The sequence below is a fragment of the Humulus lupulus genome, chromosome 6 (genome assembly GCF_963169125.1).
Source record: "Humulus lupulus chromosome 6, drHumLupu1.1, whole genome shotgun sequence".
In the NCBI taxonomy this organism is placed as follows: Eukaryota; Viridiplantae; Streptophyta; class Magnoliopsida; order Rosales; family Cannabaceae; genus Humulus; species Humulus lupulus.
This window is the reverse complement of record NC_084798.1, coordinates 209207728-209261181: the sequence shown is the minus strand read 5'-3', so window position 1 is coordinate 209261181 and position 53454 is coordinate 209207728. Positions and strand designations below refer to the sequence as shown.

The window sequence follows — 53454 nt, the reverse complement described above, 5'->3', positions numbered from 1 at the left end:
TGCAATAGGTTTTGGTTTTGTATTTTACCTCTATTATGTAGAAGTTAATCATTTTTTCGGCTATATTATATTTGTTCCTCAATCATTTATCTAAACTTTTTAATTCCTGATGGGCTTTTGTGTTTTTTGTTTGTGTAGCAATGGTTCAAAAGGGAGGTGATGTTGGCTCTTCTAAGCCCTATGATCATGGTGGACCCTCATTAAAATTGCGACGTTCTCCTCGAAGTCCTGGGGGAGGATTGAAGCCCTGTGGTCCTGTGATTATCGATGAGACAAACAAGCAGGTATTTTAGTTTTCTTATTTTCCTGGTTCAATTTTGTTTTTTTTCTTAGTTGGGTGTTTAGTCATTTTATAATGAACAAATTTTTATATGACTAGTAACCGATTTCTATCTTTTTTTTTTTTGTTTATTGTGATTTATTTATATTTATTTCTGTAATAGGTAATTGGTTAGATTGAGGTGATTGATATTTTAATTATGTTGTTTATATTTTAAGGTGACCAGTTTCTTTGATGCATATTTTGTTCCTTTTTTATAGTGTCTGTTTTTTAGTGATTCTAAGTGATCATTTATTTGTGATTCTTTACTATTCTTGTTTCTATATTTGATATGTTTTTTGTTTGTATATGTTGTATGTTTTTTTCTTTTGCTGTATAATTTTATAGGTAACTGGTTACTTGTAGGATGTAACTAGTTACCCTTCAAGTGTATTCATTTTTAATTGTTGTTTAATGTTTAAGGTGACTGGTTACTTGTAGGATGTATATTGGTGTTTAATGTTTAAGGTAACTGGTTACTTGTAGTATGTATATTGTTGTTTAATGTTTAAGGTAACTGGTTACTTGTAGGATTCCTGTTTTCATTTTGATTTTTTTTTTTAAATTGTATATGTTGTAATGTCGCTGGTTACGTTTTAAAGTAACTTGTTTCCTTAGATGTGTATGGTTTTTTTAATGTTGTAGTAATTATTTATTTTAATATTCCTTTTTGTGGTATTTGTGTTATATTTTTATTCAGGTTGTGCATTATATGATCAAACCAGAGTTTCGGTTTGGAAGTAAGGTTCAGTAATGGAATAAACAAGAAGTTATAGCTAATTTGAAAAAAGTCTTTACCAAGAAGCAGAAAACTATGTTTAGAATGACTCATTTTGGTCATTTTTTGGATTTGCCAAGTACTGCATGGCAAGCACAGCTTGTACATAGTGTTTTGATGAGAGAGGTTCATCCGGAAAAAGAAGAATTTGAGTTTTGGTTTAAGCTTGGTGATAAGGCAGTGAGGTTTTCTCTTAGTGAGTTTGGATTAATTACTGGGCTAGAATGTGCTGGTAGTGTTGATTTAAGTATGTTTCCTGATGGTAAAAAAGGTCTTAGGACAGAATTTTTCCCTGATGTTAAAGCAAATGACAAAGTTAGTAAAAATGAAGTTAGTAGCCTTTTTAATTCAGACAATTTTAATGATATGCGGGATGAGCTTGTTGTAAAGTTGGGTATTGTCCACTTTTTGGCTAGTTTTTTGTTTGGGACCCAGAATGAGACAAGGGTAGACAATAAGTTTTTTGGTATGGTTGATTGTGAGCTTTCCCTGTTGAAAAAGCTTGCATTTGGCAAACTTTTGTGGCAAGGAACTAGGTGTTATATGTGCTCTGCTTTAAAGGAGAGGAATGCTCTTTATATGAAGATTCCTAGAAAAGCAGATGGGTCTCTTGATAATTGGAGTTACAAGTGTTTTGGTTTTCCTCTTGCATTCCTTATATGGATTTATGAGACCCTTCCAAGTTGCTCATCGTTTTTATGTCGGAGGATTGGTTCTTCATTTCCAAGGATATTGAATTGGCATAGCAAGGATAGTGTGAGTTATCAAGAAGTTCTTGAGAAAGTTTTTATAGATGAGAAGGTAGTTTTTTCCCTCTCTTTGTTTTGTGTTGTATTTTTATATCTGTTATATTTGTAAGTAACTGGTTACTTCTTATTTTTATAACTTTTTGTTTCTATTCATTTTATTTTTATTTGATTCAATTTTTTTAAATTTAATGCAATTTGATGTCAATATTGTCGTTCCTAATGCGAAAGAAAAGAAATTGGGTATATTGAAAAATTTATCATTTGAAAGTGTATTCTCTCCAACACCACCACCTATAGGTGATGACATTCCCCTATCGGAGATGCCTTTGTTGAGGCCTGGACTCTTTCTTCCAAATAAGCGTTTGGAGGTTTGTTTTTTTTTCCTTTTTTATTTTTTTTAAACCCTTTTTATATGTCATTATGTTTTAATATTTTTGTTATCTTGTTAAATTGTATGTAGGATCAATATAACAAGGGGCTCCAAGATCAAATCAATGAGTTAACTGTTAAGCTGACTGAAGTTCAAGTGATAACTCTACAAAATAGAGTTATTTTACCACTTTTTATGTGCTAATTGTTGCTTAATTCTTGAGTTTTTAAATAATTTATTAAGTTTTTAAGTAATTTTGATTTTATTAGGTTTATTTTAATTTTATAGATTTTTGTGTATTTTTATTGTTATATTATTGTAAAATGTTATGGCTTAATTAGTTAAAATTAATATTGTTAAGTTAGGAGTAAAAAGATGCAATTTTGAGCTTAAATGTTTAAGTAAATTAAATTTTAATTAATATTTTCATTGAAATTTTGTTGAATATTTCATTATTGAAAATATTTAGTTTTAATTTAATTTATGTTTGTTTTATAGCGAATTTTTTGTATGTTATTTGCTCTTGAAAAGCAAGAAGAATGGAGAAAAAAAATGGCATTTCTATAAAGAAAAAGCAAGGAAAGTGGCATTTTTCCAAGTGCCCAAGCCTCCTTGGCCCAACCAAATGCTCCCTCAACTCATTTGGGCCCAAGCCCAGCAGCCCCAAGACCACCTCCCAGCCGGCCCACTTCAGTTGCACCCAAGCCCAACACCTCCTGCACTCATTTCCCACCAACCGCCTGCTTCAGGTCTCCTTCAGCACCTCACAATTAACTCCAAAGCACCAATGCCGTACACCTGAAGCTCTTCCAGCCAAGCATCTTGTGATGCATTTCCTTCCTTCACGTGTTGCACCAACAATCCAAAGCAGCCCAAATGCCAAGGCCCAAGTCAACCTTGCCAAACAGCCACAAAAAGACCAAAATGCCAAAAATCATATTTTTCCTTCCCAATATTTTTCACTCAAATATCAATTCACTCTTCCCTATTTTTCTTACCTAAATAAACATTCCTAATTTATTTTTACCCTAGCTTTTCACTAATCTTTTACCCAACCAAACATTTCATATTTACAATACTCTTACACTTACTCTATTTATCATACCACTTCCCAACACAATTAAATTAATCAATTTATTTATTTTAATTTGATTAATTTAATCTCCACATTTTGCCTATAAATAGAGTCTTGTAAGACCATTTGGGGGGCTCTTCTTCTTCATCTTTTTTCAACCTCTTCTACACTCCATATTTCTCTTCTTTTCACTATTTTCTATATACCATTTTCATCTTTTGAAGAGCATGTCAAGTATGTTATTTTGTAATTTTTATCTAGTTATGAGCTTCTAATCTTTTTCAAAGGTTATTAAGATGATGATGAAGCAAAATGTAACTAGATTTTTTTTTTTTTTTTGTATGTTGATTTCCCATTTGTACAACATTGTTTATGGATTTTTCTATCAAAGATATGCATTTTTCATCTATTATTGAGTGTTAAAGCATATTACACTTAGTTATTCATTATGCAAAAATATGATATTCTTTGATTAAATGTTTTTCATTAAATTGTTCACATCTAATTCTTAGAGCATAAGTATCATATTTTGCCTAAACATAATCTCTTTGATTTCTTGTAGTTTCATTAGGTTGTAACACAACTAATACTTAGAAATTATATCTTATATAAGTGAAGAAAAATCCTACATTTTTGAAAGAGTAACTTGTGCTTGAATAGAAAATATATTTTGAAAAAACATATAGTGTGATTTATTTTAACTATATCAAAACTTGGGAATCAATATACTTATAAATACTATTGAACTTGCATTTTGTGGATTCTAACATCTTAATAATCTTATTTTACATATATCATTTGAAAACCAATTTTCTATTTGATCTTAAATCTTTTTATTACTTGTCTTTTATTTTTCTAAAACAAAATCTCATCAAATATTTGGAACTAGGTTAGAATATTATTGCTTTGTTTGAAATAGTTTCTTTTGATGTTAGTCAACTCCCATGGGTTCGACCTCGTACTTACATGAACATTTTATTCCGAAACGATTCGTGCACTTGCGAGTTTAAATATTAAAACACCCTCTTTTGGGATCAACAAGTTTAGAATATTTTCAAATGACTGCTATATTATTGCGAGTTTTATCCCTCTCTTTGTTTTGTGTTGTATTTTTATATCTGTTATATTTGTAAGTTACTGGTTACTTCTCATTTTTATAACTTTTTGTTGCTATTCATGTTATTTTTATTTGATTCAATTTTTTAAAATTTAATGCAATTTGATGTCAATATTGTCGTTCCTAATGCGGAAGAAAAGAAATTGGGTATATTGAAAAATTTATCATTTGAAAGTGTATTCTGTCCAACACCACCACCTATAGGTGATGACATTCCCCTATCGAAGATGCCTTTGTTGAGGCCTGGACTCCTTCTTCCAAAGAAGCGTTTGGAGATTTGTTTTTTTTTTCCTTTTTTATTTTTTTAAACCCTTTTTATATGTCATTATGTTTTAATGTTTTTGTTATCTTGTTAAATTGTATGTAGGATCAATATAACAAGGGGCTCCAAGATCAAATCAAGGAGTTAACTATTAAGCTGACTGAAGTTCAAGCGTCGCAAAAGTTGATTATTGGTGAACTTGGTTGTCTGAAGAAAAGTTTTGAAGCTGATTTTGCTACAGCTATTGGTTTGCTTGTAGACATTAAGTCTGCTGTGTCTGTGAAAACTGATGGTGGAGATTTAGATTCTGAAAATCAAATGGACTTAGACCATGTTTCTCATGTAAATAGTTTATTGCGTAATTGTCTTTTCTTATATTATTTTGTTTGTATATCTTGATTAAATATTTCATTGCTTTTCTACAGGATTATGTTGATGATGTTTGTGTGGGGGGTACCAAGATGTTCAAGTTGGTGAAAAGTTGGGGGCCGATTTGGAGCATTCTGTGAAGATTGCTTCAGAATTTGTTACTCCTGTTAAGGTATGCTGTTTTAATAACATTTTGTCTAAGGAAGTAGTTTTTTTTTATATTTGTTATAAATTTTAATTTTTTCCTTTTTGTTTTTGCAGAGTCAATCTAATGAAGCCTCATTGCTATGCTCGACTCCTTCAACTTCTACATTTCATAAGATGATAAATGAGTCTACTAAGAGACCATCAAAAGATAGTAGTAATATGGAGGGTAAGAGCGATTGGTCAATTGTTGTATATGATTCTTCAAGGTTGTCTGATCCTGTGGCTATTTTGCCTAAGAAAAGAGAGGCGAAGCCAAGTGCTGTTGTCAAGTCTCCTTTCATGACAAAGTTTGGTTCTTCTGAAGATGAAGGTAAACATAAAAGAAAGAAGACTGTATTGGATAATATATGTCCTTTTTCTAATGATCTTGGTCAGAATCACACTCAAGAACAAGCTTCTGAGTTTCACAGTTGGATTGGAACTAAAGTGAAGCACAATAACAAGTATGTACAATTAGTTTTTTTTTAATTTTTTTTTTGGTTTTGTGTGAATTTTTTTGTTTTATTTTCTAAATACTGTTTGATTTTTTTGTTTTATTTTCTAAATACTGTTTGATTTTTTTTTTTTGTAAGTATAAGAAATATGATGATAACAAGGTTGAGTCATCGATCGATTTCACTTTCATTTTTATTGACGAGAAGACTTGGTTCTACCGTTTGTATCATCCTGGGCAGTTTGTTGATTCATTGGTGAGTTTCTTTTTCTTTTTATGTTATGTTTCTCATTTAAAAAAAAAATTCTTTTGATGTACTTCAATTCTATATTTCTGTGTTTTGATGGGGTAACTAGTTCCCTCAGTATTTTTTTGTGTTTCCACGATGTGTAACTGGTTACCTAAATGTATAATCTAGTAGTTTAGCTAGGGTAACTAGTTACCACAGTCATCTTTTTGTGTTGCAGTGCTTTGTGTAACTGGTTAGCCAAATGTATACTTTTGATGTTTAGCTGATGGTAACTTGTTACCCAAACTTTTTATTTTTTATTGTGCAGCTGATTGGAACTGGTTACCCTTTGTTTTTTTTATTACGTTTTGTTGTAAATGGTAACAGGTTTCTACATAGTGGTCTTATAAGCATTTATTTTTTAAAATGCAGCATATTGATGTCATGATGTATTATTTGAGGAGAAAGGTTAAGTTGTCCAAAGGTTTGATGAGGAGGGTCTCTACTACGGATAGTTGTTTTGCCCAAAATATTGTTTTCATGTATGAGAAATTTGTGAAATCAGGCAGTGATACATTGAACATTAATGGCAGTTGTGTTGCTTTGAAGATTATGAGGGGCAAATCATTATTTTGCAGTAGTCACTGGAATCTACTTAATCATGTTCTTATGCCTGTTAATGTTAAGGATCTTGCTCATTGGCTTTTGCTACATTTTGACATAAAGAGGAGGTTGCTCATTGTTTATGATTCTATGTCGGGGGCGAGGCATGAAAATTTGAGTTTACCTGTAATTGAAGCATTTGCTGTAATGCTTCCTCTTCTATTAGAGAAGATTGATTTTTATGATCGTCGTGACATAAATATTGATATTAGTCCTTATAATGTTGCTGAGACTGATGCTTTGCAATTGAGTATTGCTAGAGGCGTTCCTCAACAAGTTGAATGGTGAGTTTTTTTTTTTTTTAAGTTTGCTTATCCTGTTTGTTTCTGGTTTTGTTTTTATGTTCTTAGTTTTTTATGTGTTTGTAATATTGCAGCGGCTGTGGGATTTTTACAACGTATTTTGCCGAGCAATTAATTCTTGGAAAGGAAAACGAGATGCCAAAAGAAATTGATGCTTAGTTGCTTCGCCAAGACATTGCTGTTAGCTTGTATTTTCATGGGAAGAAGAAATAAGAAGATAGATATTTGACTAGCGATGAGTTTTCTGAAAAGGTTTTGGATAGGAAGCAGAAGAGGAGGAAGACTGCTGCATAGATTCTCTTAAGACTACTGCATAGGTTATTTAGGAAGCTTTATGAAAGGATATTAGACTTTTTTTTTTTATTTTGTCTATACTTTAAATCAGATCATCTTTTGGAAAAGGATGTTTGACTTTTGGAAATGATTACCAATAGTTAGTTTTATACTTGTATATGTTAAATTGGTACTATTTGTAAGACCTTGGTTACTTAAGGATATTATATATATCTTTTTATCTTTTCTGTGTTATTTATTTGTATATGTTTACTTAGTTTTTCGAAGATATTTTAATGGTAACCAGGTACTTTGTTTGGTGTTTGTCTTATATACAAAAGTGTAGCTGGGGTACTTTTGGTGCTTGTTGTTTTTGCTTTTTGTGATAATTTTTAGAGCAAAGTACCCAATTTCTCTTGTTTGTTTTTTACTGCATTTCATGTTTAATATTTATATTTTATACATATTATACTTTTAAAGCAACTGAGATATTTTAATGGTAGCCAGGTGCTTAGTTTGGTATGTCTTTTATACAAGGGGTAACTGGTTACTTTTTGGTGTTTGTTGATTTTGATATTCTTTTTTTTTTTTTGTGGCAAATGTTAGATCAAAGTACCTACTTTATTGTTTTTTTTTTTTTTTTGTATTTCATGTTTAATAATTATATATAATAATATTCAACTTTTTCAAAGTAACCGTGATATACAAAGCAATTGAGATATAATAACCAGGTACCCAGCTGGGTCATCATGTTATATACAAAGTGGTAACTGGTTACCTTACCCAGAATATTATGTTTAATTTTAAAAAAACATGTTTTCATGGTGTTGGTTGCATAAATATTTGACATATATCAACAAAAAACCAACAATTTATTATAAAGGGAATCTTATATGCTTTGTGTAATCATTCAATTTATTTGAATCTGTAACAGAGTTATTATAATACTCAATAACAATGTATGAATATGAAATTCAATCATTTACTGAATGAAGCTATGATATGGTTGTTTTACTGTAATATATCAAGCTATGACTTTTGTTTTTTCTGCTTGTTTGCCTTGTCAATTGGTGGATTCCTGCAAGTCTTCCTGTTATGTCCTGGTTGGCCACATTTACCACAGGTGATTATCACTTTTGGTTTTCCTCTTGATCTTATTCTTTTCTTTCTTGGTCTTCCTGCAGGGATTGTTGCCTTTGGAGGTAGCACCACTATGTCTAAGTGTTGTGGGAGATTCCATTCATCTTTATGGGGCAAAGGATGAACATTTTCTTCATACATTGCTTTCAAAGTTTCTGTTTTGTAAAACTTTGCACAGTAATCATATACTCCCAAGTTTCTCTTTGCAATTACAGTTACTGCATGCCCACAAGGCATTTCATCTTCTTGAAACCTATTGCATGTACAAGTTCTATTGTGTATATTTACTGTGAAATTGGTCCCTTTTTCATCACGAACTTGATATTCTATTGGGTTGAAAGGCAAGACCTGAAAATAGTTTGGTGATGAATTAAAATAAAATAATAAACATTTATGTACAATTAACATTGAATGTATCATGTTCCCACTCTGTTTAGTTTATTGTTTTGTTTTTGCTGTTACACAGGGTAACTGGTTACCATATATTGACAGAATAAATAATAGTAAGAATAAGTTTAGTTGCATACCTCATACTTCATTTTTGAAACAATGTCATGTCTCAATTCTGTTGCTGTAGACACTTTTGTGAATGTTCCATTTGCATTATTTGAATTGTTCCAAACCCACTTTTGAACCAAACTTCTAAGACATTCAACCAAGATATCAATAGGGAGATTTCTTGCAGCTTTTAGTGCAGCGTTGAGCGATTCTGCGATGTTGGATGTCATCATGGTTTATCTTTTTGTTGGTGAGTATGATCTTGCCCAAGTTTCATATTTGGCTTTCTCTAAATAGGGTTTAATGCATCTGTCAAGTCTATCAAGGCTTCTCATGTAGTGTTCACATTCTGTTTTTGTGTATGCTTTTGCTGCTGCAATGAAATTCATTTGTAGCTCTTCTCCATGGTTTCCATACTTGCTTTTCAAATTATTGAGCAAGTGATACATGCAAGCTCCATGGAACGCATTTGGGTACACTATATGTACTGCATTCTCTATGCTCTTGTGTCTGTCGGAAACAATAGCCAATCCTGTGAAGGTAACAAGTTACTTTTATAAGATACTAAACGAAATAACATGTCTTTGTGTATTGGTTTTGGGTAACCATTTCCTTTTTATATGTAAACCATATGATAAAATTGAAGCTACCATACCTTCGGGTTCTCCATATGTGTCTCTTAGTTTGGAGAAGAACCAAAGCCAAGAGTTATCATTTTCTGAGTCTGCTATTCCAAAAGCCAAGACAAAAATGTTGTTGTTTGAATCTAATGTTGATGCTGAAAATAGGGTGCCGCCATGTGCATTTTTTAAGAAAGTTCCATCAACAACAATGATAGGCCTCAAGTATCTCCAACCTTTGATTGAGTTGGAGAAAGCTATGTACAGTTATTTGAATCTATCTTCATTGTCTGTGAGCAGATGTGTTACTGTTCCTGGATTTGCTTGCTTCAACATGTGAAGATACATTGGCAACTTTTGATATGAATCATCAGGGTTCCCTCTTACTAGAAGCAAAGCTTTTTCTCTTGATCTCCATGCTTTTGTGTATCCCATGGTTACTCCAAAGTCATCATTCATGTCATTCATGATGTCATTTGGAGTATCATTTCTTTTGACTGACTTGTACTTATTCTTTATTAATTTCCCAATTATGATGCTTTTTGCTTGCCTATGATCCTCCATAACAATTTCAACAGAGCAAGTATGATTTGGAATGCATTTTCGTACCTTGAATAAATCTTGATTTTTGTATTTAGAAGCTCTCACAAACCAGCTGCATGTGTCATCTGCGCAGGTAACCAGGTACTCTCTTGGTTCTGATCTTTTTGTTTTGAACTGAAAGTTATGTAGCATTGCATGGTAGCTAAGAGCTGATTTGATTGTGTTCTTGTCCTTGTAAATCTATCATTGCTCCATTTTGTTCACTCTGTAATCAGATATTACTATTTCAATTTCCTCCAATCTCTTTTTTCTTTTTGAATTGTCTTCAATTATAAAATCAGCTACTTCTTCAGCAAGGTGAGGTATGTATGCCACATTGATTCCCTCATTTGTTGTGCTTGGCATTCCTTCTTCAAGTAACATATGTTCATTGATGGAAGCTTTGTTTGCTTGCATTAATAATGTTCCCACCTCCATTTCTTGTGCTGTAGCTTTTTGATTTGATAGCTGAAGAAGATTATTTTCATCAATTGATTCTTGAACTATATTCACACACAATGGTAAGTCTGTTATTTTTTCTGCAACTTTTTTCTTTATTTCCAAGTAGAACAACACTGAATTGTCTGATTCAATCTTCATTGGTGGTGTTCCTTTGGCTACTTGATAATAAACTTCAATGCTTGCTTTTGTTTCCTTTATCTCCTGTTTTACCAAATTCACCAAGTTGTCAAGAGAACAATTTGGTGGAATCAATATTCCAGTCATTGTGTACCCTTCGTACTCATTTTTTTATTCCACTTGCCTCCAAATTGAACCAAAGAAGTAGTATTTTCCATACCTGTAATATTTTGTAAATTTTTAAGTAGTTAATTGGGTGTAACTGGTGAAGGTAACTGGTTACTGTAGTCTGCAATTACATACTTCAGTGGAAAACTTAATTGGAAAATATGACAGTTTTTCAAGGTAACTGGTTACTTTGTTGTTACTGAAAGTTTTGACAATTAGAATTCAGACCAATAGACCAATATGAAATGTTTTTTTTATCGCAAAGACAAAATTGAATCTAAAATAATCATAGTTCTTGTTTTTTTGTATATTTTTGGTCAATCAATATAACCATATTAGTAGGTTTAATTATTTTTTTTCAAATTTCAAGTTAATTATTATGTTTTTTTTTAAATGGACATAATGAACTTCATGATTACCATTATAATCTGTAAAATAGGTATGAGAAAAATATGAAATCAATGGTTCTATATTATGTAGAAGAATTAGGAATTTAATAGATATTAAGTTGAATAAAATTAGATTAATATAGTATTTGACAGAGCAAGATTTTTACAAACCTGGTTTTCTTGGATGCTTTGGACGATGGACAAGTTCGTCGCTGGTGATGGAGAAGGACGTCGCCGGAGATGGACGTCGTTGGAGAAGCAGATCCGACTGTAGGTAGGTGTTGTTTCAGGTGGCTGGAGGTTCGGGTTTGTGGTTGCCGGAGATGGGTGTTCTTGCTGAAATTTTTTTTTTCGGCTGGGGATGTTTTTGATCGAGTCAAAATTTCAGCATGGTAGTATATGAATCTTTAATTACAATACTACCCCCCTTAATGGCTTATTTGTTTTATTTTTTAATGTGGGATAACTTTTCCCATATTCTAATTTTTTTGTAGTTAAGTTTTTCCATATAAAGTAAGTAAAGTTTAATTACCATATTTTTGCACTTAAAAAGCCATATTTGAAGGTCAAGGTCCACAAAGAAAAATGAATAGGCCCAAGTTTTGAACATCATATCAAAGTAAAGGGTTTATTTTTTTGGAACTTTACATATGTATACTAATAGAATAAAATAACAAAAATTTTGTTAGAGATAAAATAATATACCCAAAACATATTGTTTATTATTATATATAACTTTTTTTTTAAATAATATCATTATCTATAACTGATTTTATTTGATTTAATAAAATAATAAACTTTCCTCAAATTACTCACAACCATTACAATTTTCCTTATATAACTTTATTAACCAAATGCTTAATTTATTACACATTTCAATAGGAAAATATTCATTTCAAGGTGAAAGAAGACATCAACATAATACAATTTGACTATTAGCAAGACATCGCCATTACTTTCTTAATTTAATACTTAGGTTACTTTATTTTGGTATCACATTGTAAGACATTTTTGGAATCATGTTATAAAATACATAGAATATATTTTGGTATCAAATACCACTTTGTAGTTAATTATGTACCATATTCATATAGTATGAGATTGTATGATATACATAATAGCATCAAGTTATTTTAGAATACTTATGATACTTTTTAGTTTTACATTATAAGAGTTTCCACTTAGTAGGTATTTATGTAGGATACTATCCAGTATCATATTATACGGAATACTATTTTAGAAATCAATCATTATCAAATTATATAATTATGATGCATTTCACTAGTTTGTATATATTAGTAGCTAATTATGTAGAGAAATGCTACATAGCATTCTAGGTGTCTGTGTCACCCTATATTACCCTATATTAGGGTGTCAGTGTTACCCTATATTACTATTGGAGAAATTTTTAAAAGGAATTGTAGTGTTTTTTCTAGGGCTGTTCATCAAACCGCCCAAACCGCCCAAACTGCCCGCACCGCACCACACCGCAAAAAAAAATGTGGTTTGAAATTATTCGCGGTGCGGTCGCAGTTTGAATTTTCACTAAACCGCGCGGTGCGGTGCGGTGCGGTTTGCGGTTTTGAATTATTAAAATGCGGTTCAAACCGTACCGCACCGCATATTATAAAAATACTATTTTTTTATATTTATTTAAGTCTAATATGTTAAAGCCCAACCCAAAGCCCACTAATTCTATTGCTGAAAGTATTTTAGTTGTATCTTTCATATTGATGTTGGAATTTAATTAGTCTCAAGTTTGTTCTATGTTGTTTTAAGTGTGTTGCTGAAACTTTATTAAGATTATTGACTTATAGTTGTTGTTGTTGTAACTTTATTAGTCTCAAGTTTGTTGTATTTTCTTAGGTGTTTTGTTGAGCCATTATTAAGATTATTGTATTGTTGAAAGTTTTCTTATTTTTTATTTTCAAGCTTTAGGTGTTGCTGAAATATTAATATGATTATTTATGATAGTTTAATTATTTGGCGGTAATCCAAACCACCCAAACCGCACCACACCGCACCATTTTTTTGCGGTGCGGTTTCTGCGATTTTTTAGTTTCGCAGTGCGGGTGCGGTTTGGAAAATTAGAAAAACCGCATGCGCGGGTTGGTTTGAAAAAATGGTCAAAAACCGCACCACCCGCACCGCGTACAGCCCTAGTTTTTGCTTTTAGGAAATAGAGTAATGTAATCAAAATGGGAACTAGTGTGTACGTTTTGATTTGGCAAAAAAAAATTGGTATAACAAAGTGGTAATTAAATTTTGAATGTTTGTTAAGTATGTTAATTAATTAAAGAATATGGGTATATTAAAATATGCATAACAAATTAGTAATTATTTTCAATATAATGTGTGAGAGTGTAAATTTTTTATTTTTTTTATATATATTTATGGATTTTTAAATAACGTTTTTTGAAACTTGGATATTTAATTTATCTTTTTTAAATATGGAAATCTGATTATAAATTTACCAAATATAGAAATTACGCAAAAGTGTATATATATTAGATCTCCATAATAGGCAACTAATATGAGCTTAAAAATTCTCCAAGTTACGATGAAGAAAAGCTAACCACACACTAAATTTTTTCCACAAATTTGTTGTTGATCTACAGTTCTCCTTCATTGCATCGAAGACGAAACCTCCATTTTCTCAAATTACAGGTTTTTGTCGGAGAAGAAACACCATTCTTCAAAATGACCATCTAACTTCATCTTTCTTTATTGGGTAATTGGGAGAAAGGTAATTTCTCTTAAAAATTATAATTATGAAATGATATGAATGATTCTAACTATTAGTTAGATATAAAATTTCATTATGAATTCCAAACTGTCGACATTTCATGTTTTTTGCTGGTTGTTCTTATTTTTCTGCAAAAGTAACCTGTCATTTGAATCTCTGTTTTTTTTAGTTATATTATGTAAGTTCCTGGTACATGGCATAAATAATTTGATAGAATTTGCTTTGGTTTTGTAAGTAGTTGCCTGAAACAAAAAAAAAGTAACCTGGTTTTTGTATCCCTACCTTTTTTTTTTTTTTTGCGTTGGATTATGTAACTTGGTTCCTAGCTGAATTAATTTGAGAGAGTTTGAAGAATTTGCTTTGGTTTTGTGAATAGTTGCCCGAAATAGGAAAAAAGTAACCTAGTTTTTGTATCCCTGCCTTTTTTTTTTTGCATTGGATTGTGTAACTTGGCTCCTAGCTAAATTAATTTGAGAGAGTTTGAAGAATTTGCTTTGGTTTTGTTAATAGTTGCCCAAAACAGGAAAAAAGTAACCTGATTTTTGTATCCCTTCCTTTTTTTTATTAGTTGGATTATGTAACCTGGTATCTGGCTGAATTAATTTGAGAGAGTTTGATGAATTTGCTTTAGTTTTGTGAATAGTTGCCTGGAACAGTAAAAAAGTAACCTGGTATTTGTATCTCTTCCTTTTTTTTAGTTGGATTGTGTAACTTGGTACCTGTCTGAATTAATTTGAGAGAATTTGAATAAATTCGTAGGTTTTGTGAATAGTTGCCTGAAACATGAAAAAAGTAACATGGTATTTATAATGCCCCGAAATCCCTAAAGCGGTTTAATGACTGGATTAGTAGGCCGGGAGGGCCATAATTATTTAATTATGCCAATAAATGATTATATGCATGTTTATGTTAATTATATTATAATATGATGTTAAATGGATGCATGTGGGTTCACAATTCATTACAGGGGTGTTTTGGTAATTTGGCCCATTGAGGGCGTAATTGTATATTTGTATGCATTTCGGTAACATATTGTTGAGACCACATTATAATGTGGGTTTGTTCGATCTATTCGGCATGAGATGATCTTGGAATATTAATTAGCGGTTTAGTCATAACATGTTTAAATTCGGGGCTCGGGGTGAGTCTCGGGGTGATTTTAATGATTAGAGCGTTGCCGGGAATTAAAGGGTAACATGATATGAATTATTGGTGTTTGAGAATATCGAGAATAGCGGGAATTGGAGAGCGTTAATTATGATTAACGAAATAGGTGGAAATGTCAATTTTGCCCTTGGGAGCCTTTAGAAAACCTTATTTGACCTAGGGGTATTTTGGTATTTTCACCCCTAGGATAGATATAAGCCATTGAAGGTTGTAGAAAGAAGAGAAAAACAGAGCAATTTCAAAGCTTCTCCCGTACCTGTTTTTCCCTTTGGATTTTTGAGCCTAACTTGAGGATTCAAGCTTGGGAAGTAAGTCTTGAGAGCTTGGGAGTGTGTTCCTCCATTAAAGAGCATCATAATCTGAGCTTGAGGTAAGTTTCTAGCCATTAAATTCATTGGTTTGCTCTATTTTAGCTTTGGTTTTCAGCTGGGGTTTCTAGGTTGGATGATTGGTTTTGTTGGGAGTTTTGGCTAGGGTTATTGTGGTTGTGATGCTTGGGGCATGTGAGGTTGATTTTTGGGTTCATTTGGCACCAAAAATGGGGTTTGGAAGCATTGGAATTGAAGGAGTCGAAGGAAGAGATTTCAGGGGAGATTTTGGCTGGGTGTAGCGCTACAGCGCCCACCAGAGGGCGCTATAGCGCTACACAGGGTTCTGTTGGGCAGTTTGGGGTTCTGAGTATAGCGCTGGGCTGCTATTGAGCAGCGCTGTAGTGCTACTTTGTTCCTCCAGAATCCCGTTTTGAGTGTTTTTAGGGGTTTTTGGCTCGGGGTTTCAATTCTTAAGGCTCGGGATCGAATCTACTCACCGTGTGGGCATGTTTCGAGGTCCCAAGAGTGGGATTTAGGTTAAGACCCTTTCATTGTTGATTTTCACTAATGGATGTTATAATTGGTTATGATTAGGTAACCGCTAAGGAATCAAAATGATTGATCGTTCTAAGGAGTTGTTCTTGTTATATTTCTCGCTCGAACCAGAGGTAAGAAAACTGCACCCCATATGTGACATGCATGATTATTCACGAGGCATGTTGAGTGTGTAAATGTAGACATGGATTGATTATTGAATTCTTAGAAAATCTTGCTCACTTGTGCATGGTGCTGACTAATTAGTCAGAATTGGCAAAGGTGCCAGTATCAACTGTGAAGCTGGGACTTATTAGTCAAGTTCGGCAGTGGTACTGGGCACTGGTCACACAGTGCTGACTCATAAGTCAGGAACGACTTTACCATGTTCAACGCAAGCCAATAAAGATTAGATCTAATCGACATCTGCATTAAATGACTCAGAAGAGCGTTAATGCCGAGCCGACCTCAAGTTCGATGAAAACTAAAAGCGCTTGTGTGACTTACCTAGCAGTTACTCATCTGTTTAAGCTAGTGACTTACCCATCAGTCACTCATCTGTTTAAGCTAGTGACTTACCCAGCAGTCGCTCATCTATTTACGTTAGTGACTTGCTTGTCAGTCACTCAGTATGGTTTACCAGAATCTCAAGTGTTGAATCACTCATTTGATTAAGAGCTATAAGCTCCTTCATGGTTATTGTAACCTCAAGTGATATTCACTCATCTGTTCAGAGTTATAAGTTCTGTATGATTATTATGATCATCATTTGATATTATATGTTTGCTATATTGTGTTTTCTTGCTGGGCTTTGGCTCATGGGTGATATGTGGTGCAGGTAAAGGGAAAGAAAAGCTCACCTAGCCTTGAGTGGAGAGCTTAGGTGGTGTTGTGTACATATGCTGCCGCTTGACCACCACAGCCAAGGAGTTCTCAGAGGAACTAGGGGGTTAACCCTATTTTTGCCGCTTAGGTCGACGAGTTTGTAAATTTGAAACTGTAATGACCATTTTGAGTTGTAAATAACTTGTAAATGTTTTTATGGCCCATGAACATTTTTATGTATTGAATAAAATATATCATTTCCTTCTGATTGGTTTTCCACCTTAGCCTGTTAACAACAGTTAGAAGCACATTTTTAACCAAAGAACTCGGGTAGCGAGTTAAATTTCCGGTTCACCGTAACTGCTCTGGGGTAACCAGGGCGTTACAGTATTTGTATCCCTTCCGTTTTTTGAGTGGAATTGTGTAACCTGGTACCTGGTTGAATTAATTTGGGAGAGTTTGAAGAATTTTCTTAGGTTTTATAAATAGTTGTAAAAAACAGAAGAAGAAAAAAAGTAACCTGCCTTTTTTTTTGTGTTGGATTATGTAACTTGGTACCTAGATGAATTAATTTGAGAGAGTTTGATGAATTTGTTTTTGTTTTGTGAATAGTTACCTGAAATAGAAACAAAAGTAACCTAGTATTTTCATCCCTTCATTTTTTTAGTTGGATTGTGTAACCTGGTACCTGGCTGAATTAATTTGAGAGAGTTTGAATAATTTTCTTAGGTTTTATAAATAGTTGCCTGAAACATAAAAAGAGTAACCTGATTTTTGTATCCTTGCCTTTTTTTTGTGTTGGATTGTGTAATTTGGTGGCTAGATGAATTAATTTGGGAGAGTTTGATGAATTTGTTTTGGTTTTGTGAATAGTTACATGAAATTGTAAAAAAAAAAAAGTAACTTGGTATTTGTATCCCTTCATTTTTTTTTGAGTTGGATTGTGTAACTTGGTACCTGGCTGAATTAATTTGAGAGAATTTGAAGAATTTTCTTAGGTTTTATAAATAGTTGCCTGAAATAGAAAAACAAGTAACTTGGTTTTTGTATCCCTGCATTTTTTTTTGTGTTGGATTGTGTAACCTGGTACCTAGATGAATTAATTTGAGAGAGTTTGATGAATTTGTTTTGGTTTTGTGAGTAGTTACCTGAAACAGGAAAAAAAAATAACATGGTATTTGTATCCCTTCCTTTTTTTTTGAGTTGGATTGTGTAATTTAGTACCTAACTGAATTAATTTGAGAAAGTTTGAAGAATTTGCTTGGTTTTGTGAATAGTTGTCTGAAACAGAAAAAAGTAACTTCATTTTTGTATTCGTGCCTTTTTTTGCATTGGATTGGGTAACCTGGTACCTCGATGAATTATTTGAGAGAGTTTGAAGAATTTGTTTAGGTTTTGTGAATAGTTTTTTTTTTGGTTAAAACTGGTACATTTTTGTTTTAACCTAGTACCTTAACTTTGTTATATGTTTCATGAATGAATTTAATTAAAACATTGATTCATTATGGTGGAAAATGGAATGAAAAGAATTGCTACTCAAATTATGAAGTAGTTGGAGTATATATTCCACCAAAATGTTCACTTGAAAATCTAAAGAACTTGATTAAAAATGAATTATATAGTGGCTTGGAAGATGTTGAGAAATCCTACCAAATAGATAAAAGTGAATGACCAATCAAGTTGTTGACTAACAACTCTATGATTTTTTATATGGACATGAAAAGAAGTTACAATTCTAAAACTGAGTTAGTATTATGTATACAAGGATATAATCATGCTTCGTCACTAGATATGGTAACCATTTTGCAGTCAATCAAGTAAATTCATTTTATGTACCAATAAAATACAAAAAAAAAGTAAGCATGACCATTCCATTTTAGATAAATAGTGCCTCTTAACACTATTCCTAATTAGGATATACTATTATTTCTATGTCAATCACTTTTATTTATATGTTATAATATATATTGACATTTTTTATACATTCAAATTAAAATAAAATAAATAAAAAAAATTATTAAGTTAGAAAAAAACATAGATTAAGAAAAACCTTAAAATGTCAAAATCCATACCCCACATAATTTCCACATAAATTATTGCATAAGAGTATAATAAATCTTTGTTTTAATGTATTAATTAATTAAGATAATAAACTTCGACGAAGGGGAAGGGGAAGGGGGAAGGGTCAAGGTCAAGGCGTAGGGTCAACTAACAAACAGAGCACACTTGTTTTCTAACATATATTTATTTCAATGAACTTTCACGAAATTTCCAAGTAAAAACATCATTCATAATTAATTTATAAAAATCTAACATATAATTAATGATTAGAAATTTTCATGCAACTGTTACGAAATTTCAAAGAAATTCAGCCAAACTAATTTTTTTAATTAGTGAAAGAAACTTATAAAAAGACACTTTTCTGGTAATTTTCGAAAGAAAAGCATTAATTTTGTATTATTAACGAAAAAGAAAAAAAAAAAGAGCAAAAGCATGAAATTTAACCAGGTTAAAAGAATAAAAATAAAATTCTTCGATACTCGAATCGTTCTCCGATTGATCAATTCAGCTCAATTTGAAAAACGGTTGGAGTCCGCGTTGGGTTCTCGCACATGATCGCCGTCAATCCTCCTCCTCCTCCGCCTCTCAAATTCACAGCTCAGCGATCCAATTGTAACCCGAATCCGACCCGAATCCATCACAATCACCATCATCGCCATCGTCATCGCCGATTTCCCGGTTGCTTCACCTTGAGCTCGCGGAGGCGATCCGGTGACTTCATGCTCCCCGTTGTTTGGAGCAACGCGCGGGAGTTCGTCCAGCGGTTGCGTGGTGGCCATTTTTGGATCCGATTAGAAGATGGCTTGACAGCCGAAGCCAGTAGTAGCAACGTCGGCGGTGGCGAGTATGTTTATGAAGATGGGGCTGAACCTGACCATCTTGTTATTATGGTCAATGGAATCAATGGAAGGTATGTATCTTTTTTCATATTATTGAATTTTGTATGTCTATATTTGTGTATTTGCACAATCGGGAACCAACTTTTTGGTATATGATTACCGAAATTAGGAAGGGAAAACAGAAAATTTGTATTCTTTGTTGTTGCTTTCCAAAACATTTCCCTGGATTAGTCGTTGTGACCTCTGAAGGTGCAGGAGTTATAGAAACGAGGTTTAGTTCAAATTACACCTAAAGGGTTTGGTTGGCACTTTCACCAAATGATAGTTAGGGGTTTTCATTGATCAAGTATCTGCACATCTTATGACAGTTGATTGTGTCGAGTATTAGTGCCAAAATTGTTTAGGGTGGGGATATGAAAGAAAAGTTATGAAGACTGAGAAAAATTGAAAAGTTACTACGAACAATTATTTCACCTTCATTCAAAGTGACATTAAACAATGGTTTAATGAAGATGGAAGTGATTAAAGAAAAGGCAATAGGTTATCAAGTAACTATTGATGTGGAAGGTTGCAAGTAACTAATTTGCATTATCAAATTGAAATAAAGATAGTGAAGATGAGTATTTAAGAAAAATGACCATATGGTTAATGAAAAGGATAATGTTTTATTCATTATCAACACCATGGGGAAAGCTTTTGTCATTGCATCATTTTGATGAGTGTAGGAAACCAAGAAAATGGTTAATTGTTACAAAATATTCTTTGGCATTTTGTTGGTCAAGGGGAAAGTTATCCACTGTCAGGATTTAGCTTGTTATCTGACCTAAGAAAACTGATAAGGGAGCAACAACAATAAAAAAAAATATTAGTTTTTGGTGACAGTAATATTAACAATGTTGTGATAGACACTTAGCATGATGGTGTACACGCAAGTGTTATAAATTACATACCATGAAAATCCATTTAATTGTGGTCAGTATCCTAAGATTTACCATGTAAAATTGTGGATTTTTATCTATGAAATAAGTTAGTCTTTGATTACTTTGTAAATTACTACATTTCAGGGTTTGCTTAATTAGTGCAAGAAGAGGTTTTCCTTTGGTTCCCAAGGCACATAAGCATTAACACGTTTGCAACTTTTCCATGTGGTTTTATCATGCTTTCAGCGCTTCAAAATAACCATCTTTTTAGCAAACATTGAATTTAGCTCTCTAGTGCATTTTATCATGTTGAAAAAGTAGTTATGGAGCATTCCATGTAAAGTTCTTTTCCATATTTTCAGTGATGCAGATTGGAGATATGCTCAAGAGCAGTTTGTCAAGAATCTTCCTAAAAAAGTATTTGTACACTGTTAGTGCTTCTTCTCCCTTATGGCTGACCAATTATATGTGCATGTGGACATTCTCTTCTTCTTAATGTATTCTTCGGGGAGTATATTTCAACTTATTTATTTGAGGAAATAAGAAAGAAAATAATCTTATCAAAAGAGGGGAGGAAAATTAGAGAACAAAGGTGGAACTGAGGAAGGAAAATCCATCTGTCACTTTTTTTTTTTATTGAAAAAGAGAGATAGGTCAAATGTCTTAAACTGACCTCCTCCAAAGTTTATTAGGGAAAGATTAATACAATAAAAAAGTTCCTATAACAAATAAGACTTAAGACTTTCGGTACATAAAGTAATACAATTAAACATCAAACTTCCTAAGCCAAATGTTTAGTATCTTGAAGAAAGATACAGCCCCACTCTTGGCTGAGATCTTGGAAGGAAAGGTCAACAAAACCTTTGGTTTTATAAACTCATGATCCAACCCAGAATTTGACATTCTCCCAAAGTCTTCTGCTTTGTTTTCTATGTTTTCAAATATCCTACCATTCATTTTTAACCACACAGCCCAAAGAATAGCTAATACTGCTGCCGACCACAACTTAGAAGTCCTCGTACCTCCTCGTAGCTTGCAAGACAGCGACTGTTTACAATTTTGGGGCATACACCACTAGATGCCAAACTCTCTCAGCAATCGACTCCATAGTGACAAACTAAACAAGCAATCCATGAATAAATGGGAAAGGGTTTCCCCGTTGCTCTTGCAACACACACACCATCCCGATGACAAAGAGTGGTAAGGCCTTCTCTTTTGCAAAATCTCATGAACATTCAGTTTTAACATTGCTACCAGCCAACCAAATACCTTGACTTTGGAGGGAACACAATTTTTCCACACCAATTTAGCCCAACATTCCTCTGCCAATGGTTGATTTGATACAAGTACTTGGAAGGCGGACTTACAAGAAAATTTCACGTTGGATCCTGGGGTCCATACTCTTGAGTCCTTCGACATTCAAAATATTGGTTTCTGCTCAAGGATCTGGAGCAGTACCAACAAATTTGACACCTCCCTATCTCTCAAATTCCTTCTAAAATGGAGATTTCACCCTCAATTAGAAGCTGACAATCCTTCAGCCTTAACCACCACCTCCTTTATACTTTTATTTTGAGCATTAGAGATTAGTGCCAAGTCAGGAAATAAGTTCTTTAAGGCTTCATCTCCTACCCATATATGCTCCCAAATTCTGAGCCTCTCACCCTTACCAACCTTGAAATGAACCGATCTTAGAAAATCATCCTATAGTTTCGCAATACTCTTCCACAGACCTTTATATGACATTCTTTCCCCTTTTTTGGAATCCCAGAAATTATCAGTAGCCCCATATCTACTTTTTATCACTTTGTGCCACAGTGCCTTATCTTCTAATGGGAATCTCCACAACCATTTCTCAAGGAAAGCTTTGTTTCTCAACTCCAAACCTATACCCAAACCACCTTGGAATCTAGGCTTACACATCGTTTCCCAGGCCACCAGGTGTTCTGAACCCAACAAGTCACCTCCTTCACAAAAGAAACCCCTCATCATTTTCTCTGAAGTGTTTCTAACGTTTTTGGGCGCTCTAAACAACAATAGATAGTATGTTGGTAAAGACGAAAGGACAGATTGAATTAGAGTCGATCTACCCCTCCAGACAGATAAGCACTCTTTCATCCATCAAGCCTGCTGGCACATTTGGCCACAACTGGCTCCCAGAACGCTTGCTTCTTAAGATTTCCACCTAAGGGTAAGCCCAAATATTTCAGAGGCCATTGACCCTCTTCACAACCAATAGCGCGAGCCAAAGATTCAACTGTCTCCACATCCATATTCAAACCAAGTAACTGGATTTTGTGCAAATTTATTTTCATCCCAGACAGAGCGCAAAAGACCTTTAAAATATCCAGCAAATTTTGAATTGAATTCTCGTCTCTCACGAAGAAAATCGTATCATCTACAAATTGGGGATGACTTACTACGACCTTCTCCTTCCCAATGAGGAATCCATTGAAAAGAGATGACTCAACAACTCCGTCTACCATTCTTCCTAATACATCCACCACAATAGTGAACAAGAAGGGGATAAGGATCTCCTTGCCTTAGGCCCCTAGTTCCATAAACCTTCCCCCTAGATCTCCGATTTATAAAGACAGAGTAGGAAATAGAGGACAAACAACTCATCCATCTCCTCAACATAGTCATAAGCTTTCTCAAAATCTATTTTGAATACCAATCAACTTCTTCCCTTACTTCTGTATTCCTCCACGACCTCATTAGCCACCAATACCGAGTCTAATATCTGCCTATCTTCCACAAAAGCGGTTTGAGTTTCTGATATTATGTCAGCAAGAACCCCTGGTAACCTGAGGGACAATACCTTGGAGATAATCTTGTACAGGCTAGTAATTAAATTGATGGTCCTATAAAATATCACCTTGCAGCTGTTTAACTTTTTGGGTATGAGGCAGATGTATGTTTCATTCATACTTCCTTGAATGATTCCATCTTCTGAGAACCTTCTGAACACCTTCATCAAGTCTTCCTTCAATACTTCCCAGTTAGCTTGGTACACTGCCATTGTGAAACCATCTGGACTTGGCACTTTGTCCCCATTACATTCAAGCACTGCCTGTTTAATTTCCTCCTCCTCAAAGGGTCTCTGGAGATGTCTGCTAAATAATCTGGTATTTTCTTCCAGTCAATTCCTTCAAGGCTGGTCTTTCAGAGGATTTAAATCGTTTGGAATAAAAGGTAATGATTTCACTCATTATATCATCCTCTCTATCTAGTATTGACCCATCATCTTTCTCAATTCTAGATATGAAATTCTTAGCTTTGCTAGCGCTTAGCAGACTATGAAAAAGCTTTGAATTTGCACCTCCTTCTTTGGCCCATTTGCATCTCGATTTCAACCAGAGTCCTCTTTCCTCATCAAAAGAAATCTGCTGCCATTTCTTTTTATTCTACTTCTTTCTTCCATTGACTGTGAATTCTAGTTGTCCCTCTGCTCCATCCTGTCAAGCGTTGTGATTCGCCTCTCTAATTCTTGTTGTGATTGACCTTTCCTTTAACTTGTTTCAATCTCTCCATAAATTTGTTCCCTGGCCAGACTACTGCTCGTACATTCTTCCACCAATTTTCAAATTCATTTTTAAAGGAACTATGTTCTAACCACAAATTGTCAAAGCGGAAAGGAATAGGTCCCCATGAGGGTGGATTGGAATCTAGAACGATTGGACTATGATCTGATACGATCTGTACATGGACATTCTATCTAACCAATGAAAATAACTCGTTCCATTTGTTAGTGAATAAAAGTCTATCCAATCTGCAGCATAAATCTGACCACGTGTACCGCCCATTATTTAGTTTGGGATCGATAAGTCTCAACTCCCTTATTAGTTCGTCAAAAAATTTCATACTTTTCGTAACAGAACAACTATTCATTTTCTCCCGCACCCTTCGAACCACATTAAAATCTCTCCCCCCCCCCCCCCCCCCCAAACACCATTTATCTCCGCAAACAGCGCTTATTCCCGCTATCTCATCCCAGTTTGAAGAACTCTCACCATATCTACTTGGTCCATACACCCTTGAAAACCACCAAGGATCCTTACCTTCTGCTTCAATCAAGACTGATATTGAAATCTCCCCTACTAATGAGTCTAGCACTTTTATATTTCTCGTGTCCCATACTATAAGAGTCCCACTTGATCTCCCTACTGCAGGAAGTGGAGTCCATGCCTTGTATCTAGACCTCCAAATGCTTCTTATAAACCTCCTATCCACACTCCCTTTTAACCTCTTTGAGTACAATTAAATTGTGGTTAATCTTACAAATAGTTGCTTTAATAGCTCTCCTTTTCTCTGCTGCCTCGTTGCTCCTCACGTTCCAAGTCATTATCTTCATCTAGGATTACCTGAACCCCCCATCTTCTTCCGATTATTATTGTAGTTCACATTGAAGGTCAGATTTTTCAATTCTCTACTCCTTGGTTCTATAGTACCATCGACACCCTTGATAAGAACTGAGTTCTTATTTTATTTTCCTGTGTGATTAAAGTCTGAGCAAGAGAGAATGATTGCTTTCGTAAAATCTGCTCTCTCCTTTGGGGATTTTTTTTTAACATCTGCATTAATAAAGGCTTTGAAAATAGCCTTTGGATCTGCTACCTTCTCCTTTGAACTGGGCTTGTCAATGGTTTTAATTGCATTTGTTGATACTGGGCCTTGTTCCTCTTCATAAGCCCAGCCGAGTATACTCTTTTATTCCTTCTTTGGACATTCCATGTGCCTCCACGTGTAAACCCTAGGCCCCACAAAAAACCATGTTTTAGGGTATTTAAAAATCATGTTGTCAAAAATTCTTTTAAATGCCCTATTAATGAAAACCATATAATCCCCCCACTTGAGAGATATCTTGGTTCCAGCGCTCAAGTGGTGGCTGCCTATTGTCCTTTTCCATTCCCCAGTCGTTATTCTTCTTGATGGAAACCACCGTTCCCAAGTCTTTGTCCTCCACATCTATTGGTTCTTCGATATTGCCCAATGGACAACTTGGAATGCCAAGAGTCTGCTCCTCTCCCCATTCCAATCATCTTCCTCACCATCGGTGGCCTAAGTTTTGCTCAGAGTTTTAGTCACAATTGTTTTTTCATCCGTATCTCTAAACCAATCTGAATCGCAGATCTCGTCGAATCTATAACTTCGATTGTTGAGTTTGAAGCATTTGAGTTCGTAAGTCAATCCCTCCCATGGAAGTGAAAAAACCTCTAGAATGAAACCATTTTCATCACCGCCTAGCTTTAGTCGAGCATGTGTGAGGAAATTCATCTCAACATTATCTTTGTCCACGTCGATGAGTCCACCACATATGGACTCAATTCTTTTAAACACCTTCATGTTCCACATGTTCAAAGGAATGCCTTCTACTCTAATCCACCCATAGTGACATTCCAAACACTTATTCGTTCCCATCTTCTCCAATCTCCTCCTTTCCTCCTCACTATTACTCCATAAAACAACTCTTTCATCATACAATGCACTGATCTCATACTTCTTTCCTAACTCGTCTATTATTTCACACTGTATAGCTTCCCATGGGACGAAACTATCCAACCTATACACTAGTACGACTTGGCTCCACTGTTTGTTATTGTTGTTTGCTTTCAGGTAATCTGAAAAGGGCTGCCCTTTTGAACTTGATGTGTGGAATTTTTTATTGATCTTGGGAGGTCCAAAATTGAATGCTAGATAATGTTCCCACCCTCCCTTATTGTGTTTGTTTCCAGTTGTTTTCTTTACCACATTCGGTTCTGTTTACGAAGGGCCATCTTTTCACCCAGCTGTACCTCATCCGCTGCTGTCTTTACTATGCTTGCTCATGTCTGTTTGGAATTGGCCTTCTTCTCTTCTATTTTTCTTGTCTTTGATTTGCTTGACGCTTGAGGTACCTCCCTTATTGTGTTGTGCCTTTTGCCAACTAATCCGTTCAAACGCTCCTTTAGTTCCTTCCATCCTATTGAATTTCGCTCCTTCGGAATAATCACTGCCCTTAACATCTTTTGATGTAGCGTAGATACTTTAACGAACTCCCCTCTGCTGTTCTTGAAGCACTCTACTATCAAACTCATTGAATTGTTCCTGAATGATCGTTTGAAATTCTGCCTCTGTAAATCAATGGTCTTCTGTAGCTCTGTGATTGCATTTGTTAACCATGCTACTGCATTAATAGTCGTACCCCGTCAATCTTGTTCTCTCACAGATTCCGATCGAGCCAACGTCATTAGTTAGCGTTAACATGAAAACCTTGTGCTCAGTTCTGAAACTCTTGTACCAGTTATGGCCCTCGAAGTTGACAAAAACAGAACCACTTATTTGTCCATAACCAGTGGGGTTATAAACATTTTTCTTCCCAAGACCAGTGGGGTCAAGTTGCATTCTCTTGGCGAATCTTCCGTGACCAGGAGGGCCATGGAACCTAGTGAACTGCATGGCTCACGTTCTCTCAAAGGAGGAGAGAGAGAGCAACAAAAAATCCACAGTTAAGACAATAATTTCTTCTTTAGTGTTCATTAGTCATCCAAACTGTCCAAATTGGAAGGTATTGTTTGAAATTAGTATGCTTTAGAAGTAAGCTCCACACAGGGATTAAGGAAAAAAAAGTAATTTGCTTTATTTTACAAACGACATATGTTTTCTTTCCTTTCTCTTTGAACTTTAGAATTAGTGGTTTTTTAACTTCCACGGTAAAATATTATGCTAATGAACCTCATTTTATACCATATGCTCCAAGGGGTATCTCAAATGGTTAGTTCTATGGTTTGCTCCTATAAGGTCTGAGGTTTGAGTCCTACCTATTCTAGGTACTTACATTGCCATTTCTATAGTTTACCATTCTTCAAATATTCTAAAATTAGGTGAGAAGTCTAGTTTCAAAAAAATTACTTATTTCACATCAATAAATAAAACTCTATTGGGTACTTTTTGTCAAAAATAAATAAATAGATAAAATAAACTTAGTGCTAGTGTTGAAAAAAAAATGGTAACATATAGCAATTTTCAAACCTCAAATATTATGTTTTGCTGCCATTTTTTTGGCTCTAAATGGCCTCCTACCTCAAAATTTGTCTTTCATACTCTATAATTTGTGATCCAAATCTCATTTTGTTGTGTTCTCGTCACTTGAGACTAACTCAAGTGGTTAGGTGAGTGAGTGTGTAAATGGATTATGAATACATGTATCTTGTAACAAAAAAAGAAAGGAAAAATTGTGCTCTCTCATGTTCCCACTCTTGTCCAAGAAATTGCGGAAGTAATATATCGATCTTTCCATATTCCTTACCAAAATGGTAAAACCTTTAATTGTTATTAATGTGCTTATTTTTTTACCAAAATTGCAAAAGGTTCCTTATTTCTAATGTTTTGCTAATAAGGATGAGATCTTTTTTTGGATATTTATGTTTGCAGGCAGTGCATGTAATTATGCAAGATTGACATTTGATGGTGTTGACACTATGGGTGAGAGGCTCGCTGAAGAGGTATTTTGGTAATATATAGATATTAATGACATTGAAATTCTCTAATATATGAATCTTTATGTCTGGAAATAACCTTCTAGTTTCATTGGACGATAGGTAATATCGTATGCCAAAGGAGATGATTTCCAATATGAGAAAGTTTTATATTGTAACATTTTTTGTAATAAATTGCAGGTAAGGTCTGTTGTCCGTGGAAAGCCTAAGATGCAGAAAATTTCCTTCGTAGCTCATTCTTTAGGGGGCCTTGTAGCAAGGTATGCTATCGGAAGGTTGTATAAAGAGCCTTCAGGTATTAATGGAAGTTGTTTAAATGAAGAGAACACAAACAATTCAATGCATGGCCTTGGTCAACATTGTGGAGGTAAAATTGCTGGGTTGGTGCCCATGAACTTTGTAACAGTTGCAACTCCACATCTTGGTTCAAAAGGACATAAACAGGTAGATTATTAAACTCCTTACTTTAGGTTTTAATTGCATTAGTGAATACAAGCACAATTAATTGGGCAAATGTGTCACTATGCTTGTGTTGATGACTTCATGTATGTATTTACATCAATGTGTTGAATGAAAAATTAAATTTTGGTTAGTGTTGTGGATCTTTAAGTCCAAGTATTTTAATGCTTTATCCTTTTCTAATCTACCAAGAGATTGGAATCTCTGGATTTAATTTGTATTGATCCCCTTTCATTTTCTCTAGCTGTAGGTGATATCTTATCATGTTCTGTAATTTCCCTCTCTTCTAAATAAAACAGTTCTCATTTCTTAAAAGAAAAATACGGTTGAATGAAAAGAGAGTTAAAATACTTGTGGGCAGTCACATTGACATGTGTAATGATTTGAATGTTTGCATGGTGTATGTGTCTTTTCGTGAATGGTGTGTACAAGATTGCAAGCACAATGGCATGAATACAAAGAGGTAGTTATATTCTATTGTTCAGATTATTAGGGTAAGTTTCTTTTTTCATCAATGATCTTTGGCTTTTTCACAATTATAAAAAAGTTCAAAAAAATGTTCATTAAGGTAGAAAGTGAAGATTGTGAATATGATATGATGATTAGAAAAATTGGTTGAATTGGAAGGATGTGTTGTAACACGTTTATGCATCTTTTCCTTACTAAGATATCTTGTCTTCATGCTTTTTTAAAGTATATTTCCTGTGGGAGAAAAATAGGTAGACAAGTGTTTGCTTTTGTTCCTTGCATATATGCCTAAAAATGTCGGTGATGTTTGTTTGTTTTTTTTTACAAGTGAAACGAACCACATAAGAAAGAAACAAAAGCGTAGGATCTACTTCCAGACAACAAGCTAATAGTCTAGTGATAGGGTATACAAAGTCAAAATATGAGTCGCTAAAATACAAAGCGATTGAAATAAGACCAAGTTACCTAGGAAATTTAGAATGAGCAACTTGAGACCACCCAATTGAGTTGTCCAAACAAAACAAACTACTTGAGTCGAATAAAGAGAATCACCTACAATAAATATATATATGGGGAGCGCCTACACTGCATCCACTTTTTTGACAACCCGGTGTAGCCAATTTATGTTTTCTACACCTCGATAATTTTTTTTATATGACAGTGTACATTGTAATCATTTAAGACACTGCAAATTGTCAAGAAATTTCGAATATATTATAGTGTCGAAAACAAGGTTCAAACAGTTGACTTTTATATTTGTATACAAAAAAATAAGCACGCGTGTAACAAGCTGTTTGAACCTTGTGTTTGGCACTATAATTTATTCGAAATTTCTTGCAAATTTGTGTGATGTTTTAGATAGCTACAATATAGACTGTCATATAAAAAATTTTGGGATCACATCTTTAGGTGCTGAAAATAGAATGTTGTCAAAAAAGTGGATGCGTTGTAGTCGCTCCCTATATATATATATATGTATAAAAAGTGAATTAGCACGCTAAATAATAATACTCATATGAAGAATTTTTTTGTTCTTGGAAGAAACATCATCCCAAGTTATTAATTTATGAAAAAATAAAAAGTGGACTAGCACACTAAATAATGATAAAATTAATGATGTGAAGATTTTTTTATATTTGGAGAAACATCTTTCCAAATTATTATTTTTATGGAAAACTAAAACTTATATGTGAAATCCTGTGACTGAAGGTGTCACCATTAGAACTAAATTGTTTATTATGTCATACGGTTGGGGCTATCTTTGGCTTTCTTTGAAGGCACAAGACAAGTGTTCGAAGGCACAGCCAAGTCAATAAAACACCTACCAAATAAATAGATAAATAAAATTTAATTAGCACAGGATTGTCTGTTGCATTCTTTTAAAACAGGTGATTTTTTTAACTAAGTTGTGTTGTTTTGTTTTTACAGCTACCCTTTCTTTGTGGTCTTTCTTTTCTTGAGAAAAGTGCGCCACAAACTGCGCACTTAATTGTTGGGAGGTCAGGGAAACATCTTTTCCTTACAGATGATGAAGAGGGAAAGCCCCTCTTACTAAGAATGGTTAATGACTCCGATGACCTAAAATTCATGTTAGTGATAGTATGGATTTTTCACTTTGTCAATTTCCGCAACATTTTTTCTGTTAAATAATGTGTTATATTATTGTTTGTTGCTTGTGTAGATCAGCATTGCGTGCATTTAAACGTCGCGTGGCATATGCAAATGCAAATTATGATCGTATCCTTATTTGATTGATTCTGTTTTTAACTTGTGATTTTTTCGGTTGTCTGTTTTAAGCACAAGTGTGATTAGCTCTGTCCTTGCATTTGTATAACGTTATGTTTCTCTTCACTCATCTAAAGACATGGTTGGTTGGAGAACATCATCCATAAGGCGTCAAAGTGAACTTCCAAAGGTAATCTTATTTACTGTTGACAAATGTGATGTTCCACATGCATATTAGAATTCCAAACTAAACTTTTTTTTTCCTCCCTTATTTCTAGTCAAATCAACTTGTGTCTGATGAGAAGTATCCACATATTGTACACATTGAATGTGGGAGTACAGATGTGCATAAGGAAGTGCCTTCAGAACAGATGTTTGATTGGGAAGGTTTGGGGATTCCTCTGCTATTTTCTTACTGCATAGTTAATGTAATAATTGTTTAATTTTTGTGGATCTTCTTTGCATTATTTGCTTGAGTGCGTAGCTACTAAGCACAAATGCAGAATTCTACCTTGTCTATTTCATTTTTCTCTATTCTTATGCGTGTCCTTTTTTTTTTTTAATTTTCTTCATGCGTAATTGAGGATGATACAATCTACTTGATAAATGTGATAGATCTTCATAGGCAATGTATAAATTGTTAATTTTGTATATGATACCATGTTGATGGTTTATATTACTGTTAATTTTGGCAATGAGATTCTATATTTATAAAGGACAAATGGTATCTTCTGTGGATATGTTTTTTGTCTTTTCCTAAGCTATATAATTACTATTGAGGTAATCATTTATTGAGGTTAAAAAAACAGGCAATTTTTTATGTAAATACAATTTTTTTACTCTCAAAGACACCGAGCATCATATAATTTTCAACTTTTAAATTTTGTGTTATTTCAAGTTCTTTTTTTGTCAGTTAGTTTATTTTAGTATCTAATGAGCACTTGTCTTGTATATATATAGAGGAGATGATCAGAGGCCTCACTAAAGTATCTTGGGAGCGTGTAGATGTTAGCTTCCAAAAGAGCAGACAAAGATTTATTGCTCACAATACAATCCAGGCTAGTTCTGTTATTTGTATAATCTAATATTTTGCATGTTTTAATTCGCTTTGTTATTTCGGCTTTCTTATATCCCTTTTACATCTAATGACTTCAATTTTAATTTGTCAGAATTACTTTATAGTAACAAGCTTCTTGTGTATTTCTTTTACTGAATGAAACTTGTCAAAATGACTTAAAAGTCTTAGAAAGTAACAACTGAAAAGTGCTATATTTGTTGGAACTTTTAATCATGCTTATGCGTGTTCTACTTCTTAATTACAGGTGAAGAGGTATTGGTTGAATTCTGATGGTGCAGATGTGGTTTCCCATATTATAGATAACTTCCTTCTAGACTTAAAATAAGTTTTTTTTTTATGCAATAAGTGATGAAAATGGCAGTTACAAAGGCTGCTTTTTCCTTATCTAGAAAACCTTTCTTTTTTTACATGGGTTGTAATTTGTTATGAGAATGCTGTGTAGTAATGTAGTATATTAAATCTTAACATAAAGACGGGAGAATATTTCATATTGCAACCTATTGCTTAACACTTGTCATGTGCAGAGTTTTGTTTGTATTAGCTTTCCAGCCTGTAAACTTTTGTTATTGAAGTAATGGACAACCCTTCAGCTGAAATGCATAGTATGCTGTTTCATTATTTGAGTTTTGTATCCATTTAGTTAATGTATATAACTCCACTCAGCCAAAAGAGAAGGGGAGAAAGGAAAACAAAAAGAAGCTTAGAAGAACAAATTCTATGACCTTATTGAGATGTCCACGTGATAGTTTTACTTCCACCTAGTTGTATGGATTGTACTCTCCAAATTCTTGTTCTTTTAGTTAGATGATTTGATCAAACTGCATGTGGAATAGTATGTATCTTGATTGATGTAAACTGTTGTCATAATGAAAATTTGTAAGAAATTTATGTTCTTTTATTCTCTTTAAGCTTTTGCTTTTGTTCCATTTTTCTTCTTGTGGAGTGGGAATATAGCAGTGAAAGAAGAATGCTCCATCACGTGGGATGCTGATAACCACCCAATTTTAATGCAAACTTATGGCCACCCAAATTTGATTTGAAGGCATTTGGATGTGCTTTGTACTGTTTTCTTTTTCCTTTCTTTTTCCATTTTTTTTGAGAGAGGCCTGAAGATGTACCAGAAATGATATACATTTATCTTACTTCATTTGCTAAAACATCATGGAAATTATTCCTTGCAAAGATCTTCACCTTCAAATCTTTATCCCTTCAAATTGCAGAAGATAGTCTAATCCAGGGAAGCTGCAGTCTTTATCAAGGTAAAGAACCTTTGTGGTACTCTTTTTTTTCCTTTAATGTCATAAAGTTATTATAAATAAATGTGGTACATTAGTAATCCTTGATATTGATAAAGCTGACGTAGTCAGTGATCTGATTTGTTGACCAAATGGGTAATTCTTTTTAAAAAGTTGATTTTGACTTTTGAGAGAAAGCCTTGAAGCATGGCTATAATAGCCTCACATTAAAATGAAATAACTGTAATAGGCTATGGGTGCCATAACTGCATATTTTGATTCTCAACCTGGAAATGTGCTGCAAGATTTATTAATTCAAACTATAAATGGAGAGAATGTCAATAGCGGTCTAGATGTTAGGAACTGAGTTGTTTGCTTTTATCTTTCTTCAATATGTATGAATTTAGTGCTGTGACATAATAATATTAGGGTGTGACTATTGGCACACACCTTTTTTCTCCTCTCACACCTTTTCTAATTAAACCCCTCTTAAATTTTTAACAAGTACAATATTATCCATAAAACTTTCTTCCCACACTACCCCTTTATATTATTAAAACAACTATCTCCTAAACAAAACTAAAACTTAAATCATTGACACTAACGTAAAATACCCATGATGATCAATGACTTCATATTATGATCAATATTTTGTCTTTTACATCTCATTTTCATGGCCTAGTGGTCTTTCTTTCCCTTTTATGTTTTTATTTAGTCTTTTTAATGATGTCAATTTTGAGTGGCTTATTGTTATCATATATAGTTTTAAGAATGAAATGCAATAAATAGTTCATACATATGATACAAACAATAAAATACCAAAAAAAAAAAACCTCATTAGAAATAAAATCTTTAGCATCTCCACATCGACATCCATATTCATATCTATATTTTGTTCATCCATTACATTTTTTTTTAGAGTTTTGATTTTTTAAATTGATAATCTTACATTTTTTGAATGTGTTATACCCAATATGTTGAGAGGGTGTATGTTAAGAATTATAGTTTATAATTATAGTTATTTGAGGATATTTATGTCAATTTACACATGATTATGTTTGTAAATGGTGAATTAATTACCCATTAATTATCAAAAGGGTGAGGGGAGAAAAAAAGTGTGTGCCAATAGTCACACCCATAATATTAATAATCTGGTTAATTTAAGGTACCTAAAGATGCTCTGACTCATAGCTCATGTCAGACAACAAAATATACAATGAAGTGATTTGGAGCAAGTAAAAAGATTGTAAACTGAGGATGTTGGCTCACATCTTTCCATCTATAATGGTATATTTACATTTTACAGTATTTATGTCAAGTGTTGTTTAAATACAGTTTGGTGTAAGATTATTTGTGCAACTTTTCAGGATCCATTTGGAGCCTGGGTAAGACAAATGTTATAGCAGAGAGCCAAAGCCAAGGTAATCACTATGAAGATGAATAACCACGACAATCTTTGCTTTCTTTTGAACTTATGTCTGGGAAGCTGCATGTAGGATAAGAGTTAAATAGTTAGCCAGCTATAGGGATGTTTGAAAACCTCGTTAGGTTGACTTTACAATGATGTGTTACCATTCTTTTTCTTCTGTACTTTTCCTGCTACTGCTGACTTCGTCTGGCTCTTGTTTTTGTGATGATTCTGGTTTATCAGTCAGCAGACTTGATAAACTTTTGCAGAACTGATCATTAGAAACATGGTGTTACAATAATACATAAAAGATTATTTTCAAACACATTAGTTTTAATTTCACATCATACTTCTCTGTATACTTCTAGCTCCCCTGTAGATTTTGATATTTCTACAACACAATTAGTGGGAGTAACTGCAATCACCTGAAATTTTCCACATTCATCAGTGAGACTGAAGTTACTTGCATGGTATAAGTTTATGACAACATATTACCTCTGCTGATAGTTCAAGATATGATCGACAACATCTTGTCATTTTCATTTTTCGATGCATTTTCATCTGATATTTTTGGATTAAACAAAAAGGTTATTGGTTGTTTTTATCTATTAAATATATATTATGGACAGAGTAAATCAGTCATGAGTCATGACTGAAGAGTATTTGCACCTTGAAGTTGTTCATTCTTTCTACAGATAGACTAACATCTGTTGCAGCAGCTTCTATTTTCTTTATGGTTTCATGCAGTGCATGCTTCGATCCAAACTTTGTCTTCTTATTGTTGCCATCCTAATATCAAAAAGGGCTTCATCATGATTCACTTGCTTAAAAAAATGTTATTCTGATTTTTTTTTTATACATACAATACAAGCAACGGAGTTTTTTGGTGTGGACTTGCCTTTTCCTCAAAAAGACCTGACAAATCAAGATCATTTGACATGGCTATCAATTGGAAAGCATTTATAAAACTTGATGATTTGAGCGTATTAGTGTCAGTGACCTCCTGCAAAATTTCTTCAGACATTGAGATAAAATTTGTGTTGCACCTTTGTCATAATAATGTACTAACCATTTTACCTCAATTGAGTCAAAAGCTGCATTAACATCATCCAAGTCAAATTTCTCATAATGTTCATTGCTGCAACTAGGAACATAATCCTTCTGAAACCATTCATCTTCAATGATCTTTGGAATTGTAATTCTCTGTGGCATGGCATATAAGTAAATTTGTTTTAGCAGTCACTACAATTTAAAAAGGTATATAGAATAGGATGATCTTGGAATCTTACCTTTCTGGAATTTGGCTCAAGTAGTCTAGAGATTAGGTTTTTTTGGCTTTCTGTAAACCATTGTGGATATTCATATTGTGCCCTGGTTATCTTTGCATGCAGAGCTATCAGTTCAAGAGTTAATTTGTACTGGAAACTGTGCATTTATTATTTATGTTAAATTGTGTACCTTCTTATACAAGTTCAACAGGTTGCGGTCATCAAACGGGAGACAACCAGCAAGTAATTCAAATAGTATTACTCCACAAGACCAAATATCTGCTGCGGCACCATCATAGCTCTTATTCGCAATCAGCTGTTGATACATAAAAGATGGAAACAGCATCCTTGGGAATTAGTGAATCTCGGGTATGCCTTTTTGTTATTATAATTTACCTAAATTTTTCTCAGTTTCTTTCTTGTCCTCAACAATAAACTTTGATGAATAGGATTACCCAAGGAAAAAAAAATTACACACACACTAGGCCATATGAAGTCATTTCTTACCTCAGGTGCTACATAGCTTGGAGAGCCACATGCTGTAGATAGCAGGTGACCTGGCTATTAAATTTTTAAGAATTTCAGCGAAGCACCCATCTTAGATAAATGATGATGAACAAAACAAAATTGTAAGTTTGTGTATGCTACCTTATGCAATGCACTTAGTCCAAAATCTGATACTTTTATATTCCCTTTGCTATCCAAAAGCAAGTTTTCTGGCTGAATAAGAAGCTAAGTTGTTGTCATTCTATGTGACTTTCCAGAATAGAGTTAAAAAATGTGTAGGGTTGTGCCTTACAGACCTTTAAATCTCTGTGATACACCCCCTTGTTGTGGCAGTAGTCTACCACATCAATCAACTGCTGAAAAAGTTTTCTTGCCTCAGATTCGCTTAACCTCTTGGCATAGGACTGCAGATTTAGAAGGATTAGAAATGATTTTAAGAAAAGAAAAGATATATAAAACAGATTTTTGTAGTTGATTCTCACCATCTTGTCTGAGAGTTGTCCACCCGGCACATATTCCATGACGATATAGATTTTTGTCTTTGTGCCTATAACCTGTTATTGAAAGCAGGGAGAGGGAAATCTTTGCAAACTAGAAGGGAAAGAAAAATATAATAAAGAATAGGCGAACTTAAGTTGGTTACATACCTCGTGTATACGTACAATGTTGGGGTGATGTAGAATTTTCATAGTTCTTATTTCTCTTTGCACCTAATATTGATTGTGGTGAATGAAGAAGAAACAAAATTCCTTTACATATATAGACAGACAAACATTTACACTATTCATTTGTTATAGATGGATGTGTTGTTGAAAATGGATTACTATAAACATGCCTGGAACTTCAGATTACTCTGCATGACCATGAGTTTATCAATGACCTTGAGTGCAACATACTGGCCATTAGTGCTATCTACAGCCAGCTTAACCTTGGCAAATGTACCTTCTCCGATGGTCCGGCCAATCTGATACTTTCCTATGTTTTTGGCAGATCCCATTTGCTTTGACTTTAGAAAATTCGATGACTGAATAGCCAAATTTAGACCTTTCTTTCCAATGACAACTAACACTTGCTTTAACTTGATGCTTCCCTTAATTGATATCGTACATATATATGTCTCACTCATGAAAATGAAAATCTCCACTATCAAGCATGGCTCAAAGTTGAAGCGAAGCACGTGCTTCTGCGAAGTAGATGGGTCACCCTTGTGTTTCTCATGGATCCTTTATAATTGGAGAAATAGTTTTGAGGTCAGATTTCAGAGTTCAATAGTTTCCTATTCTAATAATAATAACTATTATTATTATAATTCTGTTTTCTTTTGCAATGCTTGGAAGAATGCTGTTTTGAGTTGGGTCTTTGCTTGAAGGCGCTGACTAGTTGGCTAATGGTTATTGTTGACCGAATGTGGTTTGAATGGAAGATATATATCATTAGGTGATAATTGAGAAGGAGTTAATAATAGTTATCATGGTTTTGAATATTCTTACATCATTTTCAGTAAAAATATTTGAATACTGAAATGTTAGTAGTGATCAGGGTCGTCCATGGCATTCGTGTCATGATGCAGTTTGGTCCAGGGTCAACTCAAATTGATGATGAAATCTTGGCCACAAAATAGGTAATAAGTGAAACATGCATCAGGGGCACCATCTGGTTTTTTTTTCGTCTCACCAACCGTTGCCAATTTGACTTGATTTTAGAAATAACTTTTACCAATAAGTTCTCACTATTATTTTTAAGTCGATCAGCGTGAAAAATGTGAGCCTTCCGTTATTATTTTTGAAGGACTATTAATGTGATGAATACGGACTTGTCACAGTAATAGTGATCAGCTAGAAAAATATACTGTTCACAAATAAATATTTGAATATATATATTGGCCCAAAAAATTCTCTTATGAGTAGATTAGGTTACTAATTAAATTAACTTAACTAGCATTTCCTTTTTAAATTTCTTTTCCTTGTGATACGTGGGTTCACTTTCATCTTGACGTTTTGAAGTTTGGTTGGGTATAAATTTTCTAATTTTGTAAGTATCTAATTCAAATGATTTGAGAAGCACAATCACCTGGACGGAGGACGGAGGACGGAGGACGGGGATGATTTGAGAAGTTGGGCTAGGTATAAATTTGATAATTTTGTAAGTATCATAAAGAAAAATAATATAAATTAGCTGTGCTATCTCGTTTGACTTTTTCTTTTACTGATTTGTCTTATTAAAGACTATTATTGTAAATGTCTTTAATTTCTTAATGTGGGTTGTGGGTTGTCATGATTTTTTTATGAAGGGCAGGTTTTTTAGCTTAGCACGAATGTTAGGTCGTGAAGGAGTAGGGAACTTGTTAACTTTGCAAGTGTAGCTACCAAGTATTCAGATCTCTTGGAGAGATGTTCGGTAAACTAGACGTTTACACAAATGATATCTAGGGCGTTAAGGCAATCTAATAGGATTTAAGGCAAGGTAAGGTAAGCTTACACAAAGAGCATCTTCAATGGAGTGATAAATTATTTTTCACATTGCTAAAATATAACTCATTTTACAAAAAAAAATTGTTTTAATGGTGTGCTAAATACACAATATAATATTATACATATTTTGCATTACCATGAATACTACACTTAAATTTACTTTTATGTCATTTTTATTATTTTAGTATTAATTTTAATAATCACCATTAAATACTTGATTTTTTACCTTATTATTTTATTATTATCTCTAACTATCAATAATAAAATTTAAATAAAAATTATTAATTTTGTATAATTTTAATAAATATTAATTGGACATTAATGAAAATTTGATTTTTGCATCAGCTTTTACTAAAAATTATACTAAATATATCACATATTAATTTTTGGTGGCAAATATAAAAAAAAGAATATGATCTAGTTACATTACAAAATGAAACAAATTATCACATTTGGGTGTACAATGTATAAAATCATTAAATTTATAGATAATTTTAAAAATAAAAACAAAACCGCATAACGGTAACCATATGAATAAACAAAAATAAATATATAAAATTACTATATTCAAATCAAACAATCAGAGAAATTACTTTAAATTCTTAGTTATTAGTTTTTTTTAAAATAAAAAAAAATTAGTTTCATACCCAATGCCCTGATCGTGGAATTTTTCTTAAAAATCTCAAAAATTTGAAGGAGTGAGGGTGGGTGGCTTTGCATGGGTGATGCGGGTGGATGTTGGGTTGTGGCGAGGTTGAGCTGTGGGTGGATTTTGGTGTGGGGTTTCGCCATGGGTTTTGGGGGAGGGGGAGAGTGTACCTCGAAATAAAAATTTTATTTGATGATGCAATGGCGACTTTTTTTAATTACACATAGATGCATATAAATTCAAATTTCTCCTATTAAATAGTTGTAAAAAGGGATTGGAATAGTATTGTACTTTTTTTAATTACTCCCTGATGCTCACGATTACTTGTATGGAATCGGAGGGTCTGACGCTCAGGATAACTCGATCGGAGCTTTTGGCAGGTCTGAGTTATTAAAGTTATCGATAGGTCGGAGCTTTTGAGGGGGTGAACCTAAAAAAGATCTCGGCTGGAGCTTTCGATTGGGTTGGGTCTAGACAAGATTTGGGTTAAGGGTTTCGAAGTTCGACTCATATTTGTAATTTTTGGTTTATGGTTTTCGGAAATATATCGAATAGATTTTTGTTGGATTGGGATTGTGATTTTGAAGTTGTGATTTGAGTTTTGGATTGAGATTTTGAATTCTGTAATTTGTGCGGCTGAATTTGGAGAAGAACATGATTTTGTTAGATTTTTTTTTCTTTGATTTTGTGTTGGTAGTATTTGTATAAAACTAACTTTGAGTACGTATTGAGTTTCTGGTTTTGAGAATGAATGCTAGTGTTCATTAAAGCTTCAACTGACTATTTTTGGTCAATGCAAAATGCAAGTGCTTGATGATAGATATTTAGAACATTTTGATTTGTTTTTTGAATTTATAAGATTAGTTCTTTATTTGTTGATTAGTTTTCAAAATAAATTTATTTAACTATTTTTAATAATTTTTTTATTTTATAATGAATTAAATTAATTTTTTAAAAATATTATGAAATAAACTAATTATGTTGCGCCACGTGTATATCAATATTTTAACGTACTAAGGGATGAGTACTAACACAATTCACTAAATATTGAAATTGGATACTTTTGGGACTAAAAAAATTAGGTATTAAATCGCAAGCCTAAAACTTTGAGTACTACTTATTCCACAAATACGTTTGTCACTTATTCCACAAATGCGATATTTTTTATGAGTCAAATTTGAGGCACATTTTGTATTACCACTGAATTTTTATTTTGTCAAGATTTGCTAACAAATGACAATACACTACTTTTACAACTCTACATTAAAGATGAAGTGGTCATTTTTTAATAACACATTATCAACTCAAATATTAAAGGGAAATTTACCTGAAATACTACTTTTTATTTAAATTATTTCTTTTTTAGGGTAGAACGGAGGTTTTTTTTTCTTTTACGTTTCAATCAATTTTTATATTTTTACAGTTTTAATTTCTTGCAAAAAGAACTTACAAGCGAAGAAAGAGAACATCATGGTATATTTATGATTTTTGAGGCCATGCCTTTTGATGTAAAAAGTACTCTGTTTTTTAGATGTCAAATAAAGTCTCACTTCATTAAGTATAAATACAGCACCATTACCACATATCTATACTATAAATATATATATATATATTTATTTATATGCACGGATAATTTTTTGAGTCATTCTTCTTTTTTGTTAGGTAGTGAGTCACTCATTTTCAGTTATTCTCCATTATGCTAATTCGTTATTCTATATTTATTGCGCTAAATTAGTGTTAATAAAATAATATACAACATTAACGAACCCATGTGTACATGTAAAACATACATCATAATATATTTATTTTAATTAAAATATTTGTTTTTGTCTTTTATGATTTGGCTCCACCACCTCATTACAAGTGGTCCACTGACTTCTCTTATGTGTTATATATATGTTTCTTGATGTATTATATATAGTTTATGTGAAATAGAGTTCAACTATTGGAAGAAGAAAACAAAAAACAATTTAACTTTTCTTTTTGCCGAGCCTTCCACCAAGGTACTTATAATTTTTTGAGTCATCTTTTTTAAGTGAGTCACCCATTTCTTTTTTGTTCACTATGACACGTTTCATTTTCTTGTTTTGTCTATTATATATATTCTATTTGAAAGTGTTAATTTTTTATTTTTTATTATGCCCCTATATAGTATTAGATATAGTTTCTTCCAAATATGGTTTTACTCTGTCTTGGGTAAAGATTAACAGAAAAAACAAAAAACAAAAAACAAAATTAAGCCTTCCTATCTCCTAACAACAGCCTTCCGCACAAAGTCATTGACTTCTTTTTTTTTTTTTTTCAATATAATAATAATATATATAAATATATTTGTCAGGTAATATACATATAAATGAATTATGCATATAAATGCTTCATTCTGAAGTACGTATCCTGTTTTGTTATTATCTTTATTCCCAAAAAACCGACTTCCCAAGATTTATTGGAACTATAAATGTGGCAGTTTCTGCCAAGAAAAACAAAAGCTCAACACACTACTTTTCATAATTTCTTTATTTAAATGATTCCAGTGAATTCTGTTACATTCCTCCCTTTTCACTTTCTCAGACCTTCTATTATTTTCTACAACCTCCACAGCTTCGCTGCCTATATCTTTTTATCTTATAAATTAATAAACAAAAATTACATATAAGACATATCCAAATCAATTTAGCAGAACATAACGCTGGTTTTCTTCATTTTTCTCCACCATTCCACTCTCACTCACAAGTAAGACATTCACTTTACTTTCTTCCTTATCTTACAATTATTGTCGAAGATATATAGTTACTGACTCTACAGTTTAATGTTTCACAGCTTCACTATGTCAAAAGAGTTTAAATTTATCAAAGAAATTATGCCTGGAGATAAAAAATCCACACCAAAAATTTTGTTACATGTCTTGTAACAAATGCCACAGACCTACTGGAGCAGACTCTCAACAGAAATTTACATGTTTCCGCTGTAGAAAAGAAGCTGAAGGCACACCAAGGTGCATATATTTTGTCTACTTATTACTTAGAAATTTAATACATATTATATATTCCTTATGCATGCGGTATATGATATATTCCCCACGTAAATGCAGATGTTGTGTCAATGTTGAATTGGATGATGGAACTGGAGTACTAGTAGCAACAATGTTTGGAAAAAATGCTGAAAATTTTATGTCATGTTCTGCAACAGTTCTCATGGAAAATACATCGCAACTGGTAATAAATATTTTCACAGTTACAAATTTTTTGAAATAACCTTTACCATTTTTTACTTTACGTGCAGGAACAAATTCAAAATATTCTAAGTACCGTTTCTTCAAGAAAGGAAGAATATTTAATTTATATTAAATATACAAAATATGATAACTCCAATGTACTCCAATATAAATATATTATTCGTACACTTCTGAAACTATCAACTACAATGACTGGTGAAGTGACTGGTTCTTCATCTACTTGTGCACAAACCGTTCCACCTACTTCACCAAGTATTAAATGATATTTCAGTAGGGGTTTCCTTTCTTATATGTTATTAAGAAGTTCTACCAATGTACATAGTAGTCTTTTGTGAAAACAAACTACTATAATAAGTGTGTTAGTTTCTTTTTGATGTTTTATGTTTTTTTTCCTTATTATATTATTATGAAGTTTCTCCTTATGTATATAGTTAGTGTTTTTTGTGTTTAAAACAAACAGCTTAATGTAACAAATGTGTTCTTAATGAGAGAATCAGCTTTTTTATTTCTTCCAAATTACTAAACTATTTTTAATTTCTTCAAAATTAAAAAACTATTTATGAAGATATAAATAACTTAATTTAATACTTACAAAATATTAGTTTACAATTAAATTACCTTTTTACAAACTAACAATTTATTAAACAAGAAAAAATTACCCTAAAATCAGCACACAAAAATAAAATAATAATAACAACTTCAATTTAATAAGCAACACAATTAATTTAACAAAAATACATTATTTTTATAAAGAGTAAAACGTATGAAAAAAAGTAACATTGTACCGGGTTGCTCGTGCCTTTGGCACGAGCCCCTCTCACTAGTATATATATATATATAAATGTTTGAAGGTCCACGAATATATAATTCAGTACTTGGTAGGAGTTTAGTCGTGGAAGTGATAGCTTGCATCTTCTTTTCCTTCTTCTCTACTTAGTTGTTGCTTCCCACCTTTCATGTACCGCCTAACCCCATATATATATATAAATATTTTATTGTTATTGTGCAAGTTGATTTTTTATATATATATTTATTTAGTTTTCCTATCATTTTGGTTGATGTCTAGTTGATTTCAAATTAAGTAAATTTTTTATAATTTTTTCCAGGTCAATTTAGTTGTTTTTGTATTGTTTAGATTTATGTATAGATGATTTCATGTTGTTTTTTTTTAGTTGTTTAAGTTTATATATAGTTATTCTGTTGGTGTGTTAATGTCTAATTATTGTTTAGTTGTTTTTTTTATATATATTTTGATTTTTTTATATCAAAAAAACATGTTAGTATGCTATGGGTTGATTTATAATTATTGTTCAATTGTTGTTTTTTAATGTGTTAGTATGTAGTGGGTTAATGTTTAGTTATTTTCCAATTGTTATTTTTTTTAGTTTATTTTGGATATATGTTTAATTGTTTTGAGATACATTTTAGTTTATTTTCAGCACATTTAAAAATATTGGGAAGAATTGTTTTGATGTTGTTTTTTAGTTTATTTTGAGTTAATGCAATGAATTAATGTCTAATTGTATTTTCAATACTGTATTGTTGTGATGTTGTTGTCGTGTTGCATTTAAGTTGCTTTTTAAAAATATAAGAATGTGTTTTTTGATGTTGTTTTTGTATTATTTTTTGGTTTTTTTTTAGCTGCAATGAGTTGTATTGCTTTCTTGTTGTTTGTTTAACATTATGTTTTGTAAGTTAATATTTAGTGTAAATCGTATTTTTGTAATTTGAAAATATTAAAATCATATTTTTGAAAACTTGAATTAGTAAAAATGTGGAAAAAAAAATCAAAGACAATAAAAATGTAAAAAAAAAAAGGATATTTATGAAAAACTCCAATATTAAATTATTTGTGCCAAACAAAAAAATATATATATTTGATTACACGTTATCAACCTAAATAATTTCAATGGGTTATCACTTTAGTTATTAATGATAGGGCCATTTGGCCATCGGGCATTCAGTACCCATTTGATACTAAACTATTATTGATCTATTTAATGTATGATTAATCTAATCCATCATGGTCTTTAATAAAGTATTAAATTAAATAGAGTAAGTAGCAGAAAAATCCTTCTATTTTTACCTTCTTATACACTTAACTCTATTTTTACCTTCTATTTTTACCGTCCCGTTAGCATATCTACAATCCATTTAGTTTTTTTTTCCGTTAATTGTTAGTATGGTGCCACGTGGCCATCTAAACTAATATCACGTCATAAACATTTAATTATTTTAAATTAAAAATTAATATAAATATTAAAATTAATAAAAAATATATATTTAATTTAAAAATTAAAATAAATTTAATTAATTAAACTTAATTTAATATATTAAATAATAAAAAAAACAAATAAAAAAGAAAACCTAAAATTTGACTTTCTCTCCCTCTATGTGTCTTTACTCGAAAGAACTGGTGCACCCCAAGGTGAGAAACTAGGTTTGATAAAACCTAAGTCTAACAACTCATGCAATTGTACTTTCAGTTCTTTTAACTCTGCTAGGGTCATTCTGTAAGGTGCTCTAGACACTAGTTCCGTCTCTGGTGCCAGTTCTATCACAAATTCAATCTCTTTGTGTGGTGGAATGGAAACCCTGGTAAATCTTCTGGAAACACATCCAGAAACTCACAGACTAATCTGGTCTCCTCTGCTCCCACTGGCATGGCCTGAGTGGTATCCACCATACTGACTAAGAATCATATGCAACCTCCTTGCAATAGATCTCTAGCCCTCAAAACAGATATCATAAATATACAGGGTCCATGCACAGTGCCAACAAATACAAAATGATCCTCACCTTCAAGCTCAAAGGTTACCATCTTCCTTCTGCAATCTATGGTTGCCCCATACTTCACTAACCAATCCATACACAGAATCATATCAAAGTCAGTCATCACCAACTTTATCAAATCAACTGATAACTCTATACCCTTAACTGTCACTGGTAGTGATATGACCCATCTCCTGGATACTACTAACTCCCCAGTGGGTAATAAGGTCCCGAACCCCACAACATAATAATCACATAGTCTACATAGTTTATCAATAATTCTATTAGCAACAAAAGAGTGTGTAGCACTAGAATCAATCAAAATAGTATAAGGGGTTCCAGCACTAAAAAGCTGACATGTAACTATTGAGGGTGAAGCCTTAACTTCTACTTGAGTCAATGCGAACACTCGAACTAGGGATGAGTTATCCGCCTTCATGGGTTCTTCCTTTCTTGCTTTTGAGCAATCTTTCTTGAAATTTCCCATTACCCCACATAAGAAGCAAGCCTTTGCCATACACTCCCTCAAATGGCGTCTCTTACACCTAGGGCACTTTGGATAAATCCTCCAGGCCTCACTGCTACCCTGGCGGCCCATTGAAATACCACATGGTCGCCTATCAGGACCTGGAGCTGGGAAGGTATCATGAGCCTTCCTCTTTTGATCACTAGGGCTTCCGCCCTTACCTGAACCCATAGATGGAGGTCCTGTCCTCCTAAACTCTCTTTTGGCTGCATTGTCCCGCCAGATCTTGTGCTCTGCGCTCTCAGCTATGAGCGCCTTCTCAACCACCTATGCATAAGTAGTAACTCCAGCCACAGTGGTGATACGAACATCCCGGGCTATTCTAGGTTGTAGCCCCTGGAGAAACATCTCCCTTCTGGTCCCATCAGTGGACACCAGCTCCATGGAAAAATTTGCCAATTTGTCAAACTTTAGAGCTTATTCAGTTACTGACAAACTTCCCTAAAGTAATATGTTGAATTCTTCAACTTTTGTAGCCCTGATGGCATCATTATAGTACTTCCCATTAAACAGAGTCTGAAACTCTTCCCAACTCAGGGCATTGACATTTCTAGTTTGGGATATCACTTACCACCAAATTCGGGCATCCTCCCGAAACATGTATGTGGCACAAGCCACCCTCTCATTACCAGACACCCTCATAAAGTCAAGGATGGTGGTAATCATGCTCATCCACTGCTCTGCCTTAGCTAGATCTGCACTACCCTAAAAAACTGGAGGTTGTTGTTTTCTGAACCTTTCATAAAAAGGTTCTGTAATGCCCTAAACTCCAGGGACTGTTACGATGTGCATTTTAAACAGTGCTAAACTCACTAATCGAGTCATTTGGCCATAATCGTGTAACTAAGTATGATTAGCAGTTTAGGGTTAAATTTTTTTTGTCAAAATACAACGTTTCACTAGAACGTTTATTGTATACATTGGGATCCCAAAAATATAATTTAAAGGTTAATTACAAGAAAATATTTACAACTAGCCGACCTAAGCGCCAAAATAGGGTTAAACCCACCCTAGTTCTTCTTTCAACCCTCGGCCGTGGCAGTCGAGCAGCCGCATATGTACACATCGTCACCTAAGCTCTCAAACTCAAGGAAGGTCCAGCTTTCTTTTGCCTTTACATGCACCACATAGCACCCGTGAGCCGAAGCCCAACAAGAAAACTCAATATGCTCATATGACAATAGCTATCAGTCAACGATTGGAGTGGCTCCCTATGAGATGTTGTATGGGAGGAAGTGTAGATCACCCATTCATTGGGATGAGATGGGTGAGAGGAGATATTTGGGGCCAGATATGGTTCAGAGGACAAGTGAAGCTATAGAGAAGATCCGGGCTAGAATGCTCGCTTCTCAGAGCAGACAGAGAAGCTACGCTGATCCTAAGCGTAGGAACGTGGAGTTCCCGGTTGGGGACCACGTCTTTCTCTGAGTTTCACCATTACAAGGGGTGAGGATGTTTGGAAAGAAGGGAAAGCTAAGCCCTAGATTTATTGGACCATTTAAGATCCTGGAGAGGATTGGTCAGGTGGTGTACAGGTTAGCTTTGCCACCATCATTATCTGGAGTTCATGACGTATTCCATGTTTCCATGCTTCGGAAGTACGTCTCAGATGTGACTCATGTGTTGAGGGATGAAGATTTGGAGTTACAGACATATTTGGCTTATGAAGAGCAACCAGTTCAGATCTTGGATCGAAAAGATAAAGTATTGCGAAATGAGACGATTCCTCTGGTTAAAGTGATGTGGAGGAATAGTAAGGTCGAGGAAGCGACCTGGAAGCTTGAGACAACGATGCAGGATCAGTATCCTGAGTTGTTCAGGTAAATTTCGATGACGAAATTCTCATTAGGAGGGGATAGTTGTAACGACCCAAATTCGCTAATAAGGCTTAAGGGCCTTGATTAGTGTACATGGAGGGCATAATGAGAATTATGTGTGACTTTAATGAGTAAAATGCATGATTATGATTTAAAGCATGTTATATGACTATTTGAGATGCATGACTATGTGTATTAGTATGCATGTAGGCCCTGATTAGGTTAGAAGGGCGTAATCGTAATTTTGGCCATTATGGCCATAATTGTATTGATATATGTGATAATTGTCGAGACCACATTATTATGTGGATATATCTGTGATCTATGACTCGAGACGATCCTAGTGAGCAGATTAGCGAAAAAGTCATGGCAGGGATTTTTACCCGGCTCGGGGTGAGCCTAGGGGTATAAATGAGAATTTAGTGAGTATATTGGAGTCTATTTTGACATCGAGGAATATTACTGGTGAATAATTGGGTATGGGGAATTAAACGGTAAATATTAGAGACACTCGAGGAGTTAGCGGGAATTGGGGTGAAATGACTAAAATGCCCTTAAATGGATTAAAGAGTTCGAAATAAAAGGGAGGACATTAAGGTCATTTGGCTTTTTAAAGATGGGTATTACTGAGGCTTTATGTTATTGGAAGTGGTAGCATACTACAGAAGTCTGAGGAAAGAAAGAAAAGAAGGATAGAAAAGAGAAAGAGAAAGGGAAGGAAAATAGAGCTGGTTTTCTCTAGGGTCGGTTTGTGGTTCTCTCATCACTTTTCTTGGGTTTTCTTGGAGCAAAGCTCAGAGGAGAGTTAGGTTAGGCTGAGCATCAAGGATCCTAAGCTAGGCTTGAAGAATTGGCAGGGGTTTAGGAAGAACACACCATCACTTGAGGTAAGACTTTGTAGCTTCTTCAGTTTCTGGTTTTAGTTTTTGACCTATGGTGCATAAGCTGGATTTGATGGGAACTTTAGGGAATTCAGGCTGAAGGGTGAGGAAGAGCAAGCTAAGGAGGTGTAGAGGTTGTCTTGAAACCGAATTCCCATTAAAGGTATGAAATTCTAAGCTTTTGACTTTGATGTTTAACTAGTTTCTGCTGAGTTTTGATGTCTAGAAGTGGCTGTGGTGAATTTTGAGATTAGGGATGCATGTGCTTGAGTTCTGGGTATTTGGGGTGCTTGGGATGAGTGGAGTGTGTTGATAAGGTTGTCTTTGAGTTTGGTGAAGGTTTGGAGAAGTTTTGGTTGAGTTTGGTTCGAGGAAATCGCAGGAGGGAAAATTGGGAGGCTGCCTGTCTGTGACTAGCGCTACAGCGCTAGCCTTTGGGCGCTGTAGCGCTAGGCCAAGCTTCCTGGGGGATTTTGCTTCTGCTTGTAGCGCTGTAGCGCCCTCCTAAGAACTCTGTAGCGCTGCCCTGTTTTCAGAAAGGGATTTTAGGGTTATTTTCAAGAGTTTTTGACCAAGGGTTTGGGGTTTGATTCCACCACCTTGTTTGGTGGAGCTAGGACTTCCCGAGGGCTCGGGATTGGCCCCGAGGTTAGGTTTTGGACTTGAGGTTTGATGATGACTTTGGCCTATGGTTGTGTTTAGGTGAGCGCTAGGGCTCGAGAGGGATTGTGCTCAAGGAGTCGAGTGATCAAAGCTAGCGAATCGAAAGGTAAGAAAACTGCACCCGATTATATGTTTGTGATGGGACTAAGTGCTCCCGATATTTGTATTATGTCAATGATGGTATTATGCCATGTGACATGTGATAGCGGCCTAAGGGTGCCGTACACAATATTTGCGCACAGGGCACAACTTGGCCACTGGTAGCCGAGGACAGCTTAATATTCACTGAGCTCAGTTTAAGCGGGCCGGAGTCAGTGGGATAACGGCGGGAGCGGTCTGAGGGCGCTAGCCCTAGTTATCATTTGTGAACTGATATATGATATGAGTTGATATGTTTAGTATGTGGAATACTTGATTATACTGAATGCTTATATGGTTGAGAATATGTGATGCGATATGAGATACTGAATTGTCTGTTGATTGCTTATGCTCTGTTGTTGTGTTTTCTTGCTGGGCCTTGGCTCATGGGTGCTACGTGGTGCAGGTAAAGGCAAAGGCAAGTTGGACCAATCCTGAGATGGAGAGCTGCGGGGTTGAAAGTACATAGCCAGCTGTTCGATCGTCATGGTCGAGGAGTGGGTCAGGACAGGGATTGCCTAACTGTCTGTTTTGCCTTAATATGGCTTGATATTGTGTTTAAACCTTATGACTTTTGGAAGCGGTCTTTAAACTTAATATTTTTGGGATCCCGTGTAAACAGGAAACGTCTCTTTATAAGAATGTGACTTTTGAGACCAAAACGTTTTAACCCTAGTTCCTTTATAGTTTCAATAACACGTTTCTAATTTAATGACTTGATTAGCAAGTCTAGCACTTTATAAACACACAGTGTAACGGCCTTGGCTATCCAGGGCGTTACAATGATGGTTGTGGATCCTGCCCTCCTGCAAGGATGACTATCAAGTCAAACCTACTCAGATGAGTCATTTAACACTTTGAGGTTCTGTTAACCATGATGGGGCGTATAGTCCTAATCAGATGAGTGATTTAACACCTGAGGTTCTGTTAACCATAATGGAGCGTATAGCTCTAATCAGATGAATGATTTAACATTTTGAGGTTCTGTTAACCATGCTGGGGCTTATAGCCCTAATCAGATGAGTGACAGAGGAGTAAGTCACTAACATGGGTTCCGCACCCTCAGATGAGTGACTGATGAGCAAGTCACTAACTTAAAACCAGATGAGTGACTGATGAGTGGGTCACTACATGGGCTCAGCACCCAAAACCATGTGACGATGCAGTCACTTGGGCCTTCTGGCCCTGGCTCTAAGTGAATAGCCATAGGCTAGACAAGCGCTTATAGTTTTCATCGAACTTGAGGTTGGTCCGACATTAATGCTCATGATGAGTCATTCAATGTTGATGCCGATTAGAACTAATCTTTTTGGCTTGCGTTAAACAAGCTAAGACCGTTCTTGACTCTTAAGCCAATACCATACGACCAGTGCTCAATACTACTACCGAACTTGACTAGTGAGTCACAACTTCACAATTAATACCGACACCATTGCCGATTTTTGACTCATGGGTCAGTGCCATGCACAAGTAAGCAATGCAACCAGGCATATATCATATGTCAAATATCCAAATGTTGGGCATTCATCATGCTTACTTAACAGACGCTAGCATAATTATGATCATGCACAAATGTAGAGACTCAAGCTCTGAACAATCTCATATTCAACATTCATTTCATGCCCTAATCATATGTTTCTCATGCATCACATACTAGGTGCAGTTTTTTTACCTCTGGTTCGAGCGAGAAATAACAATTGAACGACCCTTGAGAATAATCGATCCTTTGATCCCTTAGCGGTCACCTAGTCATAACCAAATATAACCTCCAATTAATGAAATCAACAATGAAAGGGTCTTGACCTAAACCTCACTCCCGGGACCCCGAATTGTACCCAAACGGTGAGTAGATTCGATCCCGAGCCTTAAGAATTGAAACCTCGAGCCAAAAACCCTAAAAAATGCCTAAAATAGAAACCTGAAACAACAGGGTAGCGCTACAGCGCTGCCCCCCTAGTGCCCCAGCGCTACAACCAGGGCTGTCTGGCCTTGGACAGCGCTGTAGTGCCCTCCCATGGGCTCTATAGCGCTAGGGCCAGGCTGAAACAACCCTGGCTCTTCCTCCTTCGAGTCCTCCATTTCCAACCTGAAAAACCAGCTTCCAAACTTCATCCAAACCCCCAAATGAACCCAAATACCATATACACAATCCCTAGGCATCATAACCCAAGTAACCCTAGCCAAAAACTCCCATCAATTCCCATTATCCAACTCAAAAATCCAGCTGAAACTTAATAAGAAAAACAGAGCAAGAACAAGAGTTTTAATGGCTAGAAACTCACCTCAATCTTAGAATCACACCCTCTTCAATGGTAGAACATAACCCTAGATCATCAAAGCTTGGTTTCCTAGCTTGGTTCCTCAAAAAAGCTTCAAAATCCAAGGAGAAATGAAGGGAAGAAGATGATCGGGAGAAGGTGAAGAAATGATGCTTTGTTTTACAAATTCTACAGCCTTCTAATGGCTAAATATAACCTAAGGTGAAAAGACTGAAATGCCCCCAAGCCTAATCAAAACCCTTAATAGCAACCAAGGGCAAAATCGTCATTTCGCGCCTATCTCGTTAATCATAATTAACACCCTCCAATTCCCGTTATTCCCAATATTCTCAAATGCTAGTAAATCATATCCCATTACCCTATACCTCCCGGCAATGTTCTAATCCTCAAATTACCCCGAGACTCACCCCGAGCCCCGAAATTAACCTCATTATGACCAGACCGATAACTTGCATTTGATAACTCTACAAATTAGAGTTATTTTACCATATTTTATATGCTAATTGTTGCTTAGTTCTTGAGTTTTTAATTGATTTATTAAGTTTTTAAGTAATTTTGAATTTATTAGTCTTATTTTGATTTTATAGATTTTTGTGTGTTTTTATAGTTATTTTGTTGTAAAATATTGTAGTTAATTATTTGAATTATTGTGGTTTAGTTTGAGGTAAAAATGTTGTATTATTGAAATTAAATGTTAAATATAAATTAAGTTATAATTAATATTTTCAAAAAAATTAAATTGATTTACTTTATAATTGAAAATATTTTATTATGATTTATTTTATGTTTATTTTGTAGGGAATTTATTGTATTTTTGAGCTTTGAAAAGAAAAGAAAAGATTTAAAGCTGAAAAAGAGAAGAAAAAGTGGCATTTTTGAAAACTGCCAGCCATGGGCCCAAGCCCACATGCTCCTTCCCAGCAAGGAGCTTCATCAATTCATTCAGCCTTCAAGATATATCATTCAACATATATCCTTCAGCTAATTCAACATCAGCATATATCCACACGCATGCTCCAAGGCCATAAATCCCATATATCCCATAAATCCCATATATCCACAACATATATCCCATCCTAGCGTGACCACACGCATGCTCCAAGGCCCAAGCCTTCCAGGCCCACTGCCTTCTCCAGCGCCAGCAATTGCCCAGCAGCCTACCCAGCCGCCTGGCACCCAAAGCAGCCCACCTCCAACACAGCTATGCATGCCACTTTTTGAGCCTATATTTCCTAAGTGTACCAATTGTCCCCTATACTCAAAATGCCACCTTTTTACCCTTTTGTCTACACACTTTTACCCCAAAATCATCATCACTCCTACAATTTACCCCTATTTACCATATTATTATTATTAATTTAATCAATTTACTTAATTTAAATTGATTATTTTAATAATGTCATTTTGGCTATAAATAAGGGTTTTGAAGACCATTTTGGGGTGCTTAATGTTTTGGTTACCATCTTTTTCTCTCATTTTCTCTCTACCATTCTCTCTTCCATTTGGGTTTTTCAAGAGCATTTTGCAAGTATGTATGTCATTTATTTTGTAATTTCTACTCTAGTTATGTGCTTCTAATCTTTTTCATAAGATTATTAAGATCATGATGAAGCAACTTGTAACTAGGTAATATTTATGTTGTATGTTGATTTCCCTTGTAATGCAACAAAGTTTATGGATTTTTCTTCTACATATATTTCTTTCATCTTAAATATCTTGTATTTTAGATTGTTAGAGCATATTTACACTTTGTTCTTCATTAGTGCATAAACATAATATTCTTTGTGTAAGATGTGTCATTAAATTGTACACATCCATGCTTAGAACAAAAATATTATGTTTTGCCTTATAAATAATGTTCATTGATTTATTTGT

General features: G+C 34.0%; 3 protein-coding genes and 1 long non-coding RNA gene across 4 annotated transcripts; 2 read left to right on the top strand and 2 right to left on the bottom strand.

Moving 5' to 3' along the window:
- Positions 1-8175: 8175 nt before the first annotated feature.
- LOC133785925 (uncharacterized) lies at positions 8176-9017 on the bottom strand. The gene is made up of 2 exons (XM_062225140.1): positions 8814-9017; positions 8176-8634 (listed from the first exon to the last, which is right to left on the bottom strand). Exons 1-2 carry the CDS (start codon positions 9015-9017, stop codon positions 8176-8178), a joined length of 663 nt encoding a protein of 220 aa, XP_062081124.1.
- Positions 9018-19137: 10120 nt separating this feature from the next.
- On the top strand, positions 19138-32351 carry LOC133783080 (putative lipase C4A8.10). The gene is made up of 10 exons (XM_062222615.1): positions 19138-19676; positions 20888-20955; positions 27939-28009; positions 28184-28447; positions 30359-30519; positions 30612-30667; positions 30793-30845; positions 30934-31042; positions 31616-31713; positions 31978-32351. Exons 1-10 carry the CDS (start codon positions 19318-19320, stop codon positions 32056-32058), a joined length of 1320 nt encoding a protein of 439 aa, XP_062078599.1. The 5' UTR covers positions 19138-19317; the 3' UTR covers positions 32059-32351.
- Positions 32352-34072: 1721 nt separating this feature from the next.
- On the bottom strand, positions 34073-37277 carry LOC133783079 (CBL-interacting serine/threonine-protein kinase 21). The gene is made up of 15 exons (XM_062222614.1): positions 36987-37277; positions 36799-36861; positions 36634-36705; positions 36448-36555; positions 36293-36364; positions 36152-36205; positions 35835-35960; positions 35666-35755; positions 35454-35579; positions 35275-35379; positions 35046-35165; positions 34872-34937; positions 34727-34801; positions 34541-34647; positions 34073-34454 (listed from the first exon to the last, which is right to left on the bottom strand). The coding sequence occupies exons 1-15, from the start codon at positions 37275-37277 to the stop codon at positions 34397-34399; spliced, it is 1533 nt and encodes a 510-aa protein (XP_062078598.1). The 3' UTR covers positions 34073-34396.
- On the top strand, positions 34306-40090 carry LOC133783081 (uncharacterized). The gene is made up of 2 exons (XR_009870759.1): positions 34306-34389; positions 35848-40090. It is a non-coding gene; the product is annotated as an uncharacterized LOC133783081 (long non-coding RNA).
- The last annotated feature ends 13364 nt before the right edge of the window (positions 40091-53454 follow it).

Coding starts and splice junctions, on each gene's coding strand:
- LOC133785925 (XM_062225140.1), bottom strand. CDS start 9,017: ATGATGACATCCAACATCGCAGAATCGCTCAACGCTGCACTAAAAGCT. Junction 8,635..8,813: donor TTTCAAAAATGAAGTATGAG/GTATGCAACTAA, acceptor AACTATTTTCAG/GTCTTGCCTTTCAACCCAAT.
- LOC133783080 (XM_062222615.1), top strand. CDS start 19,318: ATGATCGCCGTCAATCCTCCTCCTCCTCCGCCTCTCAAATTCACAGCT. Junction 19,677..20,887: donor GTCAATGGAATCAATGGAAG/GTATGTATCTTT, acceptor CCATATTTTCAG/TGATGCAGATTGGAGATATG. Junction 20,956..27,938: donor TAAAAAAGTATTTGTACACT/GTTAGTGCTTCT, acceptor TTATGTTTGCAG/GCAGTGCATGTAATTATGCA.
- LOC133783079 (XM_062222614.1), bottom strand. CDS start 37,277: ATGAGTGAGACATATATATGTACGATATCAATTAAGGGAAGCATCAAG. Junction 36,206..36,292: donor GACTAAGTGCATTGCATAAG/GTAGCATACACA, acceptor AAAATTTAATAG/CCAGGTCACCTGCTATCTAC. Junction 35,580..35,665: donor TTGAGCCAAATTCCAGAAAG/GTAAGATTCCAA, acceptor GCCATGCCACAG/AGAATTACAATTCCAAAGAT.